Source organism: Lygodium microphyllum, chromosome 7, assembly GCF_053477565.2.
Source record: "Lygodium microphyllum isolate KBCC chromosome 7, Lygodium_microphyllum_v1.1.10, whole genome shotgun sequence".
Lineage (NCBI taxonomy): Eukaryota > Viridiplantae > Streptophyta > Polypodiopsida > Schizaeales > Lygodiaceae > Lygodium > Lygodium microphyllum.
Window position 1 is genome coordinate 61,488,589 of NC_141141.1, and position 72,089 is coordinate 61,560,677.

Consider the following 72,089-nt stretch of genomic DNA (forward strand, 5'->3'; position numbering starts at 1 on the left):
ACAAGAAATGGGAACTCCAACAGTCACAATGTGTGACCGGGCCTTCCTTTATTCAAACTGTCACTAAAAGAATAAAGAATAAAGTGACGATGACAGGCGCCCGCCACTTGTAGTGTGCAGTGGCGTGACTGTCAGTGTAGTAATACACGGGCGGCTAGGCAGAGGCGCCTTTACCCCCAACACAATCATGATTTTAAACATATTATATTTTGCAAGATAGTAGACAACTTACCTCTATTTGATTGACATGTATCTGAATGTATTTTTGCCAATCTCTTGCATTGTTACATTATGGGTGTCCCTATTACTTTCAATTTGACTTGAACTTTTTTGCTTTTCAATACTATCTGTATAGGCTACCAACCTTAGCTCAAGAGTGTTGATCTTTGTTCGAAGCATCAACACTGCCTTTAAGAAGCCTCCACCGCTATATAACTTACACTTTGTATCTTCATGACATTGTTGTTTTCCCTTCAAATCAACTTGGAGGTGAAAATTCCTACCTATGATCTTTGCATGTAATGCATCCACTTGTGCAATACATGAATATGGATCCTTCTCCACCTTCCCCACATCTAATCTGTTACTAAGGCTGTGAATGTTCATATTGGGGCCATGCAAGAATCCCTTGTCATTGATGACCACTCTTGATTGCAACCATTCTCGCTTTTTGCCTTCCATGTCTATTTTCTTTGCAACAAGCTAAACTTATCCACAACAAAAACTACCCATGCAATATGCTACTTAAGCTCCATGGTCTTTCCCTTTTGCTCTTTGAACTTCACAACAACTCCCCTTACAAATGCTATATTGAGCTTTCCATTAATGGCATTTTCCTCTTGATACACATGGTTGTACAATATCTTCACTTGGCTCTTCAAGTCATCTCAACCACTATAACCTTCTTTGAAGACACTCAACCACAGGCCTGGTGGACACGTCACGATCAAAAAGATGGCATGGATTCAAGCCTTCTAAATCAAGCCACACTCATTATGAAATTCTTATTTTGTAGTGCAAAAGGCCACCTGAGAGCTTTGACCTGCTCTGTGCTTGGTGCATCGAGTCTACATTTATTTTTGTCATCATTGTGTAGATTGTGTATGATAACAATGAGCATCATGGCTATAACCAAAGTACCAAAAGATGGAGCAAGGAAGCTGAGCAAAGATGATAGTCCATGCAACTAGTTCCCAATGCTCGCGTGAAGGAGAATGCACCTAGTTAGGAGGCATAATACAAATATCCTTTGGCAAAGAGAGGTCACAACTTGCAAGAAGATGATTCAAGACATGAAGACTTGTCAAGGGAGATGTCTGTCCAAAATTAGTTACAATTGGGCCACACCACTACTCTGATGAGGCATGCATGAATCTTTTCAAATTTCTTACAATTGAGCCACACCAGTACTCTAATGAGGCATGCACAAAGTTTTAATATTTTTCTTTTCACATCTAGAATATTTTTATTATTAAATATTTTTACTATTTTCAATGTAATGCCAACTATGCCCAATGACTATAGCACCCCAACTACATAGGTCCCAAAGTGATCCAACCCAACACACTTTCACCCTACTTCTAATGCTTGATGTCACTTGATACTTGGCAATGGATGCAATTCAATCTATAGTAAGAAGGACAAGGAGGGTGGTTTTGATGCTCGATTATGGTTGACACTTGTGGTAGTGGACGCAATCAAAGCTCTTATGCTCCTTCTTCTGCCTTACCTCACTCTCGTGGAGATGGTGCCTTGCACACTCTTCTTACACCTACAATCTCTCCCTCTTCTCTTCTTTCTCTACTATCTTAATCCACAAACACACTCACATGCATGCTCTGTGTGTGTGTGTGTGTGTGTGTGTGTGTGTGTGTGTGTGGCGGAGCGAAACACGTGGCAAATCTAGCAAATCAAATCTCAATCATAAACAAAGACCTTAGTGAAAAAATCAAACAAATCAAACATCTCGACTATTAAATACAAACAACATTATAATACATAAGAATATTTAAATAACTCAATAGATTGAGAAAGACAAGAGAAAAACGCACAATTGGGCCCAACCTCCCCCATGGCAAAAGCCATGGTTTGCCATGCTTAATTATACATTATAGTTTTACATAGATATTTACATTCATATGTTACATATAATTACAAAGAAAGTACAAATATCAATTGAAATACAGAGTTTTAAGAGTCAAGAAGTATCCTATAATATGTTGGAGTTACTGCAGAAAATTTTGTGCTCTGAATCTTGACGTTTTGACATCACCATTGCATCCAGAGCATGCCAAAACCCCCAAAACAACTCTTAGAGCTCTGAATTCCGATTCTAGACAAGGGAGAAACGAAAAAACTCAGTTTTCACCCTCTTCTCTTGTTTTGTGCGCGATCCTATTGCTTTTATAAAGAAAGCTAGAAAAGCCTTCTAAACTTAACCACGTTAAGAAAATAGCAAGGTATTCCATAAAGAAATATTATTTCAATAAAATCATATCTTAAATCTCATATTCTAAAATAATCTATATTAAAAATAAATAAATTAATAGTACTAAGGACAATGATCTAATTATATTTAAAGAAGTTTAAACTTATAACTTACAGATAGAGTAATAATTTTAATAATAAATATCATATAAATACAGAATATTATATATTATACTTAAGATAACTAATCATAATTATGAAATTTACGCTTAGACTTACGCTTACACCTAGTGCTACCCAAAGCCACCGCTACCTGCTCTACACATCAATTGAAGCATTCATAATTGTTTATAAATAAAATAAACAAACAATAGTGAATACCTAGCAGTCTTCAACTACAAATCAACTTCTCACATAAGGAATCCACCTTGTGTACGAGCCCCGGTAAATAAATATAGTTTTACATAATCCACTGAAAAACCTCACAGAATCCATCGTGGAATATGCCTCCTGGCATCATACCCCCGGGGTGGGATAGCGATTGTCTTCAATTGCTATTAGCTGCTCAATGTAAAGCTAGCAGTGTAGGGTAAGCATTGACGCGAGCGGTCATCCGTTACACATCTTCAAGTGAATGAGTTTTTTTTTGTTGAATTTTACCAAGTATCTAATATAGGACAATGAATCAATCGAAGTCTAATTATTAGCAAACAATTGATTCTAATAAGATTAAAAACTATTGTTAGTGCTATAGATGTCTTTCATGGGAGTAAGAGAGTCAAAAGATAAGACAGAAATATTATGAATGCTAGGTCTCATACTCAAAGCATTGACAATAACAAATAAAATTGTTATTCTAGTTTAGTAGTAAGTAAAAATTTAACTAAGAATTCTAAAAAAAAATAGTAAAAGTCTTACCTATCTTACCTTGATTGGAGATCTCTATTTTTACTAGAAAGCATGATTTCACAACAACATTCGAAAGTTAAAGAATTTTCCAAAGTACTTTCAAGAAAATTTTGTTAGTCTCAATGTTTATCAAATTAAAAGATAACAGCATTAAAGGCATACTATAATCGTCAAAAATTAGAGCAAGAATCATATTGAAGGCCTACTTTGAATAAAAACAACTTATATATTCTTGTGAATCTAGTAATCTAGTTAGTCTATAACTAGAGAGTTGGAGCTTATAAGGAATTTTACAAAACATTTACTTATGACTAAGACTAAAATTTAAAAAGAAACATATTAAAGATAAGGCTAAAGTTGGATAAAATACTAGTCTCTTGGTAAAAAATAGTAATATTCAAGTTCTATGGCATATTTAGATATGATTATCTTTTAATATATGCATATTTAGACAAAACCATGTCTAATATAAGTTTTAGATCTTTGTACAAGCTAAAACTTTTTCTTTTGGGAGTATACTCAAATCCCAAATGGATTAAAAGCTATCCTACTAGGAAATTAGATGTTTGTATAGGTTGAAATTTACAAATTTCAATGTCTGGGTTAATTGCAATACCTACTTTCAAGATAAATAACTTTCTTTGTAGATAGAATCAGGTCATGATGATAACTAGAGAGTTATAGATAACAAAAAGGTCTACAATTCATGTCCCCATGATGGATTATCAAATCTAAAGGTAAGGTCATAAAAAATAGGCTCAAAGTTGGCTACTACACAGTTTTCTACATACTGCTGTGAAATTTGCATTCAGGGTCACTTTAGGACTCAAATAACTTGTTAAATATTCAGAATTTGTAAAATATGTGTCTAATAACAATTGTAGATCTTTCTAAGGGCTAAAATTTTTGTTTTGACACCATCCTCAAAATATGAACCAAAAAAAAGTTACATTACCTGAAAAATAGTTGTTTGAGAGGATTTTTATGGTGAAGCATATGCAATAGCTAGACTACTTCCAAGTGCCTCTTCTATATAGCCTATTACATAAATAAAGACTTAGTATGCTTAAACTTGAAACTTTTATAAAATAAAACAAAGCTATGGTTTACTATGAAATAAACTTTAAAAGCTTTTTGGCTATAACATCCTGTTTGCATAGCCAAGTCTATGCTATAATCCAAATTCAAAGAAGTAAAAATTGGATCAATTTGAGTCAATCAACTATGGATATAAGGCTGTCCAAAACACAAGAAATGCAGCTACAATATTCATATGTAGTGATTTGTCTTGTAGATTGCGATTGTTCCACAATGTTCGCCTTTATATACTGATATCATACAATTGAAAACTCGGAGTATAGCCAAGCTCTGATACCAATGGTGCAGAGCGAAACACATAGCAAATCTAGCAAATCAAATCTCAATCATAAACCAAGAACTTAGTGGAAAAATCTAACAAATCAAACATCTCAACTATTAAATACAAAAAACATTATAATACATAAGAGGATTTAAATCTCTCAATAAATTGAGAAAGACAAGAGAAAAACGCACGATTGGGCCCAACCTCCCCCATGGCAAAAGCCATGGTTTGCCATCCTTAATTATATATTATAGTTTTACATGGATATTTGCATTCATATCTTACATATAATTACAAAGAAAATACAAATATCAATTGAAATACAAAGGTTTAAAAGTCAAGTATCATGTAGCATGCTGCAATTGCTGCAGAAAATTCTGTGCTCTGAATCTTGACGTTTTGACTCTGTGTGTATGTGTGTGTGTGTGTGTGTGTGTGTGATATTTTATTTATGTATTATTGCATGCATAGTAATAATTAAAGTGATCCTCTCACTATCCATTCATTGCTCTCACCACACTCCATGCAGAATTAAATCTATCATTGACTAGCCACATGCTACCTATTTTGCCTTTCTTGCAAAAGAATAATCCCCAAAGATTTCGTATGCCCCAAAATCAAGTTCTACTATCTTATCTTTGTAAACTTTGATTTCTTAATGTGCCCCAACATTAGGTTTTTCTTCCTTAATATAACATAATATAGATCATTTTGCATCTGAGTCCCCAAAACCCTCACATTCCAAGCAATCACTTTTAGCCTCCCACACTAGTCATGACACCTACTGATAACATCATTTGCACCTTCAAAATAATTATCCTCACCATCCAATGTTGCACAAAGTTGCAAACAACCAAAGGTTTCCAAGTGAGCTTCCTAAGCAAAAACTGCTTATTCCCTTTCCTCTGTCTTTCCTACACATCCTTGTTCTTTGGGCCTTGGTTCTCTTCTATTAATGGTCTACACATATTACTCTCTTCCTTCCCCACTTTAAGCCTTCTCTTTTGAGCCTTCCTTTTGATGAACTTCTCCTTCTTATCCCTTACCATTCTCCAAGTTACCTCCTTTCTTCTCATTTGCAATCATGTGGTTGCCTTGAATCTCGCCTTTTACATCGTTCTTTCTAACAATTGATTTGGGCTCTGTCTCTTAATGCATCTCTAAACAAACTCATTTCTTGGAAACCTTTAGGATAACGCTCCCCTTCTCTACAAATGAAGCATGTGTTAGGAAAGTTCAAGAACCTAACATTGATACCATTGGTATAAAGAACTTCAAGGATATTCAATTGAGGTTTTCTTCGACTCCATAATATGCATGCATACTTCTTCACTTTGAATGCACCAATAGGTGTTGTGATAGGAGCAAGTAGCACTTTGCCCAAGGTTTTTGCAAGTGTTGCAATCTTTCCATTGACCACACTAGAAGATCTTTGTTAGTGTCAAGCCAAACAAAAAAAAAATTGAAGGGGCAATTTTTTGAAAATCAAAACTGAAGGTAGTCCTTTGGCAAAATGTGTCCTTTGTGACAACTAAATAGGTGAAAATTTTTATTAGCATTTCTATAATAGAGCAAGTTTATTACAATGGTGATGGTGATATGGAGGTTATACATATTTCAAGAGTCTACTTTCACTTTACTTGCATTCTTGGTGCATATGACTCCAAGCCCTTAACTTCCTTTAAAACTTACTATGGAGAACAAAGGACGCAAAAAAGCATGTAATTGGTTACGTACACATAACATACCTCCATGTATCTACTCAAAGCATGGACTTGTTATTTTGGATGTTATCAACGCTACAACCCAAGATTTTGAACCCACACATTTAATGAATTCAATCCATAGTCAAACCACTTGTGGAGAAACCTTATTAGCAATTACATCCTATTCTTCTACTCATCCTCCTCACAACGGCATTACACATCCCATGCATCCTTCTTTTTTCAGAAAGTCTAAGGTTATCTATCAAGGATGAAAAGGAAAAGAAAGGGCTTCCTATCCAAACACTTTTTATCAATGAGTGAGGCCTTGTGAGTGATACATACTACTTATGATTTCAATACTTAGAGAGCTCTACGGTAAAACTCTTGTATATCCCTCCACTCAAAACTTACATGAGAATCTAAAGCTGCCTCAGACAACAATTGCTTCTGTGCGTCTGACACTCCATCCATTATACAGTGGAGGAGGTGCCAGTTTAAAAAAGGGATCCCAACATTCTGACAATTTATAGGGATCAAGAATGTCCTAGTGGCCAGTTGAGGAGGGTTGGGAGTCACCACTTTGTTTACTTTAAAGTCAAGGGATTGGCCGATGAGCGCTCAAATCTTGTCACTTTTTTTATGCTAAGTCCCCACTTTTTATCCCTCAATTATAATTTCGGCAGCACTTACTCCAGAGATGGGGCTCCTCTGTCCGTCAGCTGTATCATTTAAATTTTTCATTTAATCCATCCTGGAAGCAAACCAACACGGCCCCATGTAGGTGTTGTTTAAAAAGCTCCTCTACCCTACATGATACCAAGATTTGTATGTCATTGCATTTCCCCACAGCTGGCTGCCAGGCTCATTTATTATAAGACGATTTTTCTGACATTGATATTACATCGAAGTCTAGCTTCATCAATAGAGGACTCTTGGGAGAGTGAACAGCTCTATCAATTGTCATTACTCTCTGACTCATTGAGTTGAAGCCTTAGTCTTCATGTGATGATGAAACCCCACATCTTGAAACTCCAAGTTACAAGAATCAACACAGAAACAAGCTCTGAGGAGTTTATGATGGGAACAATGAACCTTACCTTCATGATACAACCAATAATAAGGTAAGTGATTCTAAATGCAGAGGGGCCATTAATTGAATTTTACTAACTATATATTGTAAAAAGACGGTTCACGTCATCACTTCAACATTTAGAGCCTGTGAATCATCCGTCCTAGCTGCTCTCTGCTAAGATATAAATTGTAAGTAAGCTTGTATTTCTCATGTATCAAACCCAGAAAATGAAGATTTAATTGAAGTTCGTCAGAGTTCCACAAGTTTGCAACAAGGCACTCCAATGCCAAATACGTGTGTTATTGTTATTGCCCTACCACTATACTCTTCGAAGTCTCACCAGAAAAGAACCATAATATAGAACTTTGTGGAGCAGTCTGATAAATGGATTTTGAAGTGTACATTTTTACATCTTGTTTGCTTATGCTAATAGCCTACAAAATTGTTGCTCTGGACATTCCAAATACGAGGACTTCAGAGGAAACTCATCGACAGTCTGCACCAACAGCCTCCTTAACAGATTTGAAGCCATCTCTTTCCAAGCAGAGAGCCAACTCCTCCTATGCAGAAGGCAAACGTAACAACAGTATCAGGTATTGCGGGCAAGCATAGCTAAAAAATCCAGCAGCTCTCACAGACCTAGCGCACACTAATTGCTTGCTAACTTCTCAACACTTCCAAAAAAGCTGACCTCAAACTGATTCAGACAGAAGCATCAATCTTTAAATTGTCAGCAAAAACAGTGACAAGTATAGCTACCTTGAGCCGAGGGATCAAAGCAGGGCCTTCATATGCAAATGCAGTATACAGCTGCACAAGACTTGCACCAGCTCTGATCTTCTGGTAGGCATCTTCACCACTGTAAGAGTGCAACACGTTAACATAATGTTTCAAAAACATAGCAACACACTACAGTAAGGACCAAGCACTCGCATTACCTGCTGATGCCTCCACAGCCAACAAGGGGAATCTTTCCCTAAAACAGCAGATTATTATTCTCAGATAAGTTCTGTTTTGCAAAGGTCAAGCAACATAGACATCATTCAAACTTACTCTAGTTAACCGGTACATGTCCCTTAACACATCTGTTGAAAGCTTGAAAAGGGGCTTTCCGCTCAGACCCCCAAGCTCCTCAGCATGTGGAACCCCAACTAAAGAGTTTGGTCTTGAGACTGTGGTGTTTGATATGATCTACAGAGAAACTATGTTAGAACTTAGATGCTAGTATATGACTCTAGAAAACAAGCCAGTTTCAAATCATTGGTAGCACTTGCCAAAATCAAAGAGGTAGCCCTTCTAAATTCTAAAGTCAAATCTGAGAAAAAACAAGATTCTGATTATTTGCTGAAAAAGAAAAGCAAAGACCAAAACAAAGCATGATAATGTTCATTTAACAACTTATTAATCAGCTATATCAAAACAGCAGTCCATTGCACAACACTTAACAGAGACCACAAGTTAAATCATGGTATTTCTGGCTACTCCAGACTTGTCCCGATGAATTCAATAGGTGACTCCGTGCAAAGTTCACTGATCTGATTCACAACTGCTCATGCAACTTCAAGAAACTTTGCGCCATCGGCACTGCATTCCGAAGCAATAACACAAAGAGGGTTGGTATGCCTTGTGGAGAAGATTGGGGTCCCTACCCAAGCATAGGCAGATAACAAAACCCAGAACTTATATGCCTATAGTATTCATGTGCCTCGGAGAGAAGTTCATCATTGATTTGATTCACATCACTTATGTGAAGCACTCAGATAGCACTTCTTCATCACTGGCACTTTTTTTTTTATAAGATAAGATACACATCTGAACACCAACGAAGAGGGGCATCTCTCTTCAAAGAAAATCGGGGTCCCATCTAAAGCATAGGCAGACGACAAAACCTGGAACTTACACCTGCAGAATTTGTTTGCCTCAGAGAGAAGTTCATTGATTTGATTCACATCACTTGCTTGTAAGCACTCAGATAGCACTCTTTTCATCATTGGCACTTTTTGTCATAAGATAAGATACACACATGAATGCCTACAACAGGGGGCACCTCTCTTCCAAATATTAGGCAAATAGGGAAGAGCCACACTAGCACTCCTGTGCAAAACTTGCAAGCAGAACTAACAACAGGGACTTGATCGCATTGGGACCCTCCCCAAGGACCCTACCAACCCAGTAAGACTTGAACCCACATAAGCTATCAAGCACTAGGCCCTCACCCCTTGGGACACCATCAGACCTTCAATGGTAAACAATGTAGTAACAGGGCAGACCCAAAACATCAGCCACCCAGATGCAACACCAATTTGAGGGGTCTAACAGCCAAAATACAACCACGTACTGGACATGAACTGGAATTTCTACTTGCACCAACTCTTTCTCCAGACAAATGGTGAGACCCTGTTAGATATGCTTCAAACTAGAGCACCTATGCAAACAAATCTACATATTCAACTCTTCTTCCAGAGACACACTATAACACTTCTAAATATGCTGAAAACTGTAGAGCATCCATGCAAACAAATCTTCGTACTCATCCAGAAAGGAACATCTTCAAGTCAGTCTCAATTCACATGTCACACATGACCTCTGTTTTGATAGTGCATAGCAAATTTCACACACAGTCAGTCTTCTCAAATTCACCGGTGACAGATGACTTCTGTTTTTATTGTGCCTACCAAATTTTCATGTACTGGCAGTCTTACATATTGTGCGAGACAAGAATCTCCTAGTCTGTGAACATTCTTGGTGGAGTTCGTATACCAAAAGATATTAATCCAAATTCTGATATTAATTTGCTATTCAGAACCAGATCCAGCAAGTAACACAGTTTGTTTATTTCAGTACAAGGCTGTCAATCTTGATTTGCTGTTTCCTACTCAATCAGTTTCTTCTTCTCATTAACAATTACGTAATTCCTCCTGAGAGATGGAATAGAGATTCAAGACTGATTGACAATCTTGTTGCTTCACAAGCAGTTAGGGATATGGTCATTTCAATTACAGATCAACCTTACGTTGACATATGCCCAACTTGATTAGCAATGCACAACAGTAAGAATAAGCAAATCATTTTCACCCCCTCCAACTACTGAGTTTCCCAAGACAGTTCACAGAGTAGGCAGGTAGATAAGTGTCCATCAGCCAAGGGGGAATACAACACAAAATGCGAAGCCCGATTTCACATGAACATGAGATTTATAGCACGTTAATTTCAAAGGAAACGTGTGCAAGTATATGATGTGCCTCAGAGAGAAGATTATCGCATAAAAAGCACATCCTTAAAATGGAGATTCAGCATTCTAAATTGTCATCACTGGCACATCTTGCCAAGACCCTGAGGCTAAAGGGGCTATTAAAAACAAATGGTACTGCACTGAATACTAGAACTTCCTCATAAAGCACAACATTTAAGAATAGGCCAGCAACTCTTACCAAGCCATCCAGTCGTAAGGTAAGCGCAACCTGCGCAAACAATGCAAGGTATTATAAGTCCTTGTTTAAGCCAGACAGAACTTTACTATTGCATTCAATCTTATTTGCAGATCACAGAACACATACCGCAGCAATGTCAGTTAAGTCCTGCTTTGACAAATCTGGAGCAATCTTCACAAGTAAAGGAGGGGGGCCTCTCTCCCCCCACTGCATCTCATCCCGGGCTGCTAGCACCTGCAAAATGACAAATAAATCATGATCATTATTCATATGAGAAAACTAGAGGCTAAGCCATTAGAGACTAACCCTCTTAATTAGATCTTTCAGTTGCTTCCTTCCTTGTAACTTTCGTAACCCAGGGGTGTTGGGGGAAGACACATTGATAACCTTCACACCAACAAATACATGGTTGAGCCACATGCAGAAGGCAGAGTGTTCTTACTAATATTTAAGAACTCACAACCAACACAGCCTCGTACCAAGTAATCAGCATACTGAGACAAAGTATGAACACCTTGAACATAATCAGCAGCAGCATCTTCTGTGCTTTTGTTCTTCCCAAGATTCACTCCTAAGAGACCAGGGCCACTCTTGGACAGAGATTTGCTCTGGTCATTTGGAGACCATGACGATGAGGAGACCGACTCAGCAAGGCGCCGCTTCCCATGTTGTGCTCCTAAGCGCTTTGCTACTGCCATAATACCTTCACTATTAAAACCATAGCGATTGATGACAGCCCTGGAAGATCAAACCAGCAATCATAATTTGATAGATTAAGTGCAGTTTAATATGGGACCTACAAAGGTACCCAAACTCATACATCAAGGTTCCCTCTCTTTCCCAGTGTTATGGAAGATATAAATTGATATTTAGTTCTCTAGGGAGAGTTTAGTAGCAACCTACATGCTTACCCCTGCTCCGGTAATCTGAAAACACGAGGCTTTGGATTGCCCTCCTGAGGGAGAGGTGTCACTGATCCAACCTCAACAAAACCAAAACCAATCCCCAGCATGCCCTCCACAGCTTCGGCATTTTTGTCAAAACCAGCAGCAAGGCCAATAGGATTCAAAAATGTCCTTCCCCATACCTCCACACCAAGAATCAGAGGATCAGGTCTCTTCTCCTTGGGAGCCAAACCATGAGCTGCTGCCCACACAGCAAGTTTGTGTGCTTCCTCTGCATCTAGCAGTCTAAATAGCGGATTCACATACTTCGATGCTTCAAACAACCATGCACTGTGATGCAAACATAGTGTAAGATAAACTGATAAAAAGTGCATGTAGGTAGCACCAATCAAAAAGCTTTAATTTCATATTAGGTGCTCCTGTCCCCCATACCTAACAGTAGCCTCGTCTTGAGTACCCGCATATGCACCAGCAGCAATCAGGGATCCAAGAGCTGTGCCAGTCAAGACTCGTCTCTGAACAATGAGAGGAAAACATCCACGTTAGGTAGGAGCTGCAGCATTGAATAGCCAACGAAATCTACACCCTGAAGAAAAAGAAGTCGTCTTGGAAGCACATTACAACATCCATGTTACAACAAAACCTGCAGAATCAAAGAACCTAGAAAATCTACAAGTCGAAAAGAAAACGCTGTGCTCAGAAGCATAGCATGTTTCGGACAAGCCTGCAATGCTAAACAGCCTATAAAATATTTACCCTGATGAAATATTACCCCTATTGAGTCATGAGAAAACATTAGGGATTGATGGTGCCACACTTCATTTGTAACGATGTAGAGACAATTCATCAATGAGTGGACCTTCTAGAAAGCCTATTATCTTGAGCATTACAATAACCAAGAGTATATAGGCATTGCGATAGTGGAAGTATTACAGCAGATGTTCTAATTCCAGGCTACACATCACATAACAGCAGGTTTGATCTCACAACAACAAAAGAGCCATGCAACATGAATGTCAGTACCTCGAGAACAAACATTTCGAGCGAGTGAGCATTAACAGCCAGATATTTCGACTACAGGCGAACATACATCGGATGGCAGCAGCTGTGATGGCACGTTTTATTGCCAATGTATGATAAACTAGCCATAGAAAGCCGATACTACTGGGGAAAGGTATGTAGCTTACCCAAGTAAGGCGGGATTTGGGAGGAGGAGAAGCTCCAGCAGACTGGCTGGAAGCTGTTTCTGGTCCGGCCTGGGTAGCGAAGGAGAAGGATCGCGCGCCTTGCCTGGTGAAGGACGTCAAAAGCCGCAGCTGGCACTGGTCGAGCCGGGCCCTTCGAGACCAGGCCATTCCAGGGCTCTCTCTCTCTCTCTCTCTCTCTCTCTCTCTCTCTGACTGAGTGTCTCCCCCTGCTTCCTGCTTTCGTTTTCCTTAAGCATCAACAAAACAACCTTCGCTTTCTCTCTCTTTCTCGTCTGTTAAACCCTAAATGCTTTGAATCTCAATACTCGGGCTCGTCTCGCCCAAGGTTGACGACACGCTTGGGGCTTTTACCCTAAGGCTCACTACTGTGGAGGGACCAACAGCTGCCAAATATACTAACTTGCACGTATGCTCCTCTAAGGACTTCAAGTCCCACGCCCACACATGTCCACGTTAGAGAGAGATCGTACAAAGGAGAAGAGAGTAGGTCGTATGGACCAATCTCCAATTGACAACTCTAGCAAGTTCATGGAGTACCCTCATTTTTAGAGAGTTCTTCATTGACTCTCAAAGTGTTGACACATAGATCGTGATAGTCGAAGTGTGCCGGCCACACATGTTGTAACCTCTACTCTATGAACCTATGCAAGTAGAATTTACTTGCATGTGGCCTTCTTCAAGAGAGTACCACCAAACTTCAGCATCGGCAAGAATGAATTCTTGTTATTGAAGTCGCTTTCTATTGTTAAATTGAAGGTCATGGAGATGGCAAGAAGCTGCAAAATTGTTATTCCTTGAATCATTGATAGCTATCAAAAACATGCTTTGTTTTTAAAAAAAATCAATAGCAATCACGAGCTAGAAGAGGGACAAAACTATTGCAAGCAATAACAGAACAACTTCATGTATTTCAAATGATCCACCTATTGCATGGCTACAATTGTCAAAAAAAGTGTCATTCTTTAGGGGGTACCTATTATCCTTTCAAGGGCCATAACCTTATTGGCCCCCATGCCCTAACTATTAAAAGATGGATAATAGTTGTAATCTCTAGGTTTTATGTTTAGAGCTTCATGTAGGTCCCTTAACAAGCATAACTTAGGTTTTCCTTAGTTAGACTCATCTCCTTTTATGGATGATATACATGTGTTTATTTTAATTAATATACATACATAAATTATTTAAGTAAAGGAATAACCATTGTATTTTTGTTATTGGCAAATTTTGCAAATTCATTATAAACTAGGTCCAAAATCCAAAATTTTGACTATATTTATGCAAAGAAATCAACCCTTACAAATATGCTATAAGATCAAGTTTTCTAAGGTATTTTATTGCCAAAAGTTGCCTAAATTGCAACATACAAACAGATATAAAATGTGCAATATCTTAACTTTCCCTATGAGTAAAGGAAAATTTACAACATTATTGAAATGCATCAAGACTAGCATCCACGAGGAGCTAGCTTTTTACATAAAGACTTGTAGATTTAAAGTTTAGGGCTAAGTTTTTGTGGGCTCAAGTTGAAGCTCCTTATGCATGAAAACATGTTGCACACGCTTCTTTGATTGTCTTCTTAGAGCCACCAAGCCTAAAATTCGTTACCCTACCCTTTTAACATGATAAAAAAGGGTTGGCTCTATCAAAAATCTCTTACACTTTCTTTGTTGCATGATTATCCAACTCCCCTTCGTTATGGTCAAGGGAACCCACATGTCCTTCTCATTGAGCATATTGAAATGACTATGGACTTGATGGAAACACTAGGTCTTCTATACTAAGGAGACGCCTCCATGGAATAGGAAGATGGAGGGTAGAGACGTGCGGCTGAGTGGAGAGAATACAAATAGAAACTCTAAAGGGTGTAGAATGGAGGCAAGAGAGAGGGAATGAGAATTAAGCACTCAAAGATTTCAAATAAAGAGAGGCTTCCACACCTTTTTCCCCCTTGATAAGAGAAATGATTGAAATATGATGGCAAAACATTACTATTGGAAAATGGCAACACTCAGCTTTACTACTAGAAAGCGACAATAACTCTACTCATTTCAACAAAACTAACAATATCAAAAATGGCAAAGTTATTTTTTGAGAAAAGTTCTATCATGGAAGTCTTCTCCTCATTGGTGGAGTGCACTCTCTCTCTACATGATAAAAGGCTGAAAAGTGACCTCAAACTCTTACTAATGGGACAATTGGAGCCCTATCCATCTTTTTAGTTTTTTTGGATTCTTTCAATCACCCATGTCCATCTTTGATTATTGTGACACCAAATCCCATTGGTATGGCCAATATCCTAAAGACTTTGCCTTCATGGATTAGTTGGCAGTCAGCCTCAACTATCCAATACATTTTAAAAAGTAACCAAAGATATTATCCATGGGCATCTTCCTCCCTTCTTTTCCAAAAATGAGAGAATTTCTCCTTTGTATGAACTTCAAAGTCAACGGACATAGGACATTGACCAACTTCCAACTTTCCCTATCCAAACCCTCTTTGTAAAGAAAAATAGCAAATTTCATTAGGAAATTATACCATGGATTTGCTACCTTAAGCCACTTCTCGAGCCACTTCCACACACTAGGGAAATCCAAATACATTCCCAGTACTTTACTCTTTTAGTACACTATCAACCACATTATAGAAGAAACTTCTTAACTTCAAAATATATTTTGCTCATAAAAGCATGCATTTCATATCTTATTTAATGTTTGATGAGAGTATGAGTGTATAAGTGGCATGTGGAAGGTGAGAAGGATTGAAGCTTGCTTGGAAGTGAGCTATGGTGGAGAGCAAGAGCAAGAAGAGAGAGAGACACAAATGGGAACTCCAATAGTCACAATGTGTGACCAGTATTCAAACTGTCACTAAAAGAATAAATAATAAAATGACGATGATGGGCGCCCGCCACCTACTGTGTGCAGTGGCGGGTACTGTCAAGGTAGTACTATACGGGCGGCTAGGCAGAGGCGCATTTACCCCCAATAACCTCCTATTGTAGCCCAGTGACTGCATAAAGGCATCAAACTTATGACACCACTCCCTAGTGCCTGCTTCAAGCTATAAAGACTTTTCTTCAACTTGCACACTAGGTGCTCCCTGCCAGGTTTTGCAAAGCCCATGGGCTGCTCCATGTATATCTCATCATGCAAATCCCCATGCAATAATACAGTCTTGACATCCATATGGTACAAGTCCAAGTCAAGCTGCACAACTAAGGCCAAAACCAAGTGTAGGGTGGTCATCTTGACCACAGGAGAAAAGACTTCATCAAAGTCAACTCCGTGCTCCTATTTAAAACCCTTAGCGACAAGTCTCATCTTATAAGCCGGCTTGGGGTTTCTAGGGGTACTTTTCAGCTTGTACACCCATTTGCACGACAAAGCCTTCTTGCCCTAAGGCAGTGCAACCAAATCCCAAGTCATATTCTTATGTAGGGGGTCTATCTTAGATTGCATAGCCCTCTCCCATGAGCGACTGTCACCCTTGTGCATAGCCTCGTCATAGGTGAGAGGCTCTCGTGCATCTGTAACCAAGACATAATGCATCGAGAGCTCAAATCTATCAGGTGGATGTCTATCTCTAGTAGACCGCCAGGCTCTACGACCGTGGTCCAACACCCTGGCCATGTGTATCAACTGTTGATGCAAGTTGTCTAACTAGTTGTGCAGGAACATGTGGCTCCTCCTAGAATATAACCCCACGTCCTCTACCACCTTCCAAGGCTGCCTATGCATCTTAACTTCATGGAAGACTACATCATGGTTGCGGATGACTTTCCGCGCTTGTGGATCCGAGAGGTGGTAACCCATCTCACCTGCATTCCCATAGCCAAGGAAAATGCATTTGACACTCTTAGGATCCAACTTAGTACGCTCATCTTTGGGCACATGGTAGAATGCCTCTCATCCAAAGACACGTACATGCGCATAAGACAGAGGTTTCTCGGTCCATACCTCCTCTGCAACCTGGAAATCCAAACCACTAGAAGGTGATCTATTTATGACATGCACAACTATACTGACTGCCTCAGCCCAAAAGTTATGTGGTAAGCCTGCATGGCTAAGCATACTACATACACGCTCTTGGATGGTTCTATTCATCCACTCAGTCAAACCATTCTAGGGTGGGGTATTAGGGGCAGTCAATTGACGCTTAATACCCCTCTCATCACATAGTTGCTCAAAAGCACGTGACACATATTCTCCCCCATTGTCAGTCCTAAGGCATTTCAGCCTATGCCCAATGTGGTTCTCAACCAATGCAAGCCATCTCTAAAACACAGCCAAGACTTTTGACTTAAGCTTAATGGGGTAAACCCAGACTTTACGTAACAAATCATCAATGAATGTCACAAAATACTTTGCACCACCCATAGACTGACATGGCATGGGTCCACAAACATCCGAATATACCAATGCAAGGGGCTCACTCATGCATGTCCTACCAGACTTCTTATGTGTATTCCTAGTCTATCTGCCATAAAGACAATCCTCACATGAATCAAAACATGCGCAGTCAAGGGGCGGTAAGTACTGCAAACCAGAAAGCATTTTCATTCCTTCGAGGACATATGGCCCAAACGGGCATGCCAAAGAGATACATGTGGGATGGAACCCATTGATAAAACATGGTCAACAGAGGACCCATCAACTAGAAGAGGATAGAGGCTGCCAACTTCGGCACCTCTAGCAAGCACAAGTCTACCACAAGTGATCTGTAAGGTGCCCACCTATCGGCTGTCCAGGCACGTTTTAGCAGTCCATCCAGAGACGAGTCTAAGCAACACTGCCCGGCACTCCCATAGAATATTACATGGTTTGTCGCCTAGGGTTTCTCGAGTCCGCCTTGCAACGGAACATCCATGGGTGAACCCACTAGGATTGACCTGAAATATGGGCTTCTAATAGCCAAGGTCTCTTGACAATATTCTAGCATCGGGTCTTGGACATCCTACTTTATGCAGAGATATCCAATCCGAAGCAGACCCATGCCCCACTTGGTTCAAAGAGAATGGAAAACGAGAGGAATGCGCTGCTCGACCTTTCTGCCCATAGGGCATAGTCCCATTCCAGTCCCCTAAAACGGCATGAATCAGGGTTCTATCCTAACAATTTCTAAGGTCAAAGACGGTAAACCTTATGAGAAGCCTCCCAGTTCTCTGGGACCACCCTACCGTAGGACGGACCCGTCGAGGGTTCCACCTACTCGCTTCCCTTAATAGCTTTAGTTTTCTAATTAGATCCTACCACATTTATGTGTGACACTTAAAGTCAGCTTCATTAATTAAGCCTTTTAGGGAACATGGTTCATTTATATAACTTACATCACAGACACAAAAACAGAGTAAAGCAATCTATTGACAAACAAGTTCAAACAAGTTTCTTAACTTATCTTCAAGTTAATCTTTATCTCCCACCCATACAAGAGAAATTATGTATCTCTTCTGTCCAACATAAGTAACTAGTCCAAATCACATGGCACCACAAATTCCATATCTTTCCGACCTATCGAAAGATACACAGAATTCCATGAGGGTATTCTGTCCACCAAGATTCCACCCTTGTAACTAGTATTTAGGGTTCCAGGATCCCATCCTAGGTCACGAAGGGGCTCGTCAAATTCTAGGAACAATGCAGGATTTACAGCTAGAGCCCCCTATGGCACCTACATTTCCTACTGCCTGAGATTATCCCTACTGACAGACCTTTCACTTACGTAGCCAGTCCAAGCCTCTCGTAGTGATAATCATGACCCCCTTGGAGTAGGGTCTCACCGCTAGCTTGGGGGTAGCCTAGCGCGATCCTTCCTTTTATTTTGTTTGACAATAATTTCAATCAGAGATCTAGATTCTGGCAAACACAAATAGTTATTTCAAATGTATATCAAATGATGCAATGACAATCACCCCATCATGCAATTCACAGCTTCACATAGCCAAGGTAGACCTTATCCTAAGGTAACCTTACATTCTATTGAGGATTCTTCTCCCCATAAATAAGTGTTGAGTACATCTCTTATACCATGAATTTCTTGTTTGGGCTATCTTACCCAACATAAGCAAAATTCCTTAAAGAAATATATTGTGCTAATAACTCAACGAGATGACCTATAGAACTCTTAAATAGACAATCGGTTTCTATAGCCATCTCTAGTCAACTCTTAACCTTGTCGCATTTGACCGTAAAGACATATGTACAACAACCTTTGGCAATTAATTCTAATATGATCCTATGACTTAGAATCTCAAATAATTTAGCTGCAAATCGTAGCGATTAATTGTTTATGCTTGTACTAATATGTTTTCTAGATGAGTTATTAATTTGTGTAAGTGAAGAATATGGAAGCTAATATCTTATGTAATTATTTTATATAGCAAAATAATAATCTAGCAATGAATAACTTGGTTTGGCAGCATGACAACATTAGGAATTACGTCTGTACTCGCGCTTGCATTAGCCACACCCGATGTTCGATTGGTAGTGGTAACTCCTGCAACTTTGGGCACTCCCGTATCATTGGCAATAGCCGTTGCTTGACTGATGGCGTTGGTCCCCATTGTTTTTCCACTTCGTCACTTTGGAGCCATAGTCCACGAGTGGTTCGAGAGATAGGGAAGGTGGAATAGATTCAAGATAAGAGAGTGTAAGAGAATATGGCTCAGTTGAAGATCGAGACAAGGGAATTGAGCTAACTCTCTTCCTCTCTTCCTCTCTCTCTCTCTCTCTCTCTCTCTCTCTCTCTCTCTCTCTCTCTCTCTCTCTCTCTCTCTCTCTCTCTCTCTCTCTTTCTTTCACAATCTCTTGGAGGGGTATCCTTCTCTCTACCTCTCTCTCGTAGCCTCTCGGGGTCTTCTTATGCTCCCTTGTGCCTCCCCATGCCTCATATTTATAGTGAATTAGAGAAGAGGGCTTGTGGCTGAGAAGTGGAGCTCTTTGTGGAGGGGGATCTTGGAAAGATCAGTGATCTTATGCTCATATCATAAATCTGATGGTTCCATTGGCTCCGAAAGGGGGGTAAAACCCCAAGACACTGGTTAGAAAGCTCTCAGTTCACTCTTTCTTTTCTCTATTCAAAGTGTTGCCTATTGCCTGTAGACTGTGATCGCGGCGTGCACAATTTTGCCAGTCACTTTTTTTAATTTTTCTTTTGATAAAATCTCCAAAACTAACTAAAAAATCACTTGTCTTTTCTTTTAAATAACATCCAGCTCTAGAAATCTCCATATATCTTTAGAAATATCTAGAATATGCTAGTTTTGTCCAAAATCTAATATTTTTGGACCATCCAAACTATACATATTAATACTAGTGATTAATATAGCTCATAAGTCTCGTTCACGTTGTAACTTACGTGAAGGGTGGCTACGGCCCTTGGCAATCCGAGAAAAATATCGGATTTACGACTCTCAAATTTTCTAAATAATATATTTTAATTAAATAAAAATCCTTAATTATTAACGTTAGTTAGTTTTTCTTTTTCTCTTTTTTTATAAAAAAAATTAGTCTTTAGTTAGTAATCTTATTAACTTATTATTTGACTAACTAACTTTCGAACTAACCAACTAACTTTCATTGTGTGGAAATATTACATGATCTTCCAGGCAGAATCCCCAAATGAAACATGAAACCCAGCATTATCAAGCTACCCTGTAGACATAAGACTGCATGTAAGCGCAAGTACATGATGTACATCCTGTAACAGAAAAGTACTACCAATAGAGAAGTGCAGCCGTACATCCCCAATGCCAATAATAGCAAGTGACCTGTCATCACCCAAGCGAATTGAACCAGAGACAGTGCGGTAGGAGTGGAACCACTCATGGCATGGTGTAATATGAAATGAAGCAACAGAATCCAAAAGCCAGCATTGCACATACACAGATGAACCTCGATCAACGACGTAGCATCACAAGAACTAGCTGCAAGTATGTACTCCCCATCGGAGTCATTAGTCTGCATGACATTTATCTCCTTGATTTTCACACTAGATTTCGCAAGCATAATGCTACGAGATCAGAGGACTTTTCATGTACTTTATCTTTCCCCTTCTTTTTTTGCTTCTTATTGCACAACTCATGGCACAGTGGGTGTATATGACCCTTCTTGCCGCAATGATATGTCACATTAGCATTTCTCACATGAGACTTGCTGCGCAACTTACCATGCAACTTAGACCTAGACTTCTGCGAGTCTCTGCCAGGGCCATTCCCATGGTCATTCTTGCTATTACTACCTCTGCTTCTAACAGTCAAAGCATGCGACACATAAGAGGCATCCAAGTTCTTACGGTTGATCTCTTCTTACAGAAGAGCACTCTCTACATCAGGCAAGTTCAAAATAGTAGCAGGAGCACATAAGGCAGTGCGGAATACATCCCATGACTCACTTAGAGTCCCAAGTAAAAACACTGGAGTAACCTCATCATTAAAGGTAATACCATGCGAAGTCAAGTTCTTGAGAATAGCATGGAACTGGCTCAAATGAGCATACATTGTCATATTCTCCTTCATGCATAGGTCTATAAGCTGCTTCAGCTAATACATTTGACTTGTTGGACTTTTCTTATCATAGAGGTTCTTAATTTTATCCCAAAGCTGCCAAGCATTATGTGCTTCCTCAACCACATTGTAATGCACTTGTTTAGTGAGAGACAAGATGAGGGTGGACTTGCAAAACTCATCAAGCTCATCCCATTTGTCATTAGTTATAGTTTCAAGCTGCTCACCGTGCATCCTTAGTGGCTTTATCAGTTATTTCTGCACCAATACCTGCCAAACTTGGCTCTTTCAATAGGCACAATTCGTACCATCAAGCTTAGTGATGTTGAAGATAGCACTGTTAGTGGAAGAAGAACCCATAAGGTAGTCCAAAACAATGTAGACAGTTCAAAAATGCTTGTTATTTTCTGCTGTAATTAGCCAAAATACCATCAAAACCAAGGCAAAATGACCAAACTAATAGCTATTGATGCTGCCCACCAAGTACCATCAAAAGTACATAAAATTAGGATGATTTAGCATGAAAATGCCACATCAGTCTCCATACATAACTACTTGATGTAATAAATTACAACCATGTACAATGAAAGCAAACTATAGGCAAAATCAATGCACCAAGTTAACCACTGACTGTTAAAGCTTAACCAGCATCAAGTGGGAATAAATCAGCACCATACGACAGTCATATGGACATCGAGCAAACACCCAAGCATGTCAAACGAATCCATTAGTAAGCCGGCATACCCCCTGTGTTATAGGACAAAGTGTACACAACATTGGCAAGACCTGACACAAAGAGGTGTATGCTCAGGGAGTGCAAAGCCCAAATCAGCCCAAGTACATGTATGCGGACCACGGCATATCAACTATGCAACATCCAAGTGAAGAAGATCCCAATGTCAGAAGACTCAAAGCTCAATAGCATAAACCATTTGCTCAATGTCTGTAAAACATCCAACGATGCTCCCACTAGCACTCAAAGCTCAATAGCATAAACCATTTACTCAATGTCTGTAAAACATCCGACGATGCTCCCACTGGCATAAAAGCCATATGGATGAAGCCAAGAAGCTCAAGAAAGGCATATGAGAGTACCAGTGATGAAAGATCCAAGACCAGATATCAATAAGACATCATGAGCATATAGGCTCTGTAGCCTCCAATTAGAGCATCCATAGACATCAACTGTATCCCAAATACAACTCTGGCAAGCCAAGAAATATCCCAAGTAAGTTCCATGAAGCCAGATGCAAGCCAAGTCAAGGCACTAGTAGCAATCGACTCCAAACAATGTAACTAGCATGTAGTGGTGGTATAGGCCAAGCATGTCAAGATCGGTTAGACATAGATAACATACATGCCATATGTACATCCAAGACAGAGCATCAAATGCATTCCAAAGCTGAGCTCAAGCTCAAATGAAGATCCAAAACCAAAGAAAGCTTGATGTCGTACCCCGAAGGTCAATACTTCATTGCATATTCCAAAGACATAGCCTGAAACCAATATGCATAACCAAACTGGAGGTAAAATAATATGTCAACCAAGGTAGTATAAATCCCAACCAACAATGAAATGTCCGCATCCAAATCAAGGCTCAATAGGTCTCAAATAACATATCCGGGCATAAACCATGATGACCAAGCATCAATACATCCAACATGACACCTGAATGTCAACAAAGAGCATTATGCATAAGCCGTCCATTATAAAACCTTGTTGCCCAAACAATGTACAGCAATAAATCCCTGCATAAATCAAGCTATGAAAGCTCAAACCAAGTCCCAATGCATCTCAAAACGCTGGGCAAACATCCCCTAAGCATCTGGGCATCAAATACCAAGCCTCGGGAGCATCACATAAGCTAAGAGCATGACATTTTCTTGCTGTAAATCAACTCAGATCCATTGCAAAAAATGTTGTGATCAAAATTTGATAGATCTGACATCGCTATCGTATTTGGAGCATGCCAAAACCCCAAGTTAGACTCTTACCTTGCCTAAATTGGGTTCGGGATGCCCGAGTTATGAGAAAAAATGAGATTTTTGAGCCAGATTTTGAAATAGGCGCAAAAAAAACGAGAGCTACTACTGTGGGGCTTGTTGGTTATGTTGAGGATAAGGGGGAAAATGGGGCCATACAAGGTGCCCAATGAAGCCAAGGAACACCTGCAAAGAGCCTATGAGGGCCAGGGAGAGGGAGGAGATGAAATCTTGCCTCGATGGGGAAGAAGCCATGGCTGGCATTGAAGCTCCAAGCTCTAGGTGTTCAATCCGGGCTAAAGTAATGTCGGGCCAAGCTTCATGATCAAGCTTTGATACTAGTTGAAAGGTGAGAAGGATCGAAGCTTGCTTGGAAGTGAGCTATGGCGGAGAGCAAGAGCAAGAAGAGAGAGACACACAAATGGGAACTTCAACAATCACAATGTGTGACTGAGTTTTCCTTTATTCAAACAGTCACTAAAAGAATAAAGAATAAAGTGGTGGTGACGGGCTCCCGCCACCTGCAGTGTGCAGTGGCGGGTACTGTCAGTGTAGTAATACATGGGCAGCTAGGCAAAGGCGCCTTTACCCCCGACATCATGTTCTTGTAACTTGTGTATATATACACTTAGCATAATCACAACATTCAACACAAGGGATCTAGCTAGTCCTCGAGGGAAAGGGAAGGAACAAATCCTTGACAAGAAATGTAAGCCTAGTAACAAAAGCAAGGAAGTGCTTAAGGAGATGTTGCAAGCACACAATGAAGGAAGAGAATGAGGTAGCACGACCATTCTTCAAGCAAACAATTTAGAGAGTGATGCTAAGGATACGGGTTTGACATACAAATTTCTTATGAAACTATAAAAAACACGCCCAAACCTTATATTCAAAGACATTGAGAAAGAGCTAGCACACATATGTGGGTTCCAAGATTCCTAGATCCCTCCTAGTTGCCCAAGGCACTATGCATAAAATCACTAATTATGGCTTACCAATTAAAAAAGGGCAATGGAGAAAAGTTAGGTTGATCAACTCCCCCAAAGGCAAGCATGCCATAATTGACTAATATCAAGTCCTAGAGTTGACACCTAAGCAGAAGCAGCCACTAACATTGACAAGCAATGTGATTAAAGGAGGAGAAGTAGCTAAAAAGTTGGACTCGCCACAACCAAGGGTAATTGCATTATTAGAATCTAATGATGATGCTCAAGCAAGAGAAAGAGAGCACTTGCACCACTCACAACCTAATTATGATGCTCAACATGACTTGGCAAAGTCCTGCAAGGAGACAAAAGAGAAAGAGGGCAATGGCACCAATCAAACACCTCAACTACTAACCTAGTCAAGGATGTTGAGTTTTCAAAGCCAAGACCTTTATTGTCCAAAAGAAAGAAAAGAAAGCAACAAAAATAATAGTAGCAACTATAGAAACAATAAAACTAAAGTCTAATGATAACAAGAAGTCCAGAAATGTGTTAATGAGTCAAACTACAAATAAATCCATGTCTGCTTCTCCAAAAGAGTGATATGATTTTGGATGTTTTCAAGGGTTCAGAGTTTCTAAGCAATAGTTGACATCAACTTCTATGGATAAAACTCAAGCCAATGACAATGAACCTCACAAGGATCAAATCAGAGTGGGACTTGATACAATCACAACCATTAGTTGTGACTACACCTATCACATTTGATGTTAACCTCAATGATGTAAGACAAAAAAAAGAAAATTCAAAATAAGGAACAATGGGAAAAAGGCAGCCCAGCAAATGAATAAGAGAGGAAAGGCCAAAAGTGCAAAAGGTCAAGTCGAAGGTGAAGACACATTTTAAAATGCAAAGGCATCACCAAAATTTTGTAAAAGAGCACTAGGCTCCCTTTTGTACAAATTGTAAAATCTAAACTGGCATAGGTGAAGGGACAAGGCAATTAGAAGGGAATAGTGACCTTAGCAAGATGCCCGGTCATGTAAAAAAGGGGATGGGTACCCAAGGGATTTAGGGCTTAAACCCAAAAAGTGAATGAGAAGCTCATTCTTTGGTGTGTGCCTAAAGTTGCTTCTTCTTCCTCTCTTATTCTCTTCTTCTTGCTTGTGTATGCTTGTGCTTGAGAGAGGGAGTGTGAGGAAGTGAGTGAGTGTGTGAGGATGAGGGACCATGGTGGAGAAGCTCTCCATATTCTCCTCTCTTCTTCTTCTCTTCTCTTCTCTTCTCTTCTCTTCTCTTCTCTTCTCTTCTCTTGACCCACACCGCACGACTATGGAGGATGAAGCTCAAAGGAGGAGGCATGGGGTTGCTTGAACTTGCAACTAGGATTGTGGAGCTACCAAAGTGCTTATGGGAGGAGGCCACTCATTCGAGCATCAAAGTAAGCTCACTACACCCGTGGGATCGGAGGAGCATCGGCTAGGGTATACACAGTCCCAGGACTGTAAAAAATAGGGCAATACTTGACATTTGATGTTTGATGCTTCTTGGCATTGCCCGTTTGATGCCTATTGATGCTCGAATGTTATGGGATGCTATGTCTATGCTTTGGGACTGATTTGGAGCAGATTTGGACACCAATTGAGCTTCATTTGATAGTGAATATGCTGTTGCAATATAGTGGGCTGAAGCTCATTTACTTGGTGTATGCATTGGTTCTTGGATGCGGGTGCTTACCAGTGATTTGAATGATCATACCAATGTATTTGGAGATTGTCAAATGCTTTTTATTTTTTGGTTCCGAAATGCTTTTGAGCTTAGATTAGGCTCCGTCTTGGTCGTCATTCACTAGCATTTGGATTGAGTTGGCATGCTTTGGACCGGTTTATGCCTATTGTCACTACTTTACATTTAGGCCTCTTGCATTTATGCTTTGGTCAGATATGGTTGCCACTTGGTTTGCCCATGCATGACAGCCACTTGGAGCTTCGTCTTTGGATGTATTTGAGCATTTTGGACCTATTGGGCATTACATTTGATTGTCAGTTACAGTCTATTTGAATGCTTTCAGGCTTATGCTTTACGGGTCTAAGATAGATTGGGATTTATGCTCCGGATGTATCCTATTGGGATTTGGAATGTTTGATGCTATGTATTTGATATATTTGAGTGTTACTTGCTCTATTTGCATCTGACTTTACTTCCAGTTGGAGCCTCTTGGCATATTCGGATGTACACAGAGTTTTACTTACACTTGAGCTTGAGCTTGTGGGACAGTTACATGCATTTGCTCTCTTGAGAGCTTTAGGCCTACAGTTAGTCTGTAGTGGGCTGATTTGATATGCCTATTGGAGCAGGCACCTATCTCTGTCACAGGTTTGTCAGTTTTGTATGCATCTTGGATGGTTATGCGTTGAGCTTCTTGCTCTATCAGTTGTGCTTGTGCTTGGTCTCTTCTCTTACCCCGAGACCCATTACATGCATGACTTCTAGACCTATGAGATGTATCTTGCCTAATAGGTTATTGGTTTGACAGTTCTTGGTACCATCTTGCCCCTTGACACTCACTGTTGGATGTATCTTGCTACCTGGCAGTTGCAGTGACATATGTATCAGTGATTGCTTCACTTTGGGTCAATTTTACATACTGCTGTAATTTATTCCAGCAAGCTGAAATCTGTAGATTTCGAGCACTTGTATGAGGGTAATGCTTAATATTTGATGTTATCTTGGTCATATTTGGTGGACAAGTGGTTCTCTTGGTGATATCCACTCTTTCAGCCATTTTTAGTAGTGGTTTTAGTGCATTTTTTGCTAATTATAACAACTTGCAATTTTGCATTTTTTGCTAATTACAACAACCTACAATTTTGCATTTTTTGCTTTGATTTGGGACAGTATAGCTGGTCATTTGAAAGACACATCTCTCTTTAACATTACCGAGTTGGATGGTACCAACTATGGGTATTGGAAGTCCCAGATATGGCAGCTTTTGGTGCAGAAGTTGCAGATTAAACCATTGCATTTCAAGGGTGCTAAACCCAAGGATATGGACGTTGATGTTTGGATGGAAGTTGATGAGCTATGTAAGTCTGCCATTATCTTCTCACTCTCAGAAGAGGTCCATCATAATGTTGTTGAAGATGAGAATCAGAGTGCAGGGGACTTATGGGAGAAGATTCAGGAGCTTTATGCGCAGTAGAGTCCTGCGTCACAGATGTATTGGCTGAAGCAGTTAATGAACCTTTGCATGAAGGAGGGGACATCCCTATCATCTCATTTCAGCCAGTTTCATGCTATCACAAAGAATTTGTTGTCACAGGGTATTGAGTTCAAAGACAACTTGCATCGTTGTTTCTGCTTGGCACCTTGCCTGAATCATGGGATGTCTTCCGTACTGCCATATGCATGAACAAGCCTGATGGGCTGAAAATCAAAGATGTTGAGAGTGATTTATTGACTGAGGAAATCAACAAGAAAAACAATGATGCTTCCCGCTCTTCACATGCATTGACTATTAGAGGTGGCAAACATGGCAGGCATAATAATGATCATAAGGGCAAGGACTCTTAGAAGTCCAAGTCAAAGTTACGTGGCCACAGTAAGCCCCGTGGATGGAAGTCAGATCTTACCTGTCATTATTGTGGGAAAGCAGGACATATTAGGCCATAGTGCCATAAGATGCGCGATGATAAGTGCAAGGAAAAGGGAAAAGAGAAAGTGCAGGAAAAGTCTTCTAAGCGCAGTATTGTACCTGCAAAGTCGAGTGTGAAGATAGAAGAGGTTAATGTCATGCATGCCACTGACTCAGATGAGGATTACATACTTGCAGCTTCTTCATGCGATGCCTTATAGGCTTTTGAGACACACTCTATGTATGCGCAGTGCTGGCTTTTGGATTCGGGTGCATCATTTCATGTGACACCCTATAGAGATTGGTTTCATACCTATCGTACCATCTCTGGTTCTGTGTGTCTTGGTGATGATAGGTCTCTTGACATTATGGGCATTGGCGATGTTAGGCTATAGTTTCCTTCTAGCAATTCTTTTGTTTTGCATGATGTAAGCCATGTACCTGCGTTGACTCGCACCCTTATATCAGTTGAACAACTTGATGATGTAGGGTATTTTGTGTCTTTTGGAGACTTTGCATGGAAGATTACTCGTGGCAGGCTTGTGCTTGCAAGAGGTGCCAAGTCTGGCTGCCTCTATCCCTTACTTGTGTCTGGAGCTACCTTGAATCATGTTTTGTTTGTGGGTTCTATCCCCCATGTATCCCTTTGGCATGCTCATTTGGGGCATATGTCCCTTAAAGGAATGAAAATGCTCCGTGCTTTGCAGTATCTTCCGCCTTTTGACTCTTCGCATTTTGATTCTTGTGATCATTGTTTGTATAGCAAGCAGATTGGGAATAGACATAAAAAGTCTAGTAAGAAACGCATGGGTGAGCCCTTGGCTCTTGTGCACTCAGATGTATGTAGGTCCTTGCCCTGTTAGTCACTAGGTGGGGCAAAGTATTTTGTTACTTTCATAGATGATTACTCACATAAGGTTTGGGCTTATCCCATAAAGAGAAAATCCGATGTCTTAGACACATTTCAACGTTGGCTTGCATCAGTTTGGGAATAGGCTGAAATGCCTAAGGTCAGATAATGGGGGTGAGCATGTATCACGTGCTTTTGAGTAGTTTTGTGATGAGCGGGGTATTAAGCATCAGTTGACCGCCCCTTACACCCCTCCCCAGAATGGTATGGCTAAATGCATGAATAGGACCATTCAGGAAAGGGTCCGTAGCATGCTTAGCTAGGTTGGCTTACTGCAACACTTTTGGGCTGAGGCAGTTACTACTGCAATGCATCTCATTAACAGGTCACCTAGCAGCGGCACTGGCTTTCAGGTTGTAGAGGAGGTATGGGCAGGCAAGCCCCCCTCTTATGATCATTTGCGTGTCTTTGGATGTGAGGCATTCTACCATGTGCCCAAGGACAAACGCAATAAGCTGGATCCTAAAAGTGTCAAATGCATTTTCATTAGCTATGGAGATATAGGGTAGATGGGTTACCATTTATGGGATTCGCACATGTGGAAAGTGATCCGCAGCCATGATGTCATCTTTCATGAGGACAAAATGCATATGCAGCCTGAGAAAGTGGTTGAGATACGTAGAGTTATCTTTCAGGAGGAGCCACCTGCTCTCGTACAGCCCGCTCCACTCCACGGCCAGCTAGATAGTGTGCATCATCACACCTGATGCTCACGACCTAGATGTTAGACATGCTAATGTTAGACAAGATGTTGGTCAGGCAGGAGAGCCTCGGTTGAGGCGTTCTACTACAGATAGATGACCTCCTAACCACTTTGCGCCCTCTATGGATTATGTATTGGTTACAGATACATGAGAGCCTCTCACTTATGATGAGGCTATGCACAGGGGTGATTGTCACTCTTGGGAGAGGGCTATGCAGTCTGAGATTGACTCATTTCATAAGAATCAGACTTGGGATTTTGTTTTCTTATCTCAAGGTAAGAAGGCTTTGCCATGCAAGTGGATGTACAAGCTGAAAAGTACCCCTGGATACCCCAAGCCGACATACAAGGCTCGATTGGTTGCTAAGTGCTTTAAGCAGGAGCATGGTGTTGACTTTGATGAAGTCTTTTCTCCTGTGGTCAAGACGACCACCCTACACTTAGTCTTGGCTTTGGTTGCATAGCTTGACTTTGACTTGTACTAGATGGATGTCAAGACGGCTTTTTTACATGGGGATTTGCATGATGAGATTTACATGAAGCAGCTTAAGGGCTTTGCTGACCCTGGCAGCGAACACGTAGTGTGCAAGTTAAAGAAGAGTCTATATGGCTTGAAGTAGGCACCTAGGGAATGGTACCATAAGTTTAATGCATTCATGCAGTCATAGGGCTACAACCGCAGCGCTATGGATTTGTGCTTGTACACGAAGAAAGCCCGTGATGATTCTTTACTGATTTTGGTGCTCTATGTGGATGACATGCTTTTAACAGGGACAACTCATGAGGAGCTAGATACTCTTAAGACTTAGCTCAATAAGAGCTTTGAGATGAAAGAACTGGGACATGCCTCTCATATACTTGGTATGCGCATTACACGTGACAGATCTCAGGGAGGACTACTCTATTGGTCACAGAGGGAGTACATTCATAAAGTCCTTGAGTGCTTCTGTATGCAAGATGCTAAGCCTATTGGCTATCCATTACCTTCTCATGTGAAGGTTTCAGACCAATTGTCTACAGATAGATGAGCAGAGGGCCGACATGGCCAAGATTCTGTATGCATCAGCTGCTACGGACAGTCTTATGTATGCCATGATAGCCACCCGTCCAGATATTGCTTTTGCAGTTGGGGTTGTGGCACGTTATATGGCTACACCTGGCAAGAAACATTGGGATGTCGTGAAGGGTATCATGAGGTACCTGAAGGGCATAGCAGATATGTGTATTTGCTATGATAGCCAAGATACAGGAGTCGTGGGGTACACTGACTCTGATTATGCAGGACATGCAGATAGTAGGAAGTCCACTTCTGGCTATGTGTTCACTTATGCTGGAGAGGCTATCTCTTGGATGTCTAGGGCCCAAAAGTGTACGGCTCTTTCTACTACAGAGGCTGAGTATATTGCATCCATAGAGGCTTGCAAGGAGGCTATCTGGTTAGGCCGTTCGATTGCAGACCTTGCTATCACAGATGCTATGCCTACATTGCATTCAGATTCTATGAGTGCCATTCATTTGGCCAAGAATCCGGTCTTCCATACGAATACGAAACATAGCGAGATCGTTGAGGACAGGTTTGTTGACCTTGTCAAGATTCCGACTGAGCAGAATCCTGCAGACTTGCTCATGAAGAGCCTCAGTACAGAGCGCTTTGCTTTTCTCAGGAGATTGATGGGCGTTGGATGAGATGATGTCTTTTTCCTCATCCTATTGTACATGTGTACATGTTGTACTGTCTTTTCTTTTCCTTTCTTTTCTCTCTCACTGGGGCAGATTCGCCTTTAAGTGGGAGGTTGTTGGGGGTAAAGGTGCCTCCACCTAGTTGCCCATGTATTACTACACTTTACTACACTAACAATACCCGCCACTGCACACTGCAGGTGGCGGGCGCCCTTCACAATCACTTATTCTTTATTCTTTTAGCAGTTTGAATAAAGGAAGGCCCAGCCACACATTGTGGTTGTTGGAGTTCCCACTTTGAGTTTCTCTCTCTCTCTCTCTCTCTCTCTCTCTCTTGTGCTCTTGCTCTCCATCCGCCATAGCTCTCACTGCCAAGCTTCTTCCTCATGGGTTCTACTTCCCTTTCACTAGCCACTATCGATCTAGCGTTCTCGGACAATGAGGATTACGAACAAGCTGCTAATGCAATCGGTGAGCCCAAGGACAAACCCTTTAGCGCCATTATGCATGATGGTTAAAAGCCCTAGTGAATGGCCCACCCCTATCGCATTCCATATCTCGAACAACAAGTGAGAGCTCCATGAGATCTTAGAGTACTTGGCGGAGGAGCTAGCTGGCAACCTAGCCGCTTACCTCAAACCCCTCAAGGATCTCTTTGAAAAATCCAAGTGGAGGTGGACCAAGGTGCATGATCTGAACTTGACGTACAATTGGGCCTTAGTCACCAGTGAAAAAGAAATGGAGCATGGAGGCTTAAGAGGTGACACATAGTTGGATGAGGATAGTTCAGACGATGAGTATGAAGACCACTACTCTACAAACGAGGATGGTGAAGAGAAAACTGACACCATAGATTATGACACGGATGGTCAAGTGATTGAGAAGATCAAAGTAGACTCAAAGCTACAAAGTGCCAACGCATCTAGAATTGAAAGAGAAGTTTTCAAAACCAAGTGTGATCGCAATCGGCTAGACCATGTAGATGACGGCTATGAGCAAGCAGGGTTAGTTCAACCACGTGCCATGCCCCTATTGAGAGCGGAGTCACCGTCAGAGCTGTGACCACTAGGAGACACTCCCTCTTCTAGCAAAGACAGAGAGTTCGATTCTGAGTCAAAAGTAAGCTCAAACAGCGACCCCGAGATACCTTGACGTCCTAGTGAAAAATACACCAAGGGAGACCTAGCAGTCCACCTAAGGTGTCCATGATTGAGGGAGGAAATGAAGAGACAAACTAGGGAGTTGGAAGCTAGAGAATAGAAAAACCGTAAGACTTAACAAAATGATTCATGACATTTTAAAAAGGCGATAGGGTAGTGATCTTGCTAGAAGCCAAATGACAAAGGCAAGTGAGCGAGCCTATACAAGGACCTGCCAAAGTAAAAGAGGTTAATTTAGCTGAAGGAAGGGGAGACGCCCCGACCAGTCCTTATAGCCAATGACTTGAGCAAGTAGGAAGAAGCAAGACTCATTGCTCTCCTATGAGAGTACATAGACGTCTTCACTTGGTCGCTCGACAAGCTAAAAGAAGTGGATCCGAGTATAGTGACTCATAACATCCCCATGACACCTGATGCAATGCTAGTCAAGCAGTGACCATATTCGATGAATCCCAAGCATGCTCATGCAGTCAAGGAGGAGATAGACAAAATCTTAAGAGAAAGATTAATCTATGAAATTGAGCACACGGATTGGGTTTTGCCCATTATACTTGTCTTAAAAAAGAACGAAAAAATCAGAGTGTGCGTTAATTATAAGAAAGTCAACACTGCTACGAAGAGAGACAACTATCCATTGTCGTACATTGAGCATATGCTCGAAAGAGTAGCTAGCAAAGAAGCCTATAGTTTACTGGATGGCTTCTTAGGTTACAATTAGGTGCAAGTGCATCCTGATAAGACCACATTTGCTATCAAGTGGGGTGTCTTTGCCTACATAGTCATGCCCTTTGGGCTGACTAACGCACCAGCCACATTTCAATGGCTCATGTGTACCATCTTCAAGGACATGATTTGGCAAGAGTTAGAAGTATTTTTTGATATCTTATGTGTTTAATCGAGTTGGAAAGAACACCTAAACAAGCTCCACGCAGTCTTTGAATGATGCAAACTATATAGTCTCTTATTGAACCCCCTTAAGTGCCAGTTCTTGGTGAAGCATGGATGCATCCTAGGGCACGTGGTGTCCAAGAATTCCATTTCCACTGACTTCTCAAAAGTTAGGGTGATTTTCGACCTTCCACCACCAACCAACTACAAGGGAGTTCAGTGCTTCTTAAGGCATATAAGATATTATCAGTGACTTGTATTGAACTATGCATTAATCATTAGACCACTCCACAAATTGCTGATAATATTCGAATGGACCGAGGAATGCCAACATGCATATGAATAATTGAAAACGGCTCTAACAACTACACTGTTACTGGAGTAGGGATTGAGAGCAAGCCTCACTCACAAATCGATAATGAGATGTTAAGGAGTGTCGATGAGAATTATTGACTTTGTCAAATACACAACTCAACACAAAAAAATTAGATATTTGACAAACACCACAAGCCACACACAATACCAATTGCCAAACAATGCCTCTTGTTGCTTAGAAATGACAAGACAACTTAATTCTAGGTAGAGCATCACAGAAACCCAACAATAAGTTCAAAAACATAAACACTAACTTTGAAGACAAAACCAATCGAATAAGTTTCTCATACCTTAATAAGAACCATGAGCCGACACTTGGCACTTCTACTTCCAAGTTTCAATTCTCCACAGCTAGTATGCCAAGTCTCCACACTTGTTCATGCGACCCTCCACTCTCCTCACAAGATACAATAAGAATACATGGGGTAGGGCAAGGCTAAGCTCTTCTCTTCCCTTCTTATATAGTTTTCCTATACTCACATACACATTGTGTTTAGCTTTCCCAAAAAGCCTAAGGATTTTATGCCTTTAGCTTTTCAAAAGGCTAAATAACTTAAACGTTTTTAAAAAATAAAAAGGCTTAAGGCTTTAATGAAAATGAATAGATTTTTAAAGCTAATCAAATTGTCACATCACACTGCCACCACATGGAAGATACGCCGACATTCAGCTGTGCATAAGGGCAACAAAATGTCATCTTTGTGTGTCTTCATAGCCGCCAAATCTTCTACAATTCGATGCAATTTTAGATTGCCTATCCTTCATCACTCGTCTTCATCAAGCCGCTATCTACGGAATTGCCATTGTTGCATGTAATCACTGCCTGATTAATCATCCGTATGATGCCAATCGGAATATGCCACCTCCATTGTCAATAATGCTATCATTTTTCTTGTAATTGACAATGATCATGTCATTCGTATCATCAAAACATCTCTTTTCTGAATATCATGATTGACACCTGCCATTGCTCATCACAGGTTGAATTGCTGCGCTTCAATAGTCTATCAACTTCGCATCATCAATGGACTACAACTAAAACTCCATTTCTAGTCATGACTAATGGCACCATATTTGCCCGTCTTCTTACATCCCTTTGTTCTTCTGCTTCTCTAAATCAAACTTGAAAGGAAAATAGCCTACAAGAGGATCCAAAAAATCTTCCTTTGGAGGCACGTAGTCCATCATCACCTCCACCTTCTTCTTCTTCCCCTCATTCTATCAAATCCACTTCGAGGTATGGACACAAAATATCAGCAATCATTGCTTGTACACCCATCAACCAGGGCGTGTGACTTATAATTCCTAAAAACTTGAGATACTTGCCTTTGTATGTATGAGATAGCATGAAATACTCCTTTCACAAAACTTGCTTTTCCATCCTTGTTCTAAACAATTTATTTGGTGATGCAATCTGCAAAATTCTTCTGTTGTCAACAATATATCGAGCATTTGCTAGGGCATCCACTCCCAACATTCATACATCAATGTCCTCTTTATAAGCTTTGCATGATTGGAGTATTCATTTGAGAAAACCCATATTGGTATAGATTTGCATCCTTGTTGTATGCCTTGATAAATAAGTGAAAACACATGAAGAATTTGTCTTTGAATTGTTTGCTCAAGTCCTAGATCCTAGCTTTAGAAGAACTAAATGGAGTCTTACTTTTTTTTTCAAAAGTGATCTAGCATAATAGGAATACCAGATAACCCTCTCAAGATTCAACCTAAAGCTTTGTAGTAATCGCCTTAATGTCTTTCATAGCACCTGTGAATACTCTTTTGATAATTTTCCTCCTGCTATCAATTTCATGCAAAGTGACCTAGCAGAAATATGCTATGAAATATAACTTCGTGCCCATCCATACATGATTTGAGAAAATATGCAATAATAGATCCATAATATGCAACCAATCGATTGATACTTCCATGAAAAAATGGATGCATTGAAGAATCATGCCTAGCATATCTACATGTGCTCGTGCATCATGCAAACATAGTTCCTTGTTAAAAATTAATCCTTAACCTCACCTCTCAACACTCATCAAAAGAAATATCAATCTCCACTCCACTCACCCAAAATCTCACGATTGCTTAAGAATTAATGGTCCTCAAGATGTCGACCAAGGAAACAACCCATCTCACAATTGGCGGCGTCCTTCACGACCCTCAAACTCATCCAACCACCTTACCCACTCAACCACAGGTTCCTAACTCGATGATATCCCAAATCTCGTGCATACAAGAAACAGTGCATGCTTAATGACAGGTACTCTCTCATGTGCACGTGCATCTAAGATTTACTGCATATAGCCGCAGCGGGCCTCATGCCATGCTAGTGCTCAACGATGGTGCAAAATGTGCATAAACCCAACCCATGGCATGGAAGTATTTGAAAAGATCAAGAGATGACCCCTGAGTGCAGCGTAACAAACAAGTGCAACATGAAGTGCTCGTGAAGCCCTAATCCCCATGATGTGCAAAGGTCTCGGTAAAAAAACATACTTGTTTCACAATGTTCAATGGCTACTAACAAACTCTAGCTACAACCTGTCCAAAAAAATACCAAACTCGACCAAGGCCATCAAGTTTTCACACTAAAAAAATCAAACAAAATGACACAAACAAATCCTAAGTCTAACAATCATAGAAAACACTACTACAAAACAACAAAGCAATCAGTTGTCACACAAACCATCAAGCTAGCAGAAATCAAACCTAACTACAATTAGACTAGGGGTTTTCAGTTTTCGCAAAAACGCTTGACAGTGCCAATACTACAAGCCCTAGATCGCGGACCATAAACTTCCACGTCCACATTGATGCCTTGAAGTTTGTCGTGGGAGCAGTGTTGTGTCAGCTTGGGGAACATAGTCTAGACTATCCTATGAGTTTCGCTAGTAGACAACTCATAACATCGAAATGAATTATTCTGCTATGGAGAGAGAAGGTTTGGTTTGCTTGTGAAGAAATTTCAGCATTATCTATTGGCTATTCCTTTTACTTTCTTTGTTGACCATCAAGCTTTGCTATATCTTGTTAATAAACCTTCTGCTATAGAACACATTGCTCGATGGTTACTTCTGCTGTTAGAATTCGACTTCTCTATGGTTGTGCACAAGGGAAAACAACATTACATGGTTGACCACATATCTCGCATACCCATAAGAGAAGCTGTTGGATAGGGTATTGTTGATAATTTACCAGATGCACAACTTTTTAACGTGTCTAGTGAGAAAGATTTGTTTAGAGCTGATTAGACGTCTAACTGGGTAGATGACATAGTCCAAGTACTTGAACACAAACTACTCGAAAGACCCTTAGAAAAGGCCCGCTTAGGCGACTCATCCTCAAGATGCAGCCCTATCAATTGATAGTAGGACAACTCTATAGGTTAGGGCAAGACGACTTTCTACATAGATGCATGTGCGAGCATGAAATGCATGACATACTTGCCGAAGCACATAGTGGAATTGTTGGAGGACATTTCAATGGAGACACGATAGCTCGCAAGGTACTTCAGTCTCAACTATGGTGGCCTACACTTTTTCAAGATGCAACATGATTTGTAAAGCACTGGGATGAGTGCCAATGGACTAAGGTACCTATTCGCAAAGACAAGATGGGGCTAACCCCAATCATTGTAAGGCAACCTTTCAAAAAATGGGGAATTGACTTCATTGGGCCTATTAGTCTCTTAGCACAATATTCGCAGGCCATCATAGTTGCTACTGACTACCTCACAAAGTAGGTAGAAGCACAAGCCATAAGAAAGAACGATGCTAGAACCATAGCTAAGTTCCTGTGGAAGTAGGTGATCTCGCAATTCGGCTACCCTATTGAACTAGTTAATGATCAAGGCATGCATTTCATCAATGAAGTGATTACTCACCTCCTGTCTACTTTTCTGATCGTACATCGGAAATCCTCGCCTTTCTACCCTTAAGCGAACATCTAGGCAAAATCTACGAATAATATATTAGTGAATGTCTGGACTAAAGTTGTATGTACTTCGCGCAACGACTGGGACAACAAGTTGATGCCAGCCTTGTGGACCTATCGAAGAGCCTATAAAACGGCTGTAGGATAGACTCCCTTTAGATTGACCTATGAAATTGACACCATTTTGCCAGTAGGATTCTTTGTCCCTAGCTTGAGAATGGCCACTCTCATGAGAGATGGGATGGAAAGGAGGCATGGACCGAATGCCTAGTTGAGCTAGAATGCCTATCGAAGACTCAACTTTTAGCTACCCATGCACTAATTTGAGAGAAGGTGCAACATAAGAGCTGTTTTGACAAGCATGTCAAGCAGCGAGACTTTGATCAAGGTGACCTCTTGTTGTTATACTCAATGAAAGGCCACAAGCATAAGATGTAATTTAGGGGATTGGGGCCTTTCCGAGTTCACACCATCAGCTGAACTGGCAAAGTAGAGCTCGAGACCCTAGATGGAGAGGGCATGGGCTTCTTCAATGGTAGCCGCATAAAGAAGTACTACCCTCCCATACATCCACTACATGAGCCTCCCATGCTAGAGTCCCTTATGAAAGTCTGAGTTGCCACAATTACGGAATTTGAAGACGAGGATGAAGAAGCAGTAGAACCCACTTACCTCCGCATAATAGTCACTACCCAGTGAGCACATAATTTTGATGCATTGATCGATGAGGGAGCTAATTTCAACATCTTAACTCACGATCATTAGGCTCAAATCGGCCGACCACAACTACAGTCCACATGCACTAAACTCAGTCCTTTTGGGGGCCAATCATACATACTTTTAGAAAAGTGCAAAGTCACAGCCTCTATCGAGTCTGAAAGCATACCCATAATCTTTTATGTGTTGCCAAACACAAAAGATGTTGATAAGGAATCATTGCTAGGGTGCGCCTTTAAAAAACAAGTGCATTGCAATGTTGACTATGAGTCACAGTAGCACATCACCTCACCATCAACAATGTATGCATCGTGACAGCTTTCAGCAAGGGTAGTGCGATTCCATCCAAGCCTGAGAAGCTACCCATAGAGGGACCCACCACCAAGTCTAAGGAGGGGTTTTGGGACTTGTCACAACCCACCAAGCCTCAATGTCAGCAAACCATAGAGATGAAGGCCAAAGCTCATGAGCCCAAGTTTAAATGGGTACCTAAACATCAAGGACCGCCACCACCATGTAGCAACCAACCATGACCTTGCAAGGCTAGAAACTCATACTTGAAACCTAGGAAACAAAGAAGAAGCTATAGGCATCGATGAATGGTCAAGCCATGCTGGGTCCCCAAGACTTTATTGCAAGCGCAAGGGTATTATGAGGGCATGTTAACCCCAAGTCGAGATGGCGGAATAAGGAAGGAACGCAGAAAAAACATGGAAAAAGAGCAAAGACACACATGCAACCTCCAAAGCTAAGCCAGGGAAAAAAATGCAATTTTAAATGAAGGGCGCCTCAAAAAACTCGTAAAACTCTTGTAAAAGAGCGCCAGGCTCCCTCCTGTGCCAATTGTAAAATACTAGACGGGTGTAGGCTAGAGGCATAAGGCTAAAAGAGGGAAATGGAAAAAAGACCTTGCCACAAGGGCCGGTCATGTAAAAAAGGAATGGGTGCCCATGGTATTTTAGGGTTTGTATATATACAGTTCAAAAAGTGAATGAAAGCTCATTCTTTGGTGTGTGGCTAACAAGAGTCTTCTTCTTCTTCTCTTCTCCTCATCTTCTTGCTGGTGTGTGCTCTTGAGAGAGGGACTGTGAGAGTGTGAGGGAGTGAGTGTGTGAGAGTGAGGGATCAAGAGGGTGAAGCTCTTCACCATCTCCTCTTCTCTTCTTCTCTTCTCTTCTCTTTACTTGCGCGTGCAGCTATGGAGGATGGAGCTTGGAGATGGAGGAGGCTTGAGGATGCTTGAGCTCGCATCTAGGATTGTGGAGCTACCAGGGTGTGTGAGAGAGAAGGTAACTCGTATCGGCATCAAGGTAAGCTCACTATACTCATAGAATCGATGGCACATCGGCTAGGTGAGAGATAGCCATTAGAGCTCGCTTGAAACGCTTGAAGCAATAGGTGGTCCGTGGGTCTTGGCGGTTGAGCGAAAGCTCCCACATTTTGGTTCCATTTGCCGGGACCAACAGATTCAAGCTTGAGCACTTGTGCGTCTCATATCGAGCATCGAAGTAAGGGATTCATCCCCGAAACAGAGCTTGAGATAGGTAGGAAGTTTGGGTGTTTTTGATCTTCAAAAAAAGTAAGTATTTTGGTATATTTTGTTTGTTTGATGATTGAGAAACATGGAGAAACTATTTCAGTTTTTTGCTTTCGATTCTTGTTGCATTTAGAGTAGGTTAGAATTAGGAAATCGCACCTAAGAAGGGTAGGGTTTACTCTTGCAAAGTAGGGCAAAACAGGGCAAAAATAGTGCAAAACCTGGTAAAAAGCTTGCTTATGATGCCTAAGATTGGCAAGTGAGTGATTGGGGGCATCAACACTATACCCGGGAAGGGGCACAAGAGCGAAGAGGCCAAGGTAGAGCTCATTTGTGACCATTTCAGAGAGAGAGAGAGAGAGAGAGAGAGAGAGAGAGAGAGAGAGAGAGAGAGAGAGAGAGAGAGAGAGAGAGAGAGAGAGCTATTGCCCGCGATTCGATCCGATCGCACCATTGACGAGCCTACTGCTCTATTCAGGTATATGGATCCCTTCCCCCATCCCCCTAGATAGGATCTGGAGGGTTGTGCTTGATACGATTGAGTAAATCGCAAGAAACGATTGAAATCAAACTCTCACGATCGACGTTGCGACGCGTTCGGCCCGTCCGAGTGGTCGCTTCCGGGCCGAGTCCCAGAATCAGCCCTCGGCCCTCTTTTCTCTCGGCCCACTTGACCCAAAACCCTAATTGGCCCTCGGCCCAGACCTACTCAGCCTGTCTGAGTTTACCATTCGGACTATCGACTAATTCGGCCCTCAGCCACGTGTCATATTCGGCCCTCGGCCCAAGTGCCTCGGCTCATCCGAGCGATTTCGTCTGAGCCTGCACCTCGGCCCGTTTGAGTCTACCCTGTCCGAGTCCTGAATTCGGCCCTCGACCCGTCCAAGTGACCCACTCGGACCCTGCAATTCGAACCAGTTGGGCCAAGTGAAAATTTTTATCAAATTCTCAGAAATTTGACCTAACTTGTGGCTAGAGCCCAGCAGCGCAAACTGTCGGAAGTCCTTCTGACGCTCGAAACTTGGTTCTGGCATATGGAATAGACGGAATCGTAGGGAGCAGCTGCTTGGTAGCTTGAAGTAGGCAGCAGCGAGACCGAGAGACCTACGTGCAAAGTGCTGAGCGGTTAAAACCTGATTGGCCAAGAACAAACGAGGCAACATGCTACAAAGACCCTGAACCCTGTCAAGGTGGTCGAAAAATTAACCAACAAGCCTATCATGCCCGAAACAAAGCGAGAGTGCATAAGACGCTTTGAGGTTGTTGCTGCACTCACCTTGAATTTCCGCACTTGAAAGAACAAGAAATTGACAGTCTGGTTGAGCACAAGTGCACGAGGAGCGACAGGCACACTAAGTGACCATAAATTGAGGATTGTATTCAATTAACTGAAGGAACTCACTCAGATAAACCACTCAAGGAACCCACCAGTAGGAGAGAACCCAAGACGTAGACAAACCATCAATGCGCGAAGTAGGACCAAGTAGGTGGTGTCAACAACGTGGATATGACAAATCCACTCAACCTGATCGACAGCTTGGCGGAGCACGACAATACGACTATGGCAAAAGAAGGCTCAGACCATAGGTCTAATGAAGAACTCGACTTAAACGTCTTCCTGGAGGCTATTCAGGAGCTAGTCAGCGGCTATGATGCACTCGCCCGGTACGAGCACCGCGGCAGGATGGCAGATGCTATCATCGCAGACCTAGAAGAAGAGAGGAAACTAGCCCGCAAGGCTTTGCAAAGCATAGTCGAATACAATAGGGACCAGCAGGCTAGGAGCCAAAGGCAAAGCACGGAGTTGCGTGAGGTACAGTGAGCGGGCGCTGAACTTAGCAGGAAGAAACCGAACAGATCACGAGAGAGCCCTAGAAGGAGACTTGACATTGAGCGAGCTTCTCATGAAGCGACTGCTAGACAACACGGCAATAGAGCAAAGTGCTGCGGCACTAGCGACATCTCTGCTCACAGGATTAGGAGCGAACCAAGGCTCAAAGAGCCAGTCTAAAATCCCTATCGTTGCCAAGCAACTCGACAAATACCAACCCCACGATGATCCATACAGCTTTGTAGAGCAGTTTGAACAAGTCTGCGAAGCCAACGGCCTCAACGACCTGACTCAACGCTCTCAAGCGTTCGGGCTTTGCTTAGGTGACAAGGGACGGACTTTGTATACAAGCCTAGACGCGGCAGAACGAGCCAACTTCAGTGGCCTCAAGGATCTCTTCATTAAGAAATTTGCCGAGCCTGGATACTCCGACAATCTGCTAGTACGCTTGATGAACGTCAAGTAGAAAGAGAAGGAGGACATTCACGACTACGTAACCCACGTGAGGAGTCTCTTCAAGAGAATCCCTATGCGCGAGCGACCGACTGAAAGAGCAGTTTCAACTGTATTCATCAGCGGAATTTGAGATGAGGAGTTGTATAAGGATTTGGCAAGCAATTCGAGCTTGCAGCGAGATGCGCTAGCTAGAGCATTTGAGGAAGCCATTAGAGTCGATGATCAGTTGAAGGAGTGGAGCTCCAGGAGCGTGAACCTAGAAGAGACCAACTCGCGAAGTTTAGAGAGAGCGTCAGCCTCTAGTGAGCGATCGGTCCCATCATCCCAAGATAAGGGGAAGGCCACCGAGATGAATGGCTGATGTAAAGATGGAGTTAGCCAGGTTGCAAGACATGTTGAGATGACTAATGCGCCCATACGTCCAATGTGTGTACTGTGGCAGAAACCACTTACCACCCGAGTGTCAAGACCCTAGGTCAAGACCTTGTGCTAACTGTGGTAGGTTCGATCATGACTTCGCGCATTGTAGATTACCAAGAAGACTCCCGTATTCGCAACCCTACGGCCAGCCTTACCTAGCGAACAAGCCGCAGCCATTCTTCGGAAGGGGAGCCCCATTAGCCCTTCCTGCGCCTAACAACATTAAGCCAGCTATTCCTAGGATGGACATAAACCCTATTGGCATACCCAGACCACCTGGTCCTTACGTGACCGAGCGATGCTCCAGTCCACTACGTGGAAGAACCAAATGAGAAAGAAGCTTACATATGCCCTTATGTCTCGCAGGACGATGAGGGCAACGCTGTCCTCATGGACTATCTCCCCGTGCTGGTGATGGCGTTAGGGAGAGGACGAGGTAGAGGCCTAGGAGGGTAGACACAGGAGTCAATCACCTGCTGAACTTGTGGTCACCCAGGTCATGTCTCATCACGCTGCCCTGAAAGGGAGCAGCAAAACAGAGACAAGGCCGACCAAAGGTGTGCTGAGTCTGGAATCACTCATCTCTTCGTCAATTGCCCAAAGCGAAAGCCGCCTTCTAGCTTAGCCAACGTACCATCTGTCCCATTGGGGCTGTTTGGAGTTGAGAACCTCGATGGGGAGGCGACACCTATTCTATTACGGGTCATGACACGTGCCCAGACAAAGTAGGCCGGCATATCATTGCCAGGACCTAGCAAGCTTGACGCAGCTTCAATAGGGAAGAAAAGTCACAGGCGGAAGGAGAAGAGGTTGGAAGCTAAAATCGCACTAAAAACGGAGAGTGCTACAACTCTGCCAGCTGGAAAGAAGGTCTTTGACACAGAGGCAGAGACTTCAGCCCCTAAGACGGCCGAAAAGGAAAGCGCTAAGGTAGGGGAATACCCGCATCCGAAGCGACAGTTAGAGGCCATAGAAAAAGTGAAGGAGTGGGTGCAAGAGGCTCAAGACCACCTAAAAGACACTGATCTCATCATAGAGGATGAAATCGATGACCTCTCCAGCATAAGCACGCCAACCTCACCTCCTCAGCCAAAGTCGGGAGAAGCACCACAAGCAGTGCCGCTAAGGCCAAGCCTTGATGCTACAAGGCCGTAGATTAGTCACGGCCATTGGCCAGGATAATCCAGGTTAGAAGAAAGACGAGCACCCAATGACCTCCTGACCACGTTAGTGACTACCCCTGTAACACTTAGCTTGGGAGATCAGCTTATGCAGCATCCCACCCTATGGCAAGATCTTAAGCAGTGGATTGAAGGGTCATAAGAGCAGGTCATGGTAGACCTTCATGACCATGATGCAGAGACACAAATACCGAGTTTGACACTGCACTCTATGCCTAAATCCTTACATGTCAATGTCTTCTTGGAAGGTTCCGAGATGCATGCGGTCTTACCGGTTCTAGCCCTAGGTGATACAATGAGAAAGGGAATCGTGGACACATGAGCTGGGGTTAGTGTGCTTAGCCATGCGATGCTTCATGCTTGGGGAAACCCACCGGTTGAAACTGCTAGGTTTAATGTCACATTAGCAAACGGCATGAGAGTCAAGCCATTCGTGGTGCTTAAGAATTGGCCAGTGAAGATCGCAGGTGTCCAATTCTCTGTGGACTTTATCGTCATGAAGGGAGTAGACTACGATATCCTATTAGGCCGACCGTGGATGCACAACGCTAGGGTCATCGAAGATTGGGGTAACGGCTTGATCTTCCTTGGAAATAGAATGGATGCTGTGAGAATAGAGATGGACACTTGGGAGACCTCACCGGTCGACTTAGATGCCATCTCTGCTATGCTTCAGGATAACACCTAGGTCAAGAAGTCCTATGGGCCCTTGACCAAGTATATCCCATGCCTAGAGGACGAGCAGGATTGGATGCACGTTCTCGCTACAATCGACCTGCCATTCTCTGATCACGAGGCGTATGAGCAAGCCATCAAAACAATCGGCAAGTCTAACGACACACCCTCCGCACTAGTCTGCATGATGGCATGAACCCTTCGGGGGAAACCTAAACCTGTCTACTTCCAAGTTCCAACCAACAAGAGGGAACTCCAGGAGATACTGGAATACTTAACGGACAAGCTAGCTAGCAATCCAGCTGCAAACTTCAAACCACTCCACGATCTCCTAGATAAATCTAAGTGGCAATGGACCAGAGTGCATGACTTAAACCTCATGTATAACTGGGCCCTAGTTCCTGACCAACGACAAGAGATATACCAAGCCCTAGGAGACAACGAGCAATCTGACGGAGAGGATTCTAACAATGAATACGAAGACTGCCAATCCTTCAGTGACAAAAGTGAGGGTGAGGTAGACATCATGGAGTACGACACTGAAGGGCAAGAAATAGAGCAAATACGAGCAGACTCCAAGCCGCAGAGAAAGAGTATCTTCAGGATGGAACGGGGAGTCATGCGCATGGAATGTGATCGTGCATGGTTGGAATGCGTAGGGGCCATAGATCTTGAGCAAGCAGGCCTAGCCCAGCTAGGAACGACATCAGTGCTTAGGACAGAGTCGCCATCCGAACTGCGCCCACCGGGGGAGACCACCTCTTCTAGCGATGGCGGGGAGTTCAACTCTGAGTCGGAGATTAGTTTAGATAGTGATCCAGAAATTCCTAGGCCACCCACGGCCAGATGCACCAAGGGAGACCTACCTGTCCACTTGAGGCGCAGATGATTAAGGCAGAAAAAAGTAAAACAACCTAGGGATACACAAACGAAAGAACAACGAAAACTACAGGACCTCCCTAAACGATTTACGAAATTCAAAAAAGTGGATAGGGTAGTGGTTCTGTTAGGTGCCAAGCGTCAAGGGAAAACGAGCAAACCGATCGAGGGACCATCCAAGGTCAAGGAGATGAACCTAGCATAGGAAGGGGAAACACCCCGACCAGTGTTCATTGCCGATGACTTGACTGAGGAAGAAGAAATGAGTCTTGTCGCTCTCTTGTGGGAGTACATAGACGTGTTCGCCTGGTCCTTAGAAGAGCTTAAGGGGGTAGATCCGAGTGTCATGACTCACAACATACCCATGACGCCAGACGCAATGCCGGTCAAGCAGTGACCGTACCCTATGAACCCATTCATGAAATTGAATACACAGATTGGGTATCACCCATAGTCATCATGATGAAGAAGAATGGAAAAATCCGAGTGTGCGTCAATTACAAGAAGGTGAACGTTGCTACTAAGAGGGACAACTATCCATTGCCGTACACCAAGCACATGCTTGAGAGAGTGGCGGGCAAGGAGGCCTACACTTTTCTGGATGGCTTCTCAGGGTACAACCAGGTGCAAGTGCATCCTGCGGACAGGACTGCCTTCGCGCCACTGAGTGAGGCATCTTTGCTTACATAGTCATGCCTTTCGGGTTAACGAATGCCCTTGCCACCTTCCAACACCTCACGTGCACCATCTTTAAAGACATGCTTCTCAAGGAGTTGGAAGTCTTTGTCGACGACCTCTGTCTCCACTCGACCTGGATCGAACACTTAGACAAACTCCGCGCAGTCTTTGAGCGGTGTCGCTCATATCGTCTCTCCTTGAACCCCTTAAAGTGCCAGTTTTGGGTAAAGCATGGATGTATCTTAGGGCACGTGGTGTCGAAGAATGGCATTGCCACTGACTTCTCGAAAGTCGGGGTTATTGTTGACCTTCCACCCCCAATCAACTACAAGGGAGTTCAGTGCTTCCTAGGCCATATGGGGTACTATCGACGGTTTGCACTGAACTATGCATTGATCGCCAGACCCTTGTACAAGCTGCTGATCGTCTTCGAATGGACCGAGGCATGCCAACGAGCATATGAAGAGTTGAAAAAGGCCCTAACCACAGCACCGATTCTACGAGCCCCGGATTGGACCATTACGTTCCATGTACATATCGATGCTTCTAAGTTTGCCGTGGAGGCAATGTTGTGCCAACCTAGCGAACACAACTTAGACTATCCAGTGAGCTTTGCTAGCAGACAACTCACTGAGACGGGAATAAACTACTCGAGGAGAGAAAGAGAAGGATTAGCCATGGTGTTTGCTGTGAAGAAATTCCGGCACTATCTATTGGCCACACCTTTTACCTTTTTTGTGGACCATCAAGCCCTGCTCCATCTAGTAAACAAACCTTGCGCTACAGGATGCATAGCTCGGTGGCTCCTTCTGCTCTTGGAATTCGACTTCTCCGTGGTTGTACGAAAAGAAAAACAACACTACATGGCTGACCATATGTCACGCATTCCCACGGGAGAAGCCGATGGACAAGTTATCGTTGATGAATTACCCGATGTCCACATCTCTTTAACCTGTCCAGTGAGAGAGATTTATTCAAGGCTAATCTAATGCCATATTGGGCAGATGACATAGTCCAAGTGCTTGAACATGGACTGCCTGATCGACCGATAGAAAAAGCCTGACTTAGGTGATTAATCTTTAAGATCCAGCCCTATCAACTGATCGCAGGCCAACTCTATAGGCTGGAGCAAGACGGATTGCTGTGCAGATGCGTATGCGAACATGAGATGAATGAGGTGCTCTTGGAGGCACACAGCGGCATTGCTGGAGGGCATTTTAGCGGAGACATGACAGCACGAAAAGTGTTGCAATCTCAACTGTGGTGGCCCATACTTTTTCGCGATGCAGCCCGATTCGTCAAGCATTGTGACGAGTGCCAACGGATAAAAGTCCCGATTCGCAAGGATCAGATGGAGTTGACCCCTGTTATCGCACGACAACCCTTCGAAAAATGGGGAATTGACTTCATAGGACCCATCAGTCCTGCGGCCCAGTATTCACAGGCCAAGTACATCATTGTGCCCATGGACTACCTCACGAAATGGGCAGAGGCAAGAGCGACATGAAAAAATGACGCTAGGATGACTGCCAAGTTCTTATGGGAGCAGGTAATCTCGTGATTCGGCTGCCCCATCGAACTGGTCAGTGATCAAGGCACGCACTTCATCAACGAAGTGATAGCGCATCTCCTGTCCACCTTTCTCATCATCCATCGCAAATCTTCACCATACTACGCTCAAGCAAACGGTCAGGCAAAATCCACGAATAAGATTCTTATCAATGTCCTAACCAAGGTGGTCTCAGCCTCACGCAGCGACCGGGACAACAAGCTGATGGCAGCTCTATGGGCTTACCGCACAGCTTATAAAATGGTTGTCGATCAACCCCCTTCAGGCTGAACTATGGAACTGAAGCGGTTCTACCATTAGAATTCTTCATTCCTAGCCTGAGAATAGCACTTCAAGAACGATGGGAAGGGAAGGAGGCATGGACGCAATGCCTGGTCAAACTCGAGCGCCTCTCAGAGACTCGCCTTCTAGCCACCCATGCGCTTATATGTGAGAAGACCCGACGCAAGACTTGGTTTGACAAGCATGTCAAGCAGCGCGACTTTGAACAGGGTGACTTAATGCTCCTCTACTCAGTCAAGGGGCATAAGTAGAAAATGAAATTTAGAGGTCTTGGACCTTTCAAGGTTCGTGCGATCAGTCATCGCAGAGGCAGTGTCGAGCTCGAGACCTTAGATCGTGAGAGCATAGGCTTCTTCAATGGCAGTCGTGTCAAGAAGTACTACCCTTCCACCCATCCTTTGCACGAGCCCTCAATGTTAGAACCGCCTGTCAAGATATGAGTGGCCACAATCACGGAAATTGATGATGAGGATAAGGAAGCCGTAGAGCCCACATACCTCCATATCACGGCCACTACAAAGCAAACATGCGCTTTCAACACCTTGATCGACGAGGGAGCAGACTTCAATGTCTTAACTCACGATCATTGGACTCAACTTGGCAGACCACCACTTCAACCCACTAATGCGCAATTAAGCCCATATGGGGCCCAGTCCTACGCACTTCTTGACAAGTGCAGAGCCGCCATTTCTATCGAGTCTGAGACTGTCCCAATGGTTTTTTATGTGCTGCCAAATGCTAAACACCCAGGCACGGAGTCGCTGCTGGGGCGAACTTTCAAAAAGTAGACTCACTGCAATGTTGATTATGAGTCGCAGCGCATCCACCTCTCAATAGGCAACGTTCCATTGTCACATCCTTCAGCAAGGGCTACGCGACCTCATCACTGTCCACAATGCCATCGGTAAAGATATCCGTAACCAGCTCCAAGGAGGGGGGTAGTGAAAGGTGAGAAGGATCGAAGCTTGCACGCGAGCTATGGCGGGAGAGCAAGAGCAAGAAAGAGAGAGACAAGAAATGGGAACTCCAACAGTCACAATGTGTGACCGGGCCTTCCTTTATTCAAACTGTCACTAAAAGAATAAAGAATAAAGTGACGTGACGGGCGTCCGCCACCTGCAATGTGCAGTGGCGGGTACTGTCAGTGTAGTAATACACGGGGCGGCACGGCGGAGGCGCCTTTACCCCCAACAACCTCCCACTTAAAGGCGAATCTGCCCTAGTGAGAGAGAAAAGAAAGAAAAAAAAAAAAGACAGTACAAATGTACATAGGTGAGGAAAGGTGACATCTCATCCAACGCCCATCAACCTCCTGAGGAAGGCAAAGCGCTCAGTAGTGAGGCTCTTCGTGAGCAAATCTGCAGGATTCTCGTCAGTGGAGATCTTGACAAGGTCAACAGACCTGTCCTCCACGACACCACGTATGAAGTGATACCTCACCTCAATGTGTTTCGTCTTCGCATGGAAGACCGGATTCTTAGCCAACTGAATGGCACTCATAGAATCCGAATGCAGTGTAGGTGTAGCATCAATCCCAAGGTCAGCAACTAGACGGCCTAACCATATGGCCTCCTTGCAAGCCTCAGTGGCTGCAACATACTCGGCCTCAGTGGTAGACAAAGCCGTACACTTCTGAACCCTGGACATCCAAGAGATAGCCCCTCCAGCATAGGTGAATACATAGCCAGAAGTGGACTTCCTACTATCTGCATGCCCTGCATAATCGGAGTCAGTGTACCCCACGACCCCTGTATCCTGGCTGCCATAGCAAATACACATATCTGCTGTGCCCTTCAGGTACCTCATGATACCCTTCACGGCATCCCAATGTCTGCTGCCAGGTGTAGCCATATAGCGTGCCACAACACCAACTGCATGTGCAATATCTGGACGAGTGGCTATCATGGCATACATCAAACTGCCCACGGCTGATGCATAAGGGATCTTGGCCATCTCGGCCCTCTGCTCATCTGTCTGTGGACAATCGGCCTGTGATACCTTCACATAAGAAGGTAATGGACAGCCAATAGGCTTTACGTCCTGCATGCGGAAGCGCTCAAGGACTTTATGAATGTACTCCCGCTGTGAGAGATACAAAAGTCCCTGATGCCTATCGCGCTTAATGCGCATCCCAAGTATATGTGAGGCCTGTCCCAAATCCTTCATCTCAAAGCTCTTCTTTAGCTGAGATTTAAGAGCATCTAGCTCATCATGAGCTTTCCCTACTATCAGCATATCATCAACATAGAGTACCAAGATAAGCAAACTGCCATCACGGGCTTTCTTCGTGTAAAGACACGGATCCATAGCACTCCTGCTGTAGCCCTGTGACTGCATAAAGGCATCAAACTTATGATACCATTCCCTAGGTGCCTGCTTCAAGCCATACAAGCTCTTCTTCAACTTGCACACTAGGTGCTCCCTGCCAGGTTCTGCAAAGCCCTTAGGCTGATCCATATAGATCTCATCATGCAAGTCCCCATGTAGAAAAGCCGTCTTGACATCCATCTGATATAGATCTAAGTCAAGCTGTGCAACCAAAGCCAAGACTAAGCGCAGGGTGGTCATCTTAACCACAGGAGAGAAGACCTCATCAAAGTCCACACCATGTTCCTGCTTAAAACCCTTTGCTACCAATCTAGCCTTGTATGCCGGCTTGGGGTGTCCAGGGGTACTTTTCAGCTTGTACACCCACTTGCATGGCAAAGCCTTCTTGCCCTTAGGCAAGGCAACCAAATCCCAAGTCTCATTCTTATCCAAGGAGTCTATCTCAGACTGCATAGCCCTCTCCCAGGAGTGACTGTCACCCCTGCGCATAGCCTCATCATAAGTGAAAGGCTCTCCTGCATCTGTAACCAAAACATAATGCATAGAGGGCTGAAATCTGTCAGGTGGACGTCTATCTCTAGCAGACCGTCTCACCGCAGGCTCTGCTGCCTGTCTAACTACCTGTCCAACATCCTGGCCCTGTGGAGGAACTGCTGCAGGCTGTACTACTGGCTGTGCTGGAGCTTTAGGCTCCTCCTGAAAGATCACTCTGCGGATCTCAACCACCTTCTCAGGCTGCCTGTGCATCTTGTCTTCATGGAAGACGACATCATGGCTGCGTACTATTTTCCGCGCCTGTGGATCCCATAGGCGATAGCCCATCTCTCCTGACTCACCATAGCCAAGGAATATGCATTTAATGCTCTTTGGATCCAATTTACTCCTCTTGTCCTTGGGCACATGGCAGAATGCCTCACATCCAAAGACACGGAGATGCGCATAAGAGGGTGGCTTACCAGCCCAAACTTCCTCTGCAACCTGGAAATCCAATCCACTGGAAGGCGATCGGTTTATGACATGCACTGACGTACTAACTGCCTCAGCCCAAAAACTCGGGGGTAGGCCTGCATGGCTAAGCATAGAGCGCACACGCTCCTGAATAGTCCTGTTCATGCGCTCAGCCAAACCATTCTGGGGTGGGGTGTAAGGGGCGGTCAACTGACGCTTAATACCCCTGTCATCACAAAACTGCTCAAAAGCATGCAAGACATATTCTCCCCCATTATCTGTCCTAAGGCATTTCAGCCTATACCCAGTCTGGTTCTCAACAAGAGCAAGCCATCTCTGAAAAACTGCCAAGACATCGGACTTCTGCTTTATGGGATAAGCCCACACTTTCCTAGAAAAATCATCAATGAAGGTAACGAAGTACTTCGCGCCACCCATAGACATGCAAGGCATAGGCCCACAAACATCGGAATGCACCAATGCCAAGGGCTCACTCATGCGTGGCCTACCCGATTTCTTATGCGTAGACCTATTCTGCTTACCATAAAGACAATGATCACACGAGTCAAAACATGCATAATCCAAAGGCGGAAGATACTGCAAACCAGATAACATTTTCATTCCTTTCAAAGACATATGCCCCAAACGGGCATGCCAAAGTGATACATGTGGGATAGATCCCACTGCCAAAACATGGTCTACAGAAGACCCAGATACAACAAGAGGATAGAGGCTGCCAGCCTTGGCGCCTCTAGCAAGCACAAGTCTGCCTTTGGTAATCTTCCAGGCAGAATCCCCAAAACAGACATGAAATCCTGCATCATCCAACTGTCCTGCAGACATAAGACTACGCGTAAGCGCAGGTACATGACGTACATCCCTGAGCAAAAAGGAACTGCCAGTGGAAAACTGCAACTGAATATCTCCACAGCCCACAATATCAAGAGACCTGTCATCTCCAAGTCTGACTGATCCAGATACAGTACGGTAAGAGTGAAACCACTCACGGTAAGGCGTCACATGGAAGGATGCACCTGAATCCAATAACCAGCACTGTGCATACATACTAGGTGTCTCAGTCAAGTATGAAGCATCAGAAGAACTAGCTGCAAGTATAAACTCATCACCGCCATCGGACTCTTCAGTCTGCGTGACATTAATTTCCTCAATCTTGACGTTGGACTTCGCAGGTACTATGCTGCGATCAGAGGACTTCTCCTGCACTTTATCTTTCCCCTTATCCTTGCGCTTCTCATTGCGCAACTCATGACACTGTGGTCTAATATGGCCCTTTTTCCCACAATGATGACAAGTGACATTTGCATTGCGTCCACGCGACTTACTACGCGACTTGCCACCACGAGATTTAGACCGACCCTTCTGCGAGTCACGGCCTCGGCCATTACCACGGTCATACCTGTCATTCCTGCCTCTAACTGTCAAAGCATGACTACCACGAGAGGCATCCAAGTTTTTGCGATTCACCTCTTCCTGAAGAAGAGCACTCTCAACATCTGCCAATTTTAGAGTAGCACTAGAGGCACAAAGAGCAGTGCGGAATACATCCCATGACTCATTCAGAGTTCCAAGCAAGAAAAGAGGAGTTACTTCCTCTCCAAAGGTGATATCCTGCGAAGTCAGGTTCTTCAGTATAGCATGGAACTGGCTCAAGTGACCAGACATAGTCGCATTATCCTTCATGCGCAGATCCATAAGCTGCTTCAACCAGTACATCTGACTCGCCGGACTTTTCTTATCATAAAGATTCTTGATCTTATTCCATAGATCCCATGCACTCTGTGCTTCCTCAAATACATTATAATGTACCTGTTCAGTGAGAGACAATACAATCGTGGACTTGCATAGCTCATCAAGTTCAAGCCAGTCGTCAATGTCCATAGTTTCAGGCTGCTCCCCACTCAACCGAAGAGGCTTAATCTGAGATTTCTGCACCAAAACCTGCCATATTTGACTCTTCCAGTAAGAGTAGTTGGTACCATCCAACTTTGTAATGTTAAAGATGGCACTATCATGCGAAGATGACGCCATTATGCAGGCTGGAAATGCCCAAACAGTCCAAAACTGTTTGCTGTTTTACTGCAGAAACTGCCCAAAAATGACCAAAACGGGGTCCAAAGGGCGAGCAAAGTGTGCCAAAAGTGGCTGCCCACTTAGTACTAGGTGCGGTACACCAAATCAGGATATTTCAACATGAAAAATACACCTCAGTCCACCAATAACTGCTTGCTGTAATAAATTGCAGGTATGCAGTCTAGAAAGCAAACTGTCCCAAAATAGGATCCAATGTCAAGCAAACAATGCTAGGTCCAAAGCCGGCATGAAATGGACATAAGCAAGGCCAATGACAGTGAAAAGAACATGAGCTCAACACCAAGCATGTCAAAATAACATCTGCCAGTGAAAGGCACGCCCCCAGACACTCTAGGCAAAGTGTTCCTGTAACTGCCAAAACCTGACAGAAATAGGTATCTGCTCAAAGAGAAAGATCCAAATATGAGACTCAGCTCATAAGCATCCTGTGAACCAAGAGTACATCAATGCATATCCATAAAGATCGGAGTATGATCCCAAAGTTTCAATGTGTATGTAGCTGCTCAAGACATAAACTGCTCCAAATACATGTAAGTGCTCCAATAGCATGCAACTGTCAAAGGTCAAGAAAGCATGTAAAATGCTCCCACTGGCACAAAAGGCGTACAAAGTGAGCTCAGAAGCTCAAACAACCCAAGAGAAAGCACCAGTGATAAGTGACCCTGTCAATGCATCAAGCGTGTCCGAGAGAGCATGACATACATGAAGCACCGGTCGTATTAACCATGAAGCAATACATAAGCCCAAATAAGCTCTCGGTCAACTCAATGACATCCAAATAGCAACCAAGATCAGTGATCAAGTAAGCCGGGAATGCTCAAATACATCCAAATCCAAGCTCCAAATGTCGGTATGGCATACACGAACCAAATAGCATATGTCACGAACCAAAGCATGTAATGCAAAAGCCTAACTGTCAAGCAGAGACATGAGGCATAGGCGGTCCACGAGCATGCCGAGTCGGTCCAAATGCCAGTGAAGACGGAGCTAATGCGAAGCTCAAAAGCATCCCATAATCTCATACATATGCTCCAAGTCATCCCCAAATGTCAGAGATATCATGCCAAAGCTCAAAGCATACATCCGGTATCGGTAGGTAAGTGCCAAAGCATGTAAAGTACCTTCAGCCCACTGTTATTCCAGCATGTATTTACTGTTCTAAACAGTAGATTTCAGCCCCAAATTCAAGCCAAAATCATGGTCAAACCAAATGCATACATCCCCAATACATCCGGGTAGGAAGTAGACCGCATACGGGCATCAAACAAGGTAACCGGAGTAGAGTATAAGCATCAAATGCCAATGCCAAGTGTGGCTGCCCTGTTTCCAGCACTGTATAACAGTAAATAACAGTCCCAAATCAGCGAATATTTCAAGCCAAAATCATGGCATAATCATGTGCATACATTCCCAAGGCACTAGGCATCATGTAGACCGCATACGGGCATGAAATAGCACAACCGGAATGGAGTATAAGCAACAAATGCTAATGCCAATGGTGCTGCCCTGTTTTCAGCCTGTTATGACAGTTTATAACAGTCCCAAATCTGAAGAAATCAGCCCCAAATGATCAAGACCAATGCCCAAAGCTTGAATGACATCAAACATGAAGTCTATAGCCCTCTTGATCAAGGTAGAGAGCAAGAAGCAATGGCCAAGTGTAGAGCTGAAGTAGATGAGTGCTCACAGCTTGGAAAAAAATGATGCAATCTGCCCTGTTGGTGCTGAACTTGCTGCTGCTCCACATGGGCTGAAAAGGGGGTAATGGGGGGCTCAAGAAGGGCCTATCAAAGGCCTATGACAAGCCTCTTTGAGCCTTGATAGGTGTAAGGCACAATATGAGGAGAATAAGCTTCACGGGTTTGAAGCCATGGCTGCCCTTGTTGTTTGCAACCTGTAGACTGAAATAAAACCTTGAAAGAATGATCAAATACCTCAGTATCAATGCCTTGAAGGTGCCTCAATAGGCTAGGAAGGTGCTCGGGAAGCCGGGGAGTGACGGGAGCTCGGGGAGATCGGATATGGCTGCCGGGATGGAGACCCAATGCGTGAAGCGAGTCGATGCGAAGGTCGGGAAGCACCGAGTCGAGCTCGAGCAAGAGAATGCCAAGCTCTGATACCAGTTGAAAGGTGAGAAGGATCGAAGCTTGCACGCGAGCTATGGCGGGAGAGCAAGAGCAAGAAAGAGAGAGACAAGAAATGGGAACTCCAACAGTCACAATGTGTGACCGGGCCTTCCTTTATTCAAACTGTCACTAAAAGAATAAAGAATAAAGTGACGTGACGGGCGTCCGCCACCTGCAATGTGCAGTGGCGGGTACTGTCAGTGTAGTAATACACGGGGCGGCACGGCGGAGGCGCCTTTACCCCCAACAGGTAGTGCACCACTGCCACCTCCCAGATTTCATGAATCACAGCCTACAATAGCAAAACCTAAAGCCCAACAGCCTAGATTTCAATGGCAGCCTAAACAACCACAACTGCCACTTAAGAATCGCCGCTCCTATCCTCACAAAACCAAAAACACTAAATCTAAGAGGCCAGGCCGCAGTCACAACAAGTGTCGCATGATCAAGCAAAGATGGGTCCCTAAAACCCTCTTGTATGTGCAAGGCTACTACATGGGCAACACCCGACTGTGGATCCCTATGGCCTACATGGCTAAAGGCACTACTCATACGTCGCCCTCAAGCTTGACCAACCCAAGTCCCATAAACCCTCCAAACCATCCGCCGTAGTGCTCTCTAGAACCACAGCCATCCGACTCCTCCACACCTGAACCGAGGAAAGTCACACAAGCCTATCGGCCCAAACAACAGACTCCGTCACAAGAGTCATCACCCGACCAAGTCAACCCGACTCCCCAAATCCACCCTGAATGCATCAGCCCATCCGTCGTGGCTGCTCCTAATCCACCCATAATCCAAGTAGCTCAACCACAAACTCAAGTACATACCCAACCGCAACTCTTCGTTGCCACCAGTGCTAGTTCTAGCAAACCGCGGCCACTCGTCGGCCTTACGTCCTCCTATGAACGCAAATCCTTTTTAGCGCTGGCCACCACCGACCTCGCTAAGGACACCGGGGATGATGTGGTGGAATGCATTAAATGACTAGACACCACCTTCATGTCGTTAGCACTAAGCTACGACCGCTTGGACTTAGGATTATTGAAGGAACCCTTTGCAATTGAAGTTCAAACCATGCCCTACTCCTGGGAGACCTTTGCTCAATAGCGAGATCTCCAGGGAGCAAGACATCAAGCAGTGCCTCATCACATCATACGATCAGCGAACCACTTCTACTATCACTGATCAAGAAATCACAGTGTTATCAAAGCTCCCTGATATTGACTCCCCATTCTTGAAGCATTGGTACACTCTTAGGCTGCAATGGGAAGTCGAAGGGTGCCGCATAATGACCAACGCTGAGCAGCGCTGTGCTATCAAAATAGTGGAGTACGACCCCACATATGTTGCGCCAACCTTGTATCGAGTGTTAACCACTCTTCGGGGCCGCCCCATGAAAGAACACATCAAAGGACACCCCTACCTTGACCGTTTGTTGACTGAGGAAGAGTTACACATTGCTAGCCGTGTCAACTTTGGTGACTTCCTAACATATGTTCTCACATACATCATGCAAGTGGGGATTCAACCCTCTGATCTGGACTGCGACACTCACTTAGAGTACAACCCCCAGTTCTATGATTGGCTTCTTCACAAGTAACTCCTACGCCACCATGCCAAACACCCTTGCCCTTCTGACCCTACATCTTAGGAAGGATTCTTCTCAAGCTGGAAGGGGAGGGGGTGAGTGAGGTGAATCAAATCAGGCCAACCAAATCAAAATTAGTGAAACACATAAACATATATTATGAAAAATGGGCAAAAAGTCAAAGGCTGAAAAGGAAAATCTACAATGGGTCTTAATGAATTCATTCAAAAAGCATAGAGTGTCTCTTTTTCAGCAATCAGTAAATTATTATGTGGAAAGCACTAATGAAAATTTTGGTTTATGACAGGAATGAAAAATGTCGCAACAAGACCGTGCCCACCGGCTTCCATTCACGGAAGAGGAGAGAGCATAGTACAGCATCACCCTGGAGAGCCGCGCCTACAACCAATTGAAATTCAGAACTATTCATAATATAGAAGGATTAGTGGCCAAGGAAGAGGCGGCTAGGAGAGTCATTGAAAGCTGCAACTTCAACAAGTACCTGGAAAGATTCACACAAGAACCCGACCACACAAGCTGTGTGGAATTTCTCAGGTCTTACGACCCCGATAACGAATGCGGCACCGTCACAATAGGAAGGGGATAGAATGCCAAGCAAGTATTGGTTCGCTTAACCCTAGCCTTGGTGGAAAAGGCACTGGGACTAGAACCAAAAATGGAAAAGAAGTAGAAGAGAGATGTGTACGCCATGCTGGGGATGAGAAAGGAGGACGTGCTGACAAAAGATGACATCAACATCCAAGAGATCCCCGATGCAGAGACCAGACTGCAGTCAAAACTGATACATGCACTCTTTTCCAGCCAGCCAATGCATTGATGCACTGAATCAATGTGCCAATACTGGAGAATGTGGCGGCTCACACCCTGCATGAAGTCGATTGGAATGGCTATGTGCGCAAGACCATCAACCAAGCAGCTAAAGCGCTAGCCTTAGGAAGCGTGCCCGCAGGAGGAGAATCCCCAACGTCTAAGGCAGCAGAAAGAAAGAAGGCCTCCTCCAAAGCCTCATTCATTGCTTATGGGAGCATCTTAACAACGCTCATCCAAGAGGTCGTGAAAGAGACACAGGATGCAGAAGAGGGGGAAGGGGAAACGCCTGACATGTCACCCCCTCATCAGCACCAGGAGAGGTCCAGCACAGGACCGAGACCGAGGAAGAAGGGGAAGAATAGAAAAGCAAGAAGACGACCAAGAAAAACCAAAAAGAAAACAGTCCCAAGGAAGAAAAAGGATAACGAAGGCCGCAAAAAGGAGAAAGAGGACTTGGAAAGGGCCAAAAAGGAATCCCTTAAGGAGGCCAAGGAGAGGGAGAAGAAGAAGAAACAAGAGGAAGAAAAGGAAAACGAGGAACTATAGAAGGCAAAGAAGGCATCAAAACAGGAGGCTGAGGAGAGAAAAAAGAAGGAGAAGGAAGAAAAAGACAAAAAGGAGGAAGAACGCTGAACAGCAGAAGCGCAAAGGCAAAGAAAAGCTGCGGAGGAGGACGAGGAACTAAGAAGAAAAGAGGAAGAAGACCTGGCTGAGGCTACACACCGGTCTATCGAACAAGAAAGCAGGGCAGATAAATTGGAGAATCTGAGCCCGCAAAGAGCAAAAGGGCCTAGTTCTAGTGCACAAGCACCGGAATTCGTGCCGCCCGCTGCCATTTGAGGGTAGGGGCAAAGCCCCAATCCACCCGATTCCGCCCCTCATGGTGCCTCCTACCGAACCAACCACCACCACCCCTAGCATCCCAAGCAGTGCCGACATTTCAAATTTCGTGGCATGGATGCAATACTTCATCAACAAAGAAATGGCCCAAGGATAAAGCACCGAAACTATCGCCATAGGGCAAAAGAGGCTAGCCACTGATCAGAATCAAGGCAAGACCCCAAATGGCAGAAGGTGGAAGCCTCGACATCACCAACCCACACAACGATGATGCCATCAGCTAGCTATGACGAGTACATCGCCGAGTTGCTTTTCCAATTGGAGAAAGCTGTGGCTGAGTTGGCGGCTGAAAAGGAGTCAGTAGCTGCCTTCGAACTCGACAAAACTAGAATGATAGCCATGCAGCAAAGGGAGATCTCGGATCTCAAACAAGAAATGAAGGCTAGGGACGATAGGGAAGAGCACTGGAGGCAGCTACTAGACAATGAAACACAGGAACTTGTGAAAATGTAGAGAGAACACAAGCTCCTGATCATGCAATATGAGGAACTCATTGCAAAAACTGCCAAAGTCGAAGCGCTTATGGTTGAGCTCAATGCCAAAGACGAGGAAAGAAAACAGAACATGGAGTAGCAGCAGAACGAGATTGAGTCCCTGACCGCGATCAGCTGAACTCCAAAAAAGAAGAATAGGAAAAACTGGTAAGAGAATAGGAAGACCAAGAGCAAAGGCTCACAACCCTGGTCCTAAGGCAAGAAGAGAGCCTAGGAGAGATGAACAAGAAGGCAGAGGAGTGGGCTACACAGAATGAAAGAAGGGTGAAGACACTGGCACGACGCCTTGCTCTGGTGGAAAAGGAGAAGATTATTGCAGAGAGTAAGGTAGAAGCCGCCTAGGTGGCCTTCGGTGCCCAACAGAAGGCCTTTCTCAACACAATCATGGACACCACCCACCCAGAGGAGGGAAAATCGTTGGAGGTGGCACAAAAGAAGCTTAACATTGCACGCAGAGCCCTGCATGCAGGACTGCAAATGCCACCCCAACTTGAGGTGGTTAAGTTGGGCTTAGGAGAGCAACGGAAGTTCCTGCTATTGGCCGGCCTAACCCCCCAGGAGGCGGATGCACTCGGCTTTGAGGAAGGGGCGCAGCTAGACGATCGATAGGGGGAGGACACTGACATTGAATTTGTCATAAGAAGAACCAGCGAAGAAATAATCCCACAACCCCCCTCGCCGCACGATCAGGAATAGCAACAACCTGACCCGCCGACAAACCACGCTCAAGGAGTGATAAAGAAAATTAGTGGAAGAAGCCAGAAGGCAGTTGTAAGCCAAACCAGTCGTGCGGCCATTTGCATCCCTCCCACCATGCCCCGATGGCCTCCCAACGCAATTCCACGTGGAGCTGGTCATTTGAGAACAGCAGGAAATCGAAAAGGACCCTTTCACTTTCAGTTTCCTCATGCCTAACAGCCTGAGAAGGGTCCTGCCAATTAAAGTAATGGAGGAGGTGATCGCGGCTGGCAGTTGACTGGGCCAAAAATGACTGGAAGACAGGGCAAAGATCCCCACTCTGTGGGGCAGGGAGGAATTAGAGTTTTGGCAAGACAAGGTGTTCGAGGTGCCACACATGGTAATGGGCTACAACTGCCAACCTCTCTGGAGAAGGCGAATATGTGATATTAACATGCTCACCTGGATGGCATTTTGCAACATGCTCACCTGGAATGACCCCACAATGGCGTATCCTCGTAGGGTAGGCGTGGATTTTGTTGCCACCCTCCATGCGCGGCATAACTTCCCCACCATCATCTACAACTCCAATGCCACCTCCTTCGAGAATGCCCTCCTTTTTGATTTAGGAAGCCTAAGTGACTCCATGACGCGCTTTCTCGCAGACTTCTCCTCTTGCCCAGATCCCACCTTTATAACTACGTGTAATTACCTTAGGCTTCTTAAGCTATTACTCAAGCAAGATCCGGCACCGCAAGAGAACGGCCTGCCCCCCCTCTTTTTTGATCCCGATGCTATTGATAGCTGTGCTATGGCACGCTTAATGATGAGGGCTAGCCTACTCCCCTCCTTTTGCCTAGCTCTCCTAGAGGACATGAGTGACAGCCAATTTACTAGGTGTAATCACCCCTTCCTCTCCACCACCTCTCTCCACGTCTACATGAACCTGAAAGGGTACCTGCAAAGCCACCAATTTTTGCACAAATCCATCCGCCCTCCTTCCCCCCCTCATTCAGATGAAGAGGATTAGGCCTGGCTGTCCTTCATTCCACTATTGTATTAAAAAAAAAAACACTGACATGACAACATTGCCCACTTACAGAAGCACTTACCACCCCATAAAGCACGATCACTGCACCTAGGGGTTCTTAAGTTAGGCGTGTCCGGTGGCTTCGGTTGGTCGGCTCCACTTTAACCCCCTAGCCCTTTTGCTCCCCCACTTCACGCTTAGGGCACATCAAGGGCAGGGCATACCTAGGGAGGTAACACACGCCTGCGATTACACCCACCTCCCCATTCCACTAGCACGAGCACAATGCATTAACACGATGAGACAAGCACTCCCCTTAGGAACAGCACCGCACCTTCTCCTTCCGAACATCAGAGAGCAACAAACCACCGACTTCAGAGGCCCCGTCAACCACGCAATACCCATTTGGCTCCTCCGACAAAAATTTCACAGCTCCTGCAAGGACCTAAGTCTCCAACTGGCCCTCACCATTGCACCACTTGGCCAATTTTCTGCCAACCTACAACAACACAGAAGTGCCATGGGACTGGCACCCGTCTAGGAGGGGGTAATGTTAACCCCAAGTCGAGATGGCGGAATAAGGAAGGAACGCAGAAAAAACATGGAAAAAGAGCAAAGACACACATGCAACCTCCAAAGCTAAGCCAGGGAAAAAAGTGTAATTTTAAATGAAGGGCGCCTCAAAAAACTCGTAAAACTCTTGTAAAAGAGCGCCAGGCTCCCTCCTGTGCCAATTGTAAAATACTAGATGGGTGTAGGCTAGAGGCATAAGGCTAAAAGAGGGAAATGGAAAAAAGACCTTGCCACAAGGGCCGGTCATGTAAAAAAGGGATGGGTGCCCATGGCATTTTAGGGTTTGTATATATACAGTTCAAAAAGTGAATGAGAGCTCATTCTTTAGTGTGTGGCTAACAAGAGTCTTCTTCTTCTTCTCTTCTCCTCATCTTCTTGCTTGTGTGTGCTCTTGAGAGAGGGACTGTGAGAGTGTGAGGGAGTGAGTGTGTGAGAGTGAGGGATCAAGAGGGTGAAGCTCTTCACCATCTCCTCTTCTCTTCTTCTCTTCTCTTCTCTTCTCTTTACTTCCTCGTGTGGCTATGGAGGATGGAGCTTGGAGATGGAGGAGGCTTGAGGATGCTTGAGCTCGCATCTAGGATCGTGGAGCTACCAGGGTGTGTGAGAGAGGAGGCAACTCGTATCTGCATCAAGGTAAGCTCACTACACTCATAGAATCGACGGCGCGTCGGCTAGGTGAGAGATAGCCATTAGAGCTCACTTGAAACGCTTGAAGCAATAGGCGGTCCGTGGGTCTTGGCAGTTGAGCGAATGCTCCCACAGGGCAACACTTGGATATGGGTACCCAAGCCTACGACTACTAAGAGCATAACTCAAGTGCAACCCTCGAGTTTGCCCACACAAGCTTGCATGATAGATCAAAAATTGAAATCCCAAACAACTCAAGCTACCAAGCCCATAGAGCCCAAACTCACTAAGCTTGTAGAACCTCACCAAGTCTCCCAACCGAGATTGTAGCTTGATGCCTCCACACCACCTCAACCTAGCACTGCTAGTGTCCCCAAGGCCTCCCAAGCATCTAGCAGCACAACATCTACATCACAATCCTCGCCTAGTGCACAAGTGACTACACCACTTTCTCAAAAACAACCAACATCGACAGTCTCAAACTGCTAACTTGTCTAGCCTAATCAAACCTCGACCTCTCGTCAGCCTAAAACCCTTTTATGAGCGACAATCAATTCTTACCTTGGCCTTGGACTTGGCTAAAAATACGGGTGATGACGTGGTTACTTGCCTTCGATGCTTGGATACTACATTTACTACATTTGCTAAAAGCTACAACCAACTAGACCTAGGCCTTCTAGAAGAGCCATTGGCGGGAGGTACATACGCTGCCTTGCTTTTGGGAAGAATCAGAGTTCATATTTGTTAAGGCTCCCCAGGCCGCTGTGAGGAGCTAATTTCCACTGAGATTTTCCGTGAGCAAGCACAGAAAAGATGGCTCATCACATCGTATGATAAGAGCATAACCCCTGTCACAGACCAGGAAATTCAAGAGTTGAAGCAAATTGCTGACAACGACTCCTCTTTCATGCAGAAATGGTATGCTCTTTGACTTCAATGGGAGCTTGAGGGCTGCCAAATCATGACCAAAATTGAGCAGAGACATGCCATCAAAACCTCGGAGTAAGACCCAACTTATGTAGCTCCAACTTCTTATAGGGTGTTGATCACCATTCTCATCTAACCCCTAGAAGAGCACATCATGACCCACCCTTATTTAGATTGCATGTTGACTAAGGAGGAGCTATACATTGCCAACAGAATAGACTCCGGTGACTTCCTAATGGATGTCCTCACTTACCTCACCCATGTAAGCATCCAACCTATCCACATGGACCACTATGCTCAAATGGAGCACAACCCCAACTTCTATGCTTGGCTCATGCGGAGATGAAACACCTCAAGCAATGCTAAATAGCCTTCACCCTTCAACCTCTAATCCTAGGAAGGATTCTTCTCATCTCCAAGGGGAAGGGGGTAAGGTATGGAATATAAAAGGTGTGGAACATAAAAACAAACCCTAAACCTCAATCAACATCCAAAAGTGGAAAAGAATGGATAAAAATTAACTTATGATTGAGGAAAAGGGTAATAAATTTGTTGAGGAATGCATGGACTATTTAAAGGAAAATTCCCTTTCTGTATTTAAGCATTTCATTTTTCAGAAGCATTTTCTCCATTTCCTATGTGTCTTTCTACAAAATTACATGAAGAATATTGATGGTGAGTTATGGGTTCGTGACAGGCACCTACAATGGCAGGACATGAGAAAACCAGTATGTTACCATTTTTAGAGAAAGAGCAAGCAAGGTATGGCCTCTCAGTGGAGACGAGGGCCTACAACCAATTCAAGTTCAGGCACATCTTGAATTTGGAGGACATAGTCATGGAGGAGCAGGCCATAAGGAAAATCATGAATCAATGCAAGTTGCAGAAGTATGTGGAGAAGGTTGGCTAGGCCGTGGATTACAAAAAGTGTACGGAGTTCCTCTGTACCTTCAACAGGAACCGTGACACTATGACTGTGCAACAAGGAGATGCCGCCTGCCAAGTAGAAGTTGAGGAGAGAGCATTAGGCCTGGCCAATAAGTCAAAAGATGGCCGAGAAGGGATGTGTACAGCATGCTGGGAATGGACAAAGTGTTGGTCCACACTAATGATGGCATTGGCTTAGCTGACATCCTCGACCCAGAAGTCCAGCTATAAGCCAAAATGGTGCATGCCTTGTTTTCTAGCCAAAGGTACAATGCATTGATGAGCAAGATCAATGTGCTGATGTTGCAAAGCATTGCAACCAAATATTTTGATGAAGTGAACCTGAATGGCATCATGCAGAAGACCATCAAGACTTCAACTAAGGCACTGGCTCAAGTGGAAGACTTGCAAGTGGAGAGTCCTCGGCCTCCAAGGCAAGGAAGAAGTCGTCGTCTAAGGCCTTGACCATTGGATTTGGTGGGGTCTTGACTTCCATCATCAGAGAGGCATTGGGGGAAGCACAAGACAATGAAGGAGTTGGTGAAACACCAAACATGTCCCCTTTCCACCAAGAGCATGCACAGTCCAGTGAGAGAACCGTGAGTGATGAAGAAGGACAAGAGGAGACACTAGGAAGTCAAAGAAGGAGACCCCCTAAAGGAGAGCGGAAGAGGAGAGAAGGAAGAAAGAAAGGGCTGACTACCTCAAGGCCCAAAGGGAATCCAAGGAGGCGGAAGAAGAAAGAAAGAGAAAAGCAGACGAAGAGGTGGAGGAGTTAGAAGGAGAGAAGAAGAAGACATAGCTAGGGCCATCCTCTTGTCAGTGGAGTAGTCCTCTAGAGAGGAGGAGCTGGCTGCCATGAGCCAGCACGGAGAAGAATACCCGAGGACAAGCTCCCAAGTACCGAAAATCATGCCACCCCCAATAGCAGAAGGCAAGGGCAAGGGTTTGATTGACCCTATTCCACCTATCCCAGTGCCTACCACCCTAGTCTTTGCACCCACCTAAGGCACTTCAACTACAGTAGATGCCAATAACCTTATGGAGTGGGTGCAGTTTTTGGTCAATAAAGAGATAAGTCGAGGTGCAAGTGGAGGAAACCCAGTGATGGGAACAAAGAGACCAGCAGCTGCAGCAAATGCAGAATCATGACAATATCTTAAGAGATAGAAGGTAGAAACATCCACCACGACTATCCCTATAGCATTGCCATCGTCTACAAATTATGACAATTGTGTTAAGGAACTCCTTTCCCAATTGGAGAGAGCAAAGGAGGAAAAGAAGATGGTTGTGGCCAAGCTAGAAGCAAAGAAAGACGCATTATCGACTTTCCAGCTTAAGAAAACCTGCCAAGTCGTTAGGTATCAACAATGAGAAATAAGTAAGCTAAAGGCAGATCTTAGGGCTAACGGGAAGCAAGAGGACAGTTGGCTGAGGAAAATTGAAGATGAGAATCGGGAGCTAATGGGTCTTCAAAGGGAGTACAAGCTCTTGATCTTGCAACAAGAAGAGCTGCAAGGATAGATGAAGAGGGTCTAGGATGCCATGGAGGAGCTCGCAGCCAGAGAAGAAGAGAGGGCCCAAAGGTACCAAAAAAACATGGACAAGTTGAAAGCAGAGCCACAAGAGTATAGCGGAGAGGAGATGCAAAGCCTGACTAAAGAAGCAAGGCCAAGCCTTGACATGGGGCAGCAAGATGAGGAATTAGTAACACAGCCCCCCTCTCCATGGCCTGAAGTAAAATAGGAGGTAGACATGACTACTAAAAGAAAAGCAAAAATCAAAAGGAGGAGAACAAACATGATGGACAAGGCACAGAGGAGGCTGAAAGCTCAACTAGCAACATTGGCCCCAAAAGCGTCCATCCCTCTAAGAGAAGATTGTTTCCCAGTAGACTAGAATATAAAACTCATAGTATGTGAATAGAAAGAGAATGGCCGCGACCCCCTTTGACTTTAGTTTTTGATTCCCCACTACATTGAGCAAAGTTTTATTAACCAAGGTGGTGGAAGAGGTGATTAATATAGGAAGAAGGTTGGGAGACAGGTGGGTGGCCAAAAGGGAGAAGAATCCCACCTTATGGGGAACGGAGGCTCGTGACTACTAGAAGAACAAGGTCATGGAGGTGCCAAGAATGGTGAAGGGCTACGAGGCCAGCTAAGATGGAGAAGGCACATCTGGGATGGCAACATGGATGCCTGGATGTCGTTTTGCAACACCTTACCCTTTGAGAGGAATAACGCCACCTACATGCCATATCCTAGAAGAGTAGGAGTAGATTTCAATCCAGACGTCCATGGCCGATATGACTTTCCAAAAATTTACAATGTCAATGCCACTAAGCTTGAGGAAGCACTCACCTTCTCTAAGCAAGGCTTGTATGCCTCCATTGATCACTTCCTCAATGAATTCAGCTCTTGCCTAGACCTCGCCTTCCTAACAACTTGTAATTACCTTAGGCTCCTTAGAATATTATTAAGACAAGACCCTACTTTGCAAGACTACTGCCTCTTGCCACTTTTTTTTATCTCAATGGTGGCATAGATAGCTATGCAATGGCTAGGCTAATGATACGCATTGCCCTCTTGCCAACTTTTTGTGTAGCCCTCTTAGAAGACATGAGCGATAGCCGTTTCACTAGCTACAACCATATCTTTTTGTCCATCACCCCTCTCAATGTTCGAATAAGCCTAAAAGGATACATGTAGGGGAAAAGCTTTCTTAGTAGGTCCCTTAAACCCCCCACTTCTCTCTCTCATGACCATGACGACGAAGACTAGCTTCTCGTCACCATTTGTTTCAAAAAAAAGGAGGAAAATAAGAAAAAAGAGAGAAAAAGAAAAAGAAAAACGGCAAAGGAAAGAGAATAGAGAGGAGGAAAGGACAAGAGTAAGACAACAGAGAAGAAAATCACAAGAAAAAGCAAGAAACTCATGAGTATTACGGTCATTGCACCTTGGGGTCCTCGAGTTAGGTATGTCCGGTGGCTTCGGTTGGCTAGCTCCGTTCCTAACCCCCTAGCCCATTTTCATCCCCCACTTCATGTTTAAGGCACAACAAGGGTAGGGCACACCTAGGGAGGCCAACCTGGTTAGAACTGTCTCCCTATGTTGCACCCACAACACCTCCCTATCGCACGAACTAGGTCCTAAAGTGTGGGACAACACCGGCTCGATCTAGCTCCCAGTTCCACTAGCATGAGCACAATACACTGCATGGTAAGGCAGACATACCCCCTAGGCCGTGCACTTTTCTTCTCCTTGTAGAAACATTTGAATGCTCCTAACTAGCGACATCAGAGGCCCCGCCATCCACTCGACATCCCCTCAACCTTCACCATCACCATCAATTGACAAGCTTCTCTCCCATGACAACCTCCACAAGGCCCCATCATCAACTCACACGACCACCTTCAAATCACCGAGCCTCACCAACAAAGTGTAATGAAGCAAATTATCAACATGAGAGTTGAAGCCCACTCCAAATATAAACCTTGTAAATACTTGAGCCAAGAGAGATGAGGACTTTAGGGTTTAGTATAAAAAAGTCAAGAAGTGCTAATGTAGCATCATTCTTTGGCACTATCACTAATTTTCCAAATCTTATTGTCTTTCCTCTTCTTGTACTTGGTTTGTAGCTCATGGCTACATTGTGCTATGGCAATAGAAGAAGATGTTCCATGGCATGGCCATGCTTGGATCTCAGTTTGGTATATTTCTTGTTATGTGTAGCTTAGAATACTTTGATTTCTTGTTCATCTCCATTGATAGATTAGTCTTTCTTTACATTCGTATTAGATCATTAGTCTAGATCCTTGTCAAGAGTCATTTTCTTGTACTTGATCTAGTTTCACAGACTAGGGAGTGGAAACTACAGTTAGATTTGAGTTACATGACTTAATTTCTTCATAGGAGTTATACTTGAAGGTTTGCTACAAACAATGACAAAGATGGTGATTCTTGGCATTACCCTGTGGAAAATGGCGGGCTCCAACCAATTTGGTAGCTCGTGACCAAGGTCTAGACCAAAAATTGGGGTAAGTTGGACAAAATGAGGGTTACATGACTTAGTATGGGTTAAACTTGAGTTACTTTTCGAGAATAGGGGTTTCTTCTCTTCCTTTTTAAGCTGTCTTCAAGAATCCATGGCCAAAGTCTGATCTAATCTCCTTCCTATGAACTCTATCATGCCAATGGACTTCATAACCTTGCTTTTCACCTCTTGAGCACTCTATATTTGGCTCACTTAGCCTATCTTTTTCCTTCTTCATTTTGTAGAATGTTGCTGTGTGATTTGCGCTTGAGGACATAGTTCAACCTGTTTTTAAAAAAAAAGAGCTATATACCTCAAGCAATCCATTGCTAATGCTCCAAACATCATTGGAAAGTGGTCTTCTTCAAGCTTGGACAAGATCTCTTCCATTCTTAGACTCTTCCCTCTCCCATGAAACCCTAAACACGACAATTTTGGACAACATCAAAGAATTTTAGATTTCTTGAAGAAAACGAAGGGAGTTTTGCTGGCAAATCACTCTTGGAGCTTACTTACACACATGGCTTCAATCTATTGTCAACATTGAAGCAACATTGAAGAGTTTTTGGCATACATTGGTCTATGGAAGTTTTGGACAACATGCATCTTCAATGTCATTGAAATTTTTGGTTCTCTTCTCAAATTTTGGAGTCTACAATCTACATTGGAGTTGTTCATTATCATCCTTCAAGCTCTACATCAAATGGAAGAAGATTTTACCTTCATCAACCATACTTGAAGCATTTGGAGCAACAATGGAGTTCACAGGAGAAGAGTATGAAGTTGAGAGCTTATTCCATCTTGAAGCATTCTTAAATTGGGACTTTCTTGGATCATTTGAAGGTGAAGACAAGTCATCTTTGTGAGAGGTATCTACATCAACCACACTCTTCACACACAAGCATAAGAGGTACTTTTAATAATCTTTAATCTCTCCCTTTTGAATCCTATTGCTGAGCTAATCCAATTGATGGAAGAGGGATTAAAATGATTAAGAATTCAATCATTTTCTCAAATGCATTTCATGAATAATCCATAGAGCTACCTTAGTGATTAATCACTACTTGATCACTTTCATTCACTAAAATAATCACTCTCAATACCTCTAATTCTCATCCATTTTTCCCTAATCGTGACATTGAATTGTTTGCCTCTTGTTTCATTGCCATGAATGAAAATTTTTCCCAATGGTAAGTGAAATAAAATTATAAAGCAGTGAGTCACTGTTGTAGGTATTCCTTACCTATCCCCATTTCATTTTCAGCCCAATGCCATTCAAGTTCTTGCATATCATGAAATGGCAATCAAATTCCTTTCAATATATGCATTTCATGTTGTTTCCTTAGCCTAGCATTGAACTTCCATGTCTATACCTCGAGGAAAAGTGGATGTTGGGCAAGTTGGTAGGACAAAAGAGAGGTGACCCTCCCCAGCTGATGAGGACCTTAAAGGGGAGCCCAACTCGGCTTGAGAGGGAAATTTGCACACCCCTCAAGTCTCGGATCCCACACATTTAAAGTTTAGTTGTAAGTACCATTTCAAAGGCACAAGAATTCAACCTACATCATGATGTATTTGGCACTGGTTACATGATGTAATGTTAAATGTATGACAACATAATGCAATGCAATTGGCAAATTGGGATAGAGTTATGCTGAGCAAGATGTATGTTACTTGTGGCCTTTGTACTTTGGGTCAACATTAAAGAGTTGGGACAGGGTATGCAAACAAGGTCTCATTGATTAGATCCCTATCTTGGCGAATAAGGTCTCATTGATTGGATCGCTATCTTGTAGTCTATAGTGGGATTATTCAACCATTTTGATTCTTGCAGAGGTCATTCTCAGTTTTGTAGTTGTATGGAGTTCCTTTGCAGGTCTACATAGTCCATACATGCATGAAATTGATGGTACGAATCATTAAATGACCAAAACAAAGCATTCATGGGTTACAGGAAATTCCACATAGCTATAGTAAATTGCTTATAGAATTTTCTATACTTAACCATTTTCAATATTTAATAGCTCATTTGAAAGGGGACATCCTAAGCTTTAAATAGAGCCAAAAATTTTGTCATTTAGATCACTAGAGCTCAAGATATTTGAGTTTTTGAGTTTTTCTTTTACTGTACATCCAAGACAGAATGTCACCTATGGCTTAAAATAAAAGAAAGGACCCCATTATGGACTCCATCAGTGAAGGCTTAAGAGACTATCAGCTAGACAGAGAGTGTGGAGCTTCACAAGAGGCTATTTACCATGAGAACCATGATAATGAGGAGGTAGAGATTAGTTCAACACATGCTGTAGTAAACAATCAAGTGAATGGGGTTGGCACTACTCATGTCTCTACTATTCTAATAGTTTTCAACAACTCTCCAATGACATAAAGGACATGATGTCAGGCATTGACAAGCTTGTGGCTCTCTTGAGTGAGAGGATATTACCTACAACAATTCCAAATGCTCCAAGTCCTCCCATTGTTGAAGAGCAACCAAAGACCACAACTCCCAAGGTTGTTGGACATCATAAAGTTGGAGAGCCATCAAGCCCTCTCATTTTTAGTTTCAATTTCAACCCCTTAATCAACCCAAGACCTATACTAGCCCTCATGGACATGATTTGAAAGATAAGACTCATGCTAACTCAAGGCTTGATGATGACACACATGGATGCCATCCTTTTTACAAGTCTTTTTATGGACACCCATCTACTATCCCTAAATCTACACATGAAGAGAAAGCTGAAGAACAAAGGTCTTATCATGGTCAAGTAAGTGGAGGTAATAATTCTCATGAGTAGCATCCTTAAAATGGATATGGTCATGTAAATTCAGCTCCAAATTCTTATGGACAACAACATCATGTCAACAATAATCATGTATATAATCAGCCCTCTAAACAAGGCCCTCATTCAAATCAGCTTTGGCCTCATCAAATGAGTGGAAAACAAGCACCAATGAATGCCACAACAAATATACACTCTCCAATGTATGGACATGGTTGAGAAACACGGACCTAGAGCTAGTTATCTATGGTGGATGCAAATCAAACACACAATACATTATTAGTATGAGAGATTGTAACTCAAGTAAATTAGGTTCCAAGATAGATTAGCTTGGACTCATAAAGACAGTCTTGAGTAACTCAAACTTATAGTTGCATTCCATTGAAATGGGTTTCAAGTACATGCTTATATAGCTTTTGGGTAGTACCACTTTTCCTCTCTGTGCTTATGGGATTTTAGACATCTCTTCCTAGAGCATACATCATTGTCTCTCTCTCATACAAAGCCACTTATGGGCAAGCCTCTTTTGGGCACACATGTAGCCTCTATGGGCATTCATGTTAAGCATCATTTGCTATTCTCAACACCCCCCCTCAACTGATGAGTCTCTACCCTTGCTGGCTTTTGCCTCCCCCCCCGCATGTAAACATGGCACTGGAAACTAGCTCTTTGGTAGCCTAGTCAAGTTAAGGCTTGAAACTTTACATCTTGGTAGGGTTTCTAGAAAATCCACTTTGGGAAACAAGATCCACTACGGGAGATCCACTATGGGAAATTCTTTGTCAACAAGAGTAGTGAAAATAATTTCTTCATCTTTTTTTTGTTTTGTTGCTTCTTTGGTAACCTTTGATATTCTCTTAGCCTTCTTGGACTTCTTTATCTTTATGCTCCTTGGCTTTTGTCGATGGTTGGTACATGCTTTTTACTCTAGTCTTCTTGACACATTCGTTTTGCTTCATGCTTTTACAAGTGATCACACTAATGGATACATGGGCTTGGTTTGACAAACTCTCACACATGAGATGAATTTTGGGATACATGGTTTTTGGGTTTTCATTTGACATTGGCTTTCCTTTTGAACTCTTGTGCAAGCAAATCATTTCATGTGGGAAGGTCTTATCGCGAGTGTACTCAGGCAGTGTCTAATCCCTTACAAGAATACGAGTTCAATAGAAACTCTAATCACAAGTAACCTCTTAAGATTTTGATAACTAATTATCAAGAGTATTAAC

The 72,089-nt window shown here is 43.4% G+C and overlaps 1 protein-coding gene across 2 annotated transcripts; it reads right to left on the reverse strand.

Annotated features, from left to right (window-relative positions):
• Positions 1-7,652: 7,652 nt before the first annotated feature.
• On the reverse strand, positions 7,653-13,395 carry LOC148033517 (pyrimidine d). Of its 2 annotated transcripts, none has more exons than XM_087681464.1 (11): positions 13,001-13,395; positions 12,246-12,328; positions 11,820-12,143; positions 11,388-11,646; positions 11,215-11,295; positions 11,035-11,142; positions 10,909-10,938; positions 8,531-8,668; positions 8,416-8,453; positions 8,237-8,336; positions 7,653-8,034 (listed from the first exon to the last, which is right to left on the reverse strand). In XM_087681464.1, exons 1-11 carry the CDS (start codon positions 13,166-13,168, stop codon positions 7,963-7,965), a joined length of 1,401 nt encoding a protein of 466 aa, XP_087537590.1. In that variant the 5' UTR covers positions 13,169-13,395; the 3' UTR covers positions 7,653-7,962. The 2 variants fall into 2 exon arrangements, with proteins under 2 accessions (XP_087537590.1, XP_087537589.1); XM_087681463.1 differs by having other exon boundaries at positions 7,653-8,037.
• Between the last annotated feature and the right edge of the window lie 58,694 nt (positions 13,396-72,089).

What these genes read in the sequence shown, in the direction of transcription:
- LOC148033517 (XM_087681463.1), bottom strand. Translation starts at nt 13,168, where the DNA reads ATGGCCTGGTCTCGAAGGGCCCGGCTCGACCAGTGCCAGCTGCGGCTT. An exon ending in TTCAGATTACCGGAGCAGGG is followed by an intron (nt 11,647 to 11,819) that starts GTAAGCATGTAG and finishes TTGATCTTCCAG; the next exon opens with GGCTGTCATCAATCGCTATG. An exon ending in CTCAGTATGCTGATTACTTG is followed by an intron (nt 11,296 to 11,387) that starts GTACGAGGCTGT and finishes GTTGGTGTGAAG; the next exon opens with GTTATCAATGTGTCTTCCCC.